The sequence below is a fragment of the Mustela lutreola genome, chromosome 10, assembly GCF_030435805.1.
Source record: "Mustela lutreola isolate mMusLut2 chromosome 10, mMusLut2.pri, whole genome shotgun sequence".
Taxonomy (NCBI): domain Eukaryota; kingdom Metazoa; phylum Chordata; class Mammalia; order Carnivora; family Mustelidae; genus Mustela; species Mustela lutreola.
This window is the reverse complement of record NC_081299.1, coordinates 6,205,738-6,270,697: the sequence shown is the minus strand read 5'-3', so window position 1 is coordinate 6,270,697 and position 64,960 is coordinate 6,205,738. Positions and strand designations below refer to the sequence as shown.

Below are 64,960 nucleotides of genomic sequence, written 5' to 3'. Positions count from 1 at the left end.
TAGAACCGGACTGGTAAGGGACCAGAGGAGCAGGGGATGGTGTAATACCTAAGGGAACATTCTCGAGTCTTGCTAATTTAGATGTCACAGAGCATCTGCTGTGAGGGTGGGAATATTGATCCCTGGTGAGAAATTTGATTGTGTGGTTTGGGGCAGGTGACGAAGGGCTCGAGGGCTTTCCCTGATCAGCACCCCCTTGAGACTGGAACCCTCCCATCACATCAGCTGGAATTCACACATTTGAAAGGATCATCCAGCACTTGCAAATATCTATTTTGATTGTTCTCTGGCCTCTGTTTCGTGGGCAAGGTCTCGTCAACTATCCTGTAAGCACTTGGAGAGCAAACTGTCTGGTGGCGACTCTATCTTATGAACATAGATCTCTGCAACACCCAGGACCAGACTCTCCTTAGTACACACTTTGGGTTTTTTAGATTTTATGTATTTATTTGTGAGAGAGAGAGAGAATGAGCATGAGTACAGGGAGAGGGAGAGGGAGAAGCAGGCTCCCTGCTAAGCAGGTATCTGAATGCAAGTCCTGATCCCAGGACTCCAGGATCATGACCTGAGATGAAGGCAGACACTTAACCGACTGAGCCACCCTGGCATACCCCTCTTTAGCACATACTTGTGTTAAATACTCACTATAATACACGTATAAATGGGTGAATTCATCAATATAACAAAACTGTCCTCTGGCAGATCTTCGTCAGATCAACTCTTTTTTTTCACATATGCCCAAAGTCAATTTGGTTGTGCATTAAAGGACACTGTCGAGAGAGGGGAAAGACAACCCGCAGAATGGGACAAGATTCTGCAAATCGTATGTCTGATATGGGATCAATATTCAGTAGACAGAAAGAGTTCTTACAACTCAGCAACAACAACAACAACAACAACAAAACAACCCAATTCAAAAATGAGCAAAGGACTATGAACAGGCATTTCAAAAGAAGACAGACAATAAGGTATAAGGTGACCAATAAGCACATGAAAAGATGCTTGACATCATTAGTCTTTAGGGAAATGCAAATCAAAACCCCAGTGGGAGCCCACTCACAGCCACTAGGAAGGCTATCATTGAACAAACCAACCAAAAATAGGGAAAGCAAGTGTTGGTGAGGATGTAGAGAAAACAAAACTCTCATGCACCGCTTGAACAGATATAAATTGGAGCAGCTGCTACAGAAAACAGTTCAGAGGTTCCTCAGAAAGTTCCGCAAAGAATTGCCATATGATGGGACACCTGGGTGGCTCGGTGGATTAAGCACGTGCCTCCAGTTCAGATCATGATTCCAGGGTCCTGGGATTGAGCCCTGCATCGGGCTCCTTGCTTAGCGGGGACCCTGCTTCTCCCTATCCCTCTGCTTGTGCTCTCTCTCTCCCTCTCTCTGTCTCTGACAAATAAATAAATAAAATCTTAAAAAAAAAAAAAAAAGGAATTACCATATGGTCCAGCAGTTCCATTTCTAGGAACGTACCCTGAAGGATTGAAAGCATGGATGCAGAGACTTGTACATACACCCATGTTCACGGCGGTGTTATTCACAACAGTCAAAAGGTAGAAACAACCCAAGTGTCAGTCGACAGATGAACAGACAAATGGAAGGTGCTCTGTCCACACAATGAAATGGTATTCGGACACGAGAAGGAAGGACATTCTGACACCTGCTACAATGTGGATGAATGCTGGAGACGTTTATGTTTAGTGAAAGGAGCCAGACACGAAAGGACAAATGTCGTATGATTCCACTTACACGTGATACGTACAACAGGCACCTTCAAGGGGATAGAAAGCAGAATGATGGTTGCCAGGACCAGGATGGGGGAGGTGGGGAAGTAGCATTTAATCAGGACAGAGTTTCTGTTTGGGGAACATGAAAAAAAATTGGGGGGATGGATGGTGATGACGGTTCCTCAACATTGTGAATGTTTAATTCCACGGAACTGTATGCTCGACGATGATTAAAATGGCAGATGTCATGTATACTTTGTCACAATTTAAAAAATTGCCAAAAAGAAACGTGAAGACACATCGGGGCAGCATCCCATGGACAAGGAGCTGAGAGGCATGTGGCTTGGGTGGCATCACTTGACCAGTGGCCCCGTGTCTCTGCGGCACCCCAGGATTAGGACAACCCAGTCATCCTTTTACTCTCGTCTGGGAGGGTCGGACACAGGGAGGTTAATCCCAGAGGCTGACATCCACCAGAGCTGGGACAGCAGCCAATGTTCGTGCAGCAGAAACGGAAACTTCTTCAAGGGACCAGACCCTGGCCCACTGCTCCCTGTTCCTCTCGATGCCCCAACAACAGCCTGTCTGGCTGCGATTTTATTGTAAAAGGTACATATTAGCTTAAGTCAGACAATTTGCCTCAATGACCAGTCCAGTAAGGGAACGTGTTGAGTATGTGTAAGTCCCCGTTACTAAATCAAAAGGTTCATGAAATTCCAACACGTGCCAGGGGCTCTGAAACACGACACTCCCAGAACCCATGCAGTCAGGTAAGACGACAGTGATGCTCTCCTAATGTCCCTGGAATTAAGCACCACGTGGAGGAGGCCCCCAATTGAGTTTATTAAGCTCCAGGATGCTGGGTAATGTTAGAACGAGGCTCTCAGATATTTGAAGAAACCTAAATTGCAAATAGAGCCCTAAAGAGTGCAGTTCCACGTAAACAGGTATCTGGAGGGGAGGCGGGAAGCAAATGGAGCCCTACTTAATGCACGTGCTAATTGTGTTTCCCCGCAACTGGGACATCAACCCTGACATGTCTTAAAGCTTTTGTGTGTAGCTGGTGAACAGTGGGGCTTACTGGGTGCAAAAGGAAACAACTTCCCGTCATGGACCCGCGAGGGTGTTCTAACTCCACCCGGGCATGGAGTTGGAGGATGAAATCTGAGTTTTCTGGCCTCTCTCTCCAGCCAGAATTTTAAATGTCCAGTCCCATATATTAGTCAAAACCCCAAAGTTACAGCTTCTCCACACACCCCCCAGCTCCTGGGGGTGGGCGGCAGTGCCCGTGCACGCCTCCACCTGCTAGCTGTAGTCCCTACCTCTTCCAGAATCCCGGCTGGGGCAGGAGGGAGACACAGAAGGGGGCAGGTGAGGTTTACCTGTGCTGGGAAGTGCGCTCCGCTCCAGGTTCCCACAGGCATCTACAACCGGCCACACTGGGCTCTTTGGAGGGTGTTTGGAGACTCTAGCAAGGAAGAGCTCATACTTGCTGTTCTTTTGTTTCCTGTGAAAACACCTCCTCTGGCCCATCCTTTGTTATCTGTAATTCCAGCCCCAGCCCCTGGGGATTTGAACTCATCCTCTGGACCGCTCTAAGCCTTCACATCTCATCTGGCTGGGAGGACCCAAGGACCCTCCCAGACCCGTAGCTCCCTCCTCAGACCCGAGGTCAGGCAAAGAATGTCACTGCCAGGGGCTGCTTTAGGCAGGCGTCCCCTCCCCGCCTTTGGATTGCTCAGGCGAGGGTTGCATCCGGGCACCGGGGACCTGTGCCTGTCGTCTGAGTTCTCTTTCCAGAAAGATCCCTCCAATCCGCCGGAGTGAAGGAGAAGACAAGCCCCTACTCCTCCACCAGGGGGCGATATTCACAAGACACTGACGCATGAAGACATTCTTTCCCTGACCTCAAATGGGCGGCCTGCTTTTTCGTCCTCAAAGTAGCGGGTGCAAAGTGGTCCAGCTGCCCGCACCTCACTCTGGAAGGGAGAATCGTGGCCTCTAAAGACCGAGGGTAGCCAGGGTCCCATTTACTGCCCTGCTACACACGCTTTTCATGACCAAAGACGGCAGGCAAAGCAAGGATTTCTTCCTCTCACCTTTTGAGAGTTTTGCTTGATACTAAATCTAAAAGGTGAAAAATTCTCAGCAGAACTTCAGGGACCCGTGCGAATCACTGACTGACTTCAAGGGATCCAGAAAATTGCTCCAAAACACCAGTCACGGGTAAGAGCTCCAACAGCTCGTGAAGGTCTAAGGACAGGAAGCGCGGAGAGTCACAGAAAACCAGGTATATGTTCTTCAAGGAGTTTATTCTTTGCCTTAAAAAGATTCTTTTAAAATTAGATTTTAGACATAAAAAGTCAATCTGCTGCTGTATCTTATTACTCTTCCGATATATTAAATTGTGCCCTTGGTGGCTTAGAACTGTAAACAGAAAAGTCTATAAAACGAAACAGTAGCCATGTTAAAATTGCCCATATTTTTAAAAAGTGAGCCCCTCCTACCCTTCTGCAGAAAAGGCCGGATGCCCTAATGAATGAGGAAAGAGGATGCAGTGTTCTACTGAGCCTGTTTGCCCACCCAGTGTCCATTCCCCCTTTCTTCTGTAACAGACCCTTGATTTTATTCAGGGCAGCAACATACACAGTTACAACACTGCATTTAAAGCTTCTCTTGCAGCTAAATACGGCCACATGTCCACATTCTAGCCTATGCAATGTAAGCAGAAGTTGTCAGAACTGATGAAAAGGGGGACAGACTGCTGGCATGTGCTTTTTTTCTTATTCTTCCTCCACCAGCTCCCTGTTTCTTGCCTGGAATGTTGATGTGACAATCGGGGTTTCAGCAACTCTTTTGGCTCATGAGGCAACTGTGAGACTGGAAGACAAGAGTGGAGGAAGAGAAAGGTAGGAGCAACTCGGGTCCCTGTTCACCAAGTGGAGTGAAGATATCCCAAGACATTCGACCTCTGCAATAGTGTGTGTGTGCACGCGCGCATACGCGCGCGTTTGTGTGTATGTGTGTGTGTGTGTGAAAAAGACACGTCCATTTTATTAGTCTCTTTATTTACAGCTTCTGTCATTTACACAGTTCTTATCTGTCACATCTGTCATAAAGGGCCACTTAAGCACCAGTCGTTTTCTCTTGCCTATTTATTTATTTAAAAGATCGTATTTATTTATTTGACAGAGAGCACAAGTAGGTAGAGCAGCAGGCAGAGGGAGAGGGAGAAGCAGGCTCTCCACTCAGCAGGGAGCCTGATGTGGGGCTTAATCCCAGGACCCTGGGATCATGACCTGAGCCAAAGGCAGCTGCTTAACCAGCTGAGCCACCCAGGTGCCCCCTCTCGCCTTTCTAAATCAAGCAGGTAGTGAACATAGAGCGTTCCTAGATAAAATACAGGACACCCAGGAAATCTGAATTTCAGATAAGCAACAAACAACTCTTTGGTATAAGCATGTCCCAATTATTACATAGAACCCAACTCATACTAAAAAAATAATCCGTTGTTTATCTGAAATTCAAATTTAACTGGGAGTGCTGCATTTTTACTTGCTAACTCTGCCAGCGCTAACGGAACAGACATTTTTCCTGCTGTTACTCATGATGATGTGTACGGTGGTGCTTCAGGGGCCTACTGAGGCATGCAGGGCTATTAGCCCTTCTGTGAAATGGACCCAGAGGGCTGTGCTTTTCATTCTTACTCCAGCCTTCATAACGTTTCCTTATCTTTTTTGGTTGTCAGTCTACTAGGAGCCCTGTCCGTTGCTCTGAGCAGACCTGTCTGCCCTGCTCCTCTCCCCCTTGATGACGAGCCCTGGTGACCTGTGGGCAAACAATGTTCAGAGCGTATGCCCTGCAGCTGGAAGTCTGGGTTCTACCTCATGCACCCCCCCCCCCCGCCCACTTTCAGCCCCGTGACCTTGGGCGACTCATCGGACCTGTGTGGGCTCGGATGCCTGCCTACATGTTAGAGCTGCCTCGTGGGTTACATGAGGCTTAAATGGGGGAAGTGAGGGGGCAGGCCTGGCCCTTAGTCCGCCCTCCGCAAACGCAGGAATTGCCGTGCGGTGGGCTGAGCAACCGGGTGATGAAACGGGAGAAACAAAGATCTGAGGAGAAAGCTTCTATGAGCAAAGCATGAGCAACAGGGATGCGGAGGAGGGCGGCCGGGGGCTGAGCGCTGAGGTCGCGGGAAAGCACGAAGACAAACACCCGGCCAGGGTGGGTGATGCCAACGGGGCGTGTGGGTGTCGTTCTGTGTCTCCCCAAATTTACACGCTGAGGCCCTGACCTCCAGCACCTTCGCATGTGGCTAAACGGGGGATGGGCGCTTTCAAGAGGTGACCGGGAGGTCCTGAGGGTGGATGGAGCCTGGTCCAGTCTGGCTGGCGGCCTTAGCGGACGAGAGGCTGGGACAGAGAGGGACACCGCGAGAGAACCCAGAGAGAGGACGGCCATCTGTGCGCCAGGGAGAGGCCTCCGGAGGGACCAGCCTTGCCGACACCTTGATCTCGGACTTCCAGCTTCCAGAACTGAGAAGATAAATTCCTGTTGTCCAGGCTGCGCTCTGCTACCAGCCGCCCCAGGAAACTGGTAGAGGTGACCAAGCAGAGGGCCCTGGAAAGACAGCTGCAGGCCGGGGGACGACGCAGTAGCTGGTCCCTTTCTCCAGCAGATACTATCACTGCTACTGCTGTCCTTCCTGGTGTCGGGGAGCTCAGCCCTGAACACCGTCCTCCCCGTGAGGGGGGCAGAAGCCCAAGTGAAGGGCAGACCAGAGTGGCCGGTGCCAGGCTAGGGGACGGTCTGGGAGGGGGTGAGGAGCAGGGACACAGGCACCGGTCGGAAGAGGCTCCAAGGGTGAGGGGGCAGGTGAGAAGGGGCCGGCTGGGGAAAGTTCCAGTGAGGAAACTGCAAGGGGCATTTTATTTATTTTTGTTAAAAATTTTATTTATTAGTTTGTCTGAGAGATAGAAAGAGCACAAGCAGGAAGAGAAGCAGGGTCACCGCTGAGCAGGGAGCCTGATGCAGAACTCGATCCCAGGACCCCAGGACCATGACCTGAGCTGAAAGCTGACGCTTCACCGACTGAGCCACCCAGGCGCCCCTGCAAGGGGCATTAAAACAACAACAACAACAACAAAAGCCCAAAGGAGGCTGTGCTGCTGGAGCCCAGCATGAAGGAGAACAGCCAAGAAGAGGTGGGGGTAGGGGAGGTGGGCCTGGGCCCCAGGGAGGCGTTCGCATGTACCCTAAGATGAGGGGCGCTCAGAACGGCTGTGCCCAGAGAGAAGGAGAGCTCCTTCTGCGCTGGGAATGGCAGGGGTGACTCCCAAGGGCATGATCTGAGCAGCCAGAATTCAGGCTTCGGGGGAGCCGACGTCCACCTAACGCAGGGACACCGGAAGTCCCCAAGTGATGGAGGTCACAGGTTTGCCTGGAATTGATGAAGAAGTCCACCAGGCACAGATGGAAAAAGAGACGTCTGCAGCTTCTCCCGCACACAGGGCACTGCAGCTTCTCCCGCACACAGGGCACTTCTCCCGCACACTGAGGACACAGCAGCAAGGGGACAGCCTGCTTCTCTGCTCTCAGGGAGGTGGCATTCCGGTCAGTAGGTGTGGGAGCCAGGCACGACAGACCAGCTCAGAAGACAAGTACAGCGGGGCCAGGAAAGGGCGAGTGGGTGCTGCTGGTGTGCTGTTTGGAAGAAGGGAAGGACTCTCGGAGAGGGGACACTTGGGCACAGACCAAAACATATGGGTTCCATAACCAAGGTGGTCACCCCAGGAATGCTTCCTTGCACAGGAAATATTTTTTATCTGCCTTCCGGGGCCTGGAAATACCCCTATCAGACCTCTGCAGTGCCGGTCTTCTCTCTCCTGTCCGACACAGACACCCCTGTGTCAGGATGAACCTCCAGCAGACAGGTTGACCGTCTGTGCCGCGCAAGCTCACTTTCAGCCCAGGGTGGACAGAAGTTCCGTCTCTCCACTGCTCTGCACACAGCAGGTGTTCAGCAAACACTTTTTAAACGAACAAGTGCGAATCCCCACAGAGTCCCTCTGTGAGCTGCCAGAGCTGATAATCGCGCGTTTATGATTCTGTTCAAACATACCCAGAGGCGGGTGGGGAGGGTAGGAGGCTGCGGTAGGATCGCTGACAACAAAGAAGCAGGAGACAGAGGCAATGTCACTATTTGAGGCACAAGGGTCGGTGCTAATCAGAAGAAGATGACATCTCGCTTTGTCATCCCTCAAGCAGCATTGCTCGGGGCAGAACGAACGGCTCCGGGCGGTTATCAGCATACCCGGGGTAAGAGAGTCGAGGCGGAAAAGCCTTTATCTCCTGTGGAAAACAGAAGCGCCCTCTTGTTACCCCCTCCCTGGCGATGGTGGTTTTGTGTTGGGAAGGAAAGCGCCCAAGCACATGGAAGTCATCACAGAAGGCTTTACTCATCCGGAAAGGAAAACCACAGTGGCACGTTGACGTCCCTGGTCCCAACCCAGATGTTTGGCTATCGGAAGGTCGAGGGACTTTTTATGAGTTAAGATGTAGGGAATCTCCTGAGTCAGATAGCGATCTGCAGCTTATCTCCGGCCAGCACCCACCCAGCCCTTCAAGCTGTACCTCCTCCCAGAAAGGGAAAGACCCTGAAATCAACTCTCGAGTAATTTTTTAGAACGTCGGCCAGTTAGAACCCTTTCCCTAGGTGTCACCCAGTTTTCTCCTGTTGTCACAGGACATAAAAGAGAGCTGTTACGTATTAACTTCACAGGAGGCTGCCAGGGAAGAAAACCGGCAGCATCAGCCTTCTACCCCCTGTGCATGCACGAGGCTCCGGGCCAGCGGGGGAGACTCAACAAGGAACAGGAACCCTGCGTATTTTTTTCCAAGGTCTCAGTCAACAGGGTCATTTGTATGCCAAAGATACAAGCACCTAGGGGCGAAGGAGAAATCTATTATATATTAAAGCTTGTTCATGAAAAAAGAAAAAGAATCAACAGATTTGTTAAGATAGCAGGACCCATAATGTTGTCCGTTCCAAAAAACAACTATGGTTCCTAAGTTTCTTCGTTCCTATTGATTTTTTTAAAGATTATTTATTTATTTATTTGAGAGGACAAGTTGGGGGTTTGGGGGGAGGTTTAACAGAGGAAAGGGAAAAGCAGGCTCCCTGCTGAGAAGAGAGCCTTATGCAGACTCCATCTGGGACTCCAGGATCATGATGTGAGCCAAAGACGGATGCTTAACCGACTGAGCCACCCAGGTGCTCCTTTCCTATTGATTTAAAAACGAAAGCATGGGGGCAACTGGGTGGCTCAGTGGGTGAAGCCTCTGCCTTCCACTCAGGTCTTGATCTCTGGGTCCTGGGATTGAGCCCCTCTGCTCAGCAGGGAGCCTGCTTCCCCCTCTCTGCCTGCCTCTCTCTGCCTACTTGTGATCTCTCTCTGTCAAATAAATAAATAAAATCTTAAAAATAAAATAAAAACGAATGCATGTTTCATGTTAGTTACGGACCTGGGAGTGTTTTCCCAACCACTAGTGACAAAGTGAGATGTATGGAGGCAACACCCCTCCATTCCTAGAATGACCCCACACGCTCCCCTGCACAGTCCTATGTGTCAGAAGGCTCCAGAGGCCACCCTAGGTAGGGACAGCAAAGAGTGGCGTCCGAAGGTAGATCAGCACAGAGCTCACATCCAGAAATGCCCAATAAGTAAGTATTTGCAAAAGACACAAACGTGAGATGTGGGTTGGATAGAAAATCAGTGGTGCCAGGTTGAGAGAGCGGGGTCCACGGCCCCAGCACAAGTAAGCAGGAGTGTGGCTCTGCGCACACATCCCGAAGCCGGCCAGCCTACCTCCTGCCACTGCTACGGAGCTGCATGACCCAGACCTCTTTGTGCCTTATTTCCTGGACTGTGAAATGGGGAATGATAACGGTACTGCCTCAGAGGGCTGGTGTAAAAGTAAGTCAACACAACCAGAGAACATTCCACAGATGGAGCTACCCACTTCTAACCAGAAGGACCCCCGTTATGGCATCTTTTAAAGACTAACATGGGATGGGCAGGCATCGCATCTCATCACGACTGGTTCTCATCAGGAAGCCTTCTACGGACAAGGTAGCGGGTTGTCCTGCTGGAATCTGTGAAGATGATCTTCTTTGGAGAAAGGGGTTTTGTAGGTATAATTTGGGATCTCAGGATGAGGCCATGCAGGGTTAGGGTGGGCCCCACAGCCAATGACAAGTGTCCTTATTACAGGGAGGACAAAAAGAAGAGGAAGACGCCCAGGGAGGAGGCCGTGTGAAGACGAAGACGGAGACGGGTCGGGTGCGCCTACAAGCTGAGGACGTCCCAGAACTGGGGGGCCGCCACCAAACCCAGCAGAGAGAGGCATACAGTACATGATCTCCCAGAGCCTCCAGAAGGAACCAACCTGGCCAACATCTTGATCTCAGACTTCGGGCATCTGGAGCTGTGAGACAATACATTTCTACGGCTTTAAGCCTCCAGTTTGTGGCCATTTGTGACCGCAGTCCCAAGCAGACTAATACAAATGATATTCTGGTCTCAAAACTGGAGAACGCCGAAGAAAGCTTGCCTTCCTTCCTAAGCGGTAAGCAGGGAAGGAAGTGACAGTGCTCCCCCACCCCACGGCCACTGCCACCTCCGCCTAAAAAACTTAAAATCCCTTGGCCTATCAAGGGAGTGGAAATTGGAGGGCAGAGCAGAGAGTAACCCTCAAGGTCATGTGAGGAAGTGACAGATGCAGTGGCTTCCCTAAGAGGAGGTTGATGACCAGAGCAAGGGGAGGGTCCCAGGACAAAGACTCTGAACACCCAAATCCTAACCCAGGTTCTGCACTCTACCAGCCAGGTGGTGACTGGGCGTGGGGCCCCACCATTACATGGGTCTTGGCTTTCCTGTCTGTGACATGGAAGGACTGGGGTCCCCTCCGCTGGGAAACTCTGCGGACACGACTGCGGCCATCCCCCATGGCCACCTGGGGTGCAGTTTGGAGGACGGTGCCAATAGACCGACTGCAGCAGGTCCTTGGCTCTGTCCCCCAGCACAGCCTTACCTGTCTGCCAAGGCCCCAGCGCAAGGCAGGTGGGTGAGGGCAGCGGGCGGGGGATGCAGCGTCCACGGTGGCCGTGGCGCACTGCAGCAGCGTGGCCGAGGGTGTCCCAGGCAGGACGCAGGCCCCAGAGCCTTCCCTCCTAGTCTGCTTAGACACAAGCCACACGCACCTTGTCGTCCGTCCTTCAGTGATGAAATGTACATGGAATGGATGCACTTGGTTCCTCTGAACTGAGTGGCCCTCCCCCACTTTCTCCTCTATTGTCCCTTCTCAGACTCTGAGTTGGCATTCAATCCCAAATCGGAGAAGTAACTTCTCCCTGCACCCTCTCCAACTTCTGGGTTCATCTAGCCTGCATTACCTCTTGTGGATTAGACTAGGATGCGCTATTTTAACCGGATCCGCATTGAAAGTGCTTCACTCTCCTGGAAGGTTCCCAATTAAGTCCTTGGGTCAGTCGCCAGTGATACTAACTTGCAGAGAGGCAGGGGCAGCAACTTTCAGAATCACAGACACGTCAGGACAAAATTTACACTCTGTGGCCGTCTCGTACATTTCACGTGCACACAAATCTCTTAAACGGGATTTTCTCGAAGGAAAGCGAAAAAGAGACATTTCCAACCCGTTGAAAATTTGCCAGTGGACAGAGAGGAATTTTCCTATTCTTTTGACCCTGGGTCTTCCTCTGTCCTTTTTTAGTAAAGTGATGGTGTGGACCGTCACTCTGCTCCCTCCGGGGCATCAGCCTCCAATTCCCAAACTTCAGAGCAAGCCCCACCTTTTCCAAAATGTGGTCCCAGAGAATAAGCAATTAGGGGATTCTGCAGTCCCTGTCTTTTCCTTCTTCTTGTTCTTTTTTTTTTTTTTTTTTTTGCAAGAAAAGCATCTTCAGGTGAGCAAATGCGGGAGGTGGAGCAAAGCCTTGGACCTGGTTGTGAGGAAGTGTGGGGAGGGAGGAGGTCCTTTGGAGATGTAGGAGCGGGCATCTTGCAGTGTCAGGGGTTTAAATTAAACGGAGGGGAGGAGGAGAGACCATCCCCGCCGCCTGCAGCGTCGAGTCCGGGCATCATTTCGGTGCGGGGACCCAGCTGACAGCTCTTATTTTGGGTCCTGCCTCCCCAACAGCAGTCTGCAACTTGCCGGCATCCGGGCAGCACAGCAAAGCTGATGAGCAGAGGAAAGAGGTAACTTTCAGGGAGGGGTGTGTTGCTTTCTTGACGCTACATCAGCTCATTTCACAGGCTCCTTAGGCAGCCGGCAGGGAGATCCCCTTTCCTTTGGGTTTTAGAAAGCTTTCTCCTGGGTTTTAGAAAGCTTTCTCCTCTGAGGAGCTTCAGCCGTCTCCCTGCACTTTGTGGAAACTCTGGGCTCAATGAAGTTCTTCCAGGTCCTTCCCCGCATGGCTTTCCAACGGAGCAGTACAGGGAAAGCTGAGTCAGTCGCCCACAGGGGTACATTTTGCAAAATAATTTTAAAATGTTGTTCGAATTATTATTTTTCCACGGCTTTCCTTCTCGTGTTGGGGTCATGCGTGCACCTTGGGTGTTCATTCTGCTGCAAACAATGTTAAGTTTGCGGAGGAAAATTTTGGTGGGGGTTTTACGGCTTAAAAAAAAAAAAAAATTCTATTCCATTGCAGTCCTGCTGCAGTCCCAGCAACCTGGTTTAGCTGCAGAGGCTCTCACGGTGCGGTCTGCCTCTCCTCTTTACCCTTGCTAGAGGCTGAGTCTCTGATTCCCACCTGCCCAGCTTCTCTAAGCCCCCGGTCCCCCATCTCCTTGCCCACCCGCCGTCTGCAAAGGACCCCGTAAGTGAGCTGATGTCCGTGACACTTGGGGTTTGAAGGAGAATTTGGGCACTGCAGCTTTAAGAATGCCGTACTGCGAAATCTTTCTCCTTCAAGTGACTGCAGAAGCTCAGCGGCATTGGGAGGAGGCAGCTGGGGGTGGGGGTGGGGGTGGGGGAGGAGGAGGGGCAGCAGAGGAAGGAAGAGGGGGCGAGGGAGGGGAGGGGGATAGAGAAAAGGGAAAGGATACTCACTGTCTGGTCAGCTCAGGGGTACTTCATCCCGGGGAGCGCTCAGCCCCAGGCAGAATCCGAAAGCCCGGTCGGGACCTTACTTTGGGTTGGTTTTCCTCTCCCACTTGCTTGGGGCAGGGGACCCCCACAGACTTACTGATGAGTTTAAGCTCAGTCCTTCCCCTTAGTGTGCGCGTTTGTGTCTGGTTAGCTGGCTCTTTAAGTTACGGGGGGGGGGGGGGGGGATCGGTCCATCTCGGTTGTGATGTTTCCCAGGCCGGTTGGAACCCTAGAGCTAGAGCGGAGGTGCAGCCTTACTCATTGGGGGTGGAGGTTTTCTTCTTTGGGGTAAACTGAGGCGAGCTCTGGAGGGAAACTCAAAATGCAAATCACTATTTGCCATCATGGGAGCAGCAGCTGCTGCATTTCAGCAGGGATGGATTCCCCCCGTGTTAGTAGTCGGTACTGAATGATGCTGCATGGGGTGCCAGGCAGCTGGGGTGGGGGTGCGGGGTCCACCAGGGGCTCGTGGTGGCAGGAGGGCACAGCAGCCAAAGGCACACTTTCGGAAGTGGCGTTTTCGGGGGTGGGTGGGGGGATAGGAATGAACAAGCAGCCTAAGGCCCCTGAGCTCTGGTCTCTGGGACCAGACTCCTCCCCACCTGGTCCAAGGGCCGCCCCAAAGCCAGCTGCTGCCTCAGTAGGTTCTGGCTGGAGGAGCTCCGAGGCTGGCTTGCTGGCATTCCCGGACATGCAGTGCTGGGCTCTGGGTCTGCACTGAGAGTGATGTCACTCAGGGCCAGCGCCCGCATCTGTCCAGGTCATCCTGGGCACCGGAAGGGCTGAGCTCCTCCCAATTCTCCCCAAGCAAAGGGTGTCCTTTTACCAAAAAAAGAGAGCAAAAAAAAAAGCCAAAAGACCCATGTCCCGTCGCACAATAAATCAGCATAGAGGAGGCGCAGCAAACGTCTCAGATATAAATTATCCAGGCAAGTCCCTGCAACAGCGGAGGGGCCAGGCCTGGCACTGTGCCATGACCTCCGCGGGTTCCTGCGTCGTGTTCTGGTCCTTGCTGTCCACAGAGCCAGACTGGAAGACTCATCCCCAGAAAGTCTGCCTATGCTCCCGCAGCCACAGAGCTGGGGCTAAAGCTCCTTGGGGCACGACAGGCTTGTATGGTACCTTCTGGAGGCCCCTGGGGAACGGTGAGCTCATAGACACATACTTTATAGGGTCTTAGACGGCATAAGCACCAGACTGGAAAACACCCCACCCCCAAATTCAGAGTTGGCCGTCCCAATTCTGTCCCTAAGAGCCCTCTCTCGTGCTACAGTCTTATTTACACATTCCCTGTAGATTTAAAACCCTCTCCAACTGCCCCCCACTTACAAATCTGGGGTGACTATGGGGAGGACCCCCTGGTGATATGTGGCCACTTCATCTTTCCAGACAGCCATCCTTGGCCGTGCCAGGTTTCAAGACTGGTACCTAGAGATCAGTCACTGGGGTCTCACATTCTAGGGGGTTCTGAGGTCAGCTTGTGTGGAACCGAAGTGCAACCTCATTGGGACGGCACCCAGAACTATCCCCCGCCCCGCCCTGGAAGCTGCTAGAACATGCCCTTTGGACAAACCTTGATGAGTTTTCCCTCAACGAAGGGACAGAGGTGTCGGTGGCCTGGCCACCCTGGGGAGCAGAAGGACAGAGCTGGCTGGCCCCGGCCAACCCCTCTCCCACCCAGGGCCTCCCCATCCAGCTCTGATGACCACCGAGCCTCTTCCAGAGCTGCAATCAGTTCCTTTCCATCTGGAATGAGCCAAGAGAAGACCCTCTAGTCAGTGCAAAGCCAGTGCCATTGTGTCCCCCCCACTGCCTGACATTCAAGTGTCCTCATCTCTGGTCCTCTTGGGGAGGTCGGGGGTGACTAAACCTTCACCCCTGCCCTCTGAGGGGGAGCAGGGAATCCTGAGCCCAGACCCTCTGACCCCGGTGGGTGGCGTGAATGCATCGTGAGATGAGTGGAGGGGCTTCCTCCTGCAAGGGACCCTTCCCCGCAGACAGGTGCCACCTGGGCTGGGGGTGACACAGAAGGCAGCCGGGGAAGAAGCAGTCAAGGGGACAGGGGGAGACCCTCAGGGTTGGATAGGTGGGGGTCAGGGCCTTAGCCCCCACAGGCCCCTGGATGCTCTAGTGTCTGGTCTCAGACAGGGAGGCCAGCTGCCCAGGAGCTGGGGAGGCGAGAGCCGGCCTGGGACAGCAAGGGACCAGCTCGTCCTGGGTTTTGTCAGGCAGAAAAGCCAAGGACTGTGATGGGTGATGGCCAATGCATACCCCCATAACCCCCAAGACCGACCCCCTAGCCACAGGCTGTATGATGGTGGGAGTGAGGAAAAGAACCCTCCCCCAACCCTTCTGTGAGTCAGATCCGCACCGCCTGTGCTTGACCCCCCCAGTGACGTCTGGGTGGGAGACATGGGCCTGGACTGCTCTGTAAAGAGAATTCTCCCCCCCCCCCCCCACACACACAAGAGTCCTGCAGTCTTGCCATTGTCGAGAGGGAAATGAGGCTAGAGCTGGTCCCTGAGTTGGGTGGCGGCTGTGCCCCTGGATTCGGGGCGCGGGGCAGGCGGGGGTGGTACATCTCGGTCGGAGGCCTCGGGGCACCTCGCAATGCACCAGCGCTGACTCAGGGCTTCTCCAGCTCTCTCTCCTCGCGCACCCCACCCGCTGCCCCAGCCTTGGCCAGCCCGGCCCTGGCTGCTGCTTCTCCAGGCCGCCTTCCGCAGGGGCCCTTGGAACCCCGAGCTGCTGCAGGCCCTCCCCCGCCCTCCCCGCCGCCGGGGCCAAGTCAGCAGTGCGGGCTGCAGCGGCGGGCGGTGCAGAGGCCCTGCACCACTGCTCCCGCGGGCTGGCGGCTGGCGGGCGGGCGGCGGCGCTCCCGGGGCCTCGCTCGCGTCCCGACGGCCACCTCCCGGCGGCGGCGGCGGCTGCGCGCAGCCAGCGCCCAGACAAGGACCCGGTCCTGATTGGTGCGCTGAGTGAGTCTCCGGCTTTATTTATACCACCTTTTCTTCGCGACTCGACTTCATCAGAGTTGACGGCTGGGTAGGAGGCAGCCTCCTGCCTGGTGGGGCGGAGGATGGCAGCCAGGGCTCCTGCCCTGATGGGCTCCTCCAGTCCTCCAACCGGCCATCTCCACAGGAGCTTGGATCCTGAGCACCCACCCAGTGGGGGGCATGCTTTGAAAACCTCCACGGAACCTTGAGATGTGCCATGCCTCGGAAGGATCAGGAGGGAGAAGGCTTTGAGAGGAGACAGGGGGAGCTGTGACCCAGACCCTGGCTTTGGACCTCCTGCTCCGAATCGCGGACGCTGGTCTGGAAAGCAAGGCTGCCTTTCCAGTTGGGGGGTAAGAAAAGGACTCCCAACTCAGGCATCTTCTTGGGTGTGAGCGGAGGGACTTTCTCGGACCACATTCTCGAAAGCTCCCACTCAGGATTTCTGGAAAAGTTTGTGGAGACAGACTGAGGCATGGAGACGGTGGGAGAAGGGCTTTCTCCCCGGTGTCATGGAGTTAGGAGCCGAAGGTTAAAGTTGGACATGGAGGAAGTCCAGCTTCCCCTGCAGAGGGAAGCCAAGCCAGCCAGTGTGGGTGGGGCCCCGGAGCTGCTGACCCTCCCGGGTGATGGAGGGCCGTAGGTGGCAGGAGCCAGGGGTCTGGGGCTCAAACAGGGCAGCCCCAGGGGGTTTAGACAGCACCTTCTGCCCGAAATAGCAACCTCTGGGGCAGGTCGTCCTTTACGCCAGCAGCATCAAAGTGCTGCTCTCCTCGTCCCCAGGGGCCTGTTCCTGGCAGACGCCCCATTGCTTGGCAAGATGGGAAGTGATGTCACGCTGCGTACGGGAGCCTGTTCTTCGGGGGCTGCTCGTGGTTCTGAGACAGTTCACAGACCGGTGTCTCTCACGGTCCCAGACCCTGGGACTTCCACAAGAAGAGCCCCCGGGGCTGGTAGACACCACTCTTCAGTGTCGCCCACCTCCTCCGGAGGCTGCCCCAGAGGCCTGCCTTGCTCTGGGAGGAGGAGGCCGATGGGAGAAGGAGAGGAGGAGATGGCAGGGGTCCGGGGCTCCAGAGCCGGCTCTGTGCTGAAGTCATCAGTTTGGGGGGCCTGTCCAGGCCCATGGCTGTCCCAGGACTGACACCAGGAGCCCAGCTAAGCCTGGGGCACTGCGGCTGCCAGTCTTCCTGCCAAGGACACGGGGACAGGCGGTTCTCCAGGGGACTGCCTGCACCTTCCAGTCGGAGCCAACTGGCCCGGTGAGTCCCTGCGGCTCCTCCAGGGTCTAGGTCTGAGGAAAAGGTCATGAAAGAGAATGGAGGGCCTGGGTTTCCACGGGAAATGGGATGCTGCTGGTGTCCACCTGGCAAGGCAGCAACCCCAGAATCCTGAAGGCAGAGAGTGCCAGGGAGGCAGGAAAAGGCTCCACGGTGCTGCTGGGATCCTGGGGCTAACGGCCCAGACCCCGACCCCATGGCTGTCCCACTGACCATCCTGGGCTTTCCACCCAGTGTGGAGTCAGCAATTTCTCTGGCATTCTCACTCACTGCAAATCTGATTAAGGATCAGAACCTGTGTTTCCTTTTGTGCACATTAACTTGAACCTCACGTGTGGAAGATACTTAGAAATCATCTGGTCCGGGCTGCAGACTCCCAGTTGAGGACAGGGAGCCCCAGAGATCACTCGACTTGCCCAAGGACACCGGAGGCTCTGGGCCGACCTGGGAGTCCCTGGGACATGCCTGGACCTGGCATGTGGGAAGAGCACGAGATCACCAGGGCTGGACTCCCCCCAAGTCTGGGGAAATAGAACAAGGTAAGGAAAGTGGGGACCGGGAGGTAGCACAGATCTGAGCTCCTGAGGACCATGGGCAGAACTTACTGGCCATCGGCAGTTCTGCCCTAGGACCTGGATGCTGCCTTTGAGCAGATTTACAGCCCGCCCGGTTTACAGTTCTCATGGGGTGAAGAGCTGCTGCATCTTTTTCTCAATTCCGGCAAAGTCCCGGGGGGGGGGGGGGGGGGGGAGGTTCTCGGAGCTGTAACTCGGGCTTCCTCCAGCAGAGGGCGCCCGAGGACGCGGGAAGGGAGCCCGGCGACTCGCGGCTCACTGCGGGGCTGGCGGGTTGCGGAATGGGGTTTTTGGTTTAATTTCATTCCACGCGGTCAAGCCACAGAATGGTTCAGGATTCTGTTTCAAATGCTCGAATTTCGGTGGCAGAGGACAGATGGGACTGCCCAGCAGCAATGCTAAACTGCAGGAGTTTCAGGCTGCCCTTGGGCCTCCGGGCAGGACTTGTGCCCACCCCTGCTTGGGGAAGCTACAGACTGGCCGCAGCAAACCCAGACGGGGGTCCACATGGATCAGCCACTGGGTTTCTTTGCTCTCATCCCAGCAGCCCTTCCCGACGACCCGCCTTCCTGTCACTTGTCTGGGGGCTTCTCCTCTGAGTCTCAGCTCACTCTTGTGTCCTCCCTGGGGTTCCCCTTGTTCGGTGCTGATATGGTGTCGCGAGTCGGCCCAATCTGAAAACCCTTGAAACTAAAACGCTGTGTCCTGATGACCTTCAGCTGCTTGGAGGTGAATTAGCAAAGTTACATAGAAGATGGTTCGTTTTCCAACGCCACGAGATTACCTCTCTTCTCTGGGACACAGCAGGTTGTGTAGATGACACGTTTTCTTTCACATTTAACGTGGTAGCTTCTTTGCTCTCCAGCTGAGGGCAAGCCAGAGACTGTCCTAAGTGCTTACGTGGGCAGCGCACATGCTCACGGATAGAAGGGCCGCAGAGTGGGGGAGCTGCCCGGCCCCTCATTAGGATGTCGGTGGTGTTTGTGCCAACAGGACCGAGATGGGGACTGTTGACCAAGCAATTTGACGAGGGCGGTCTCAAATGGCCAAGAGGCCATGCTAACTTTGTGACTCTCTGACAATGTACAGTTATTACTGTGTTTCCCCTTATCCGTGATTTTGCCCTCCGTGGCTTCCCACCCTTAGTCGCGGTCCCCAAGCAAAAGATTCTCCTCCCAAGGTACCGTCAGAGCGTCAATAGTAGCCCGAGGCTGCGCCCCGCGCCTCATCATGCCCCTACCTTCATCTCGTCACGTAGGCATTTTATCGTCTCACGGTCACAAGGAGAATGACTACAGTGCGCTTAGAGACAGAGAGAGACCACATTCACGTAACTTTGGTTCCATTTTCATTCTCATAACTGTTCTTCTTTATTCGTAGTTGTGACTGTGCCTCATTTATAAATTAAACATTAACTCAGGTGCACACACCCAGGAAAAAACCTAGGGGTTACCCAAGGTTTCGTGTACTCTACTGGGGGTCTTGCAATGCATCACCCGCAGATAAGGGAGGAGTGCTGCGTATCTTGAATCCAAGGGATTCTGGATCAGACTTTCTCGATAATATGACTCAACCCAACAAGAATTTATCAGGCATCCACTGACGTAAGAACTGGGGCTATGAATAGGTCCAAACAGAATAAGGTATAGTCCCTGCCTTTAAAAATCAATAGCAATTTCACTGTAGGACAATATGGTGGCAAAGCCCCAAGGGATGGAGGCGCTTCTTAGTGACAGAGTTGACAGTTCTGTGTCTACCTTCTCCTCCTGGAACCAAGTCCTGGTCAGGAGGGGACACTCGGACATTGCGCTGGTGTGATAGACCACTTCAGTTCAGAAGCACGGCTAGTGGACCCGTCCAATCCTGGGGCTCGGATTCCAGGGCATGGGTTAATGCCCATGGTTTGCTTTCTCGGGGGATCTTGCTCTGGGGTCTGTCTGCTCAGGGTGGGGCATTTGGCCTGGGCTCCAAGTTCAAAAGAAACTTCAGACTTCTTTTATAAATTTTATTTAGTTATTTGAGAGAGAGAGAGAGAGAGAACAAGCAGGGGAGAGGCAGAGGCAGACGGAGAAACAGGTTTCCTGCTGAGCAGGGAGCCCAATGAGGGACTCGATCCCAGGACCCTAGGATCATGACCTGAGCTGAAGGCAGACGCTTAACAACTGAGCCACCCGGGTGCCCCCTTAAGAGTTTTTCTATCAGTCTTAGTAAACAGCACAGTTTTCTTGTATTGGGAGCAGGGAGTGGATGTTAAAACCATTCTGTTTTAAACTATTAAATGTTTCGGGGCTCCTGGGTGGCTCAGTCATTGGGCAACTGCCTTCAGTTCAGGTCATGATCCCGGGGTCCTGGGATTGAGTCCCGCCTGAGGTTCCCTGCCCAGCTGGAGGCCTGCTTCTCCCTCCCCCATTCCTTTCCCTTGTGTCCCCTCTCTCTCTCTCACTGTCTCTCTCTCTCTCTCTGTGTGTGTCAAAGAAATAAATAAAATCTTTTTTAAAAAATCAAAATGAAAAATAAAATAAAACACTAAATGTTCGACAGATCCACTTTTTTAACCCTATTTTGACATTTCTTCCTTTGGCAACCTCCGAGGTCCCCTACAACATGGAAGTGTTGGGTATCTCATGTCCTCTGAAAGGCCAGGCCACACCCAACGTATTGCCACTCTGTGGTCTAAAGGTCACCTTGCCCTGCAGCCCACGTACTGCAAATAGTCCACTCAAGGTCTCGGAGCTATCAGGCTTCCTTCCGTGTCATAAATGTGCTTATTTCACAATAGGGATAGACAAGGCTCCAGTGTTTTTTTGTTTGTTTGTTTTAAGTACTCATTTGGTTTTTCTTCTAAACAGGGAGAGTCAGATAGAGCTGCCTCATGATAAAATTGTGAAATTGTGAAATGGGCCAAACTTGCCTTTGATGCTCCCCTTCCCTGCCTTTACCCCACTAGCCTACCACAAAGGGACCCAGGTCACCATGGAGCTTCGATCTGGTGCCTTTGTTCAGCCTGGTGGACTGAGGTCCATGCTTATGTTAGGTCTGACGCATCTCTGTCTCTCTCTCTCTCTCCAACTTTAAAAAAGTCTGCAAATTCTGTTGGGGGCACCAGTGCACACAGGTCTCTGGAAGGCACACGTCCACTCAGACATTTCCTGGGGACTGCAGTGCCTTAGCTCAAGGGAGAAGTTCCTCCTGGCAAAATCACCCTTGGGAGAGAAGGCTGGCGAGGCGTACTTGGGCAGACCTGCCTGGTACGCACAGGCCACCGTTGGTTTGGTCTTCATAACTTCTTTGCTTCTCTAGGTCCCTGAAGGCCAACTGCTCTCCCAGGGCGTTCCTTCCGGGCAAGTGGAGAGACACAGCTCCCGAAGAAGTCGGGTGAGTGCCTTTATCTCTTCCCCTCAGGAGTCCAAATGTTTGCCACACACAAGTCTTCAGGGGGCTGTGCTAAGCCTTCTGCCTATTTATAGAAAGCCCGGGGTGAGTCTAATCCACGGCTCACTGTGACGGCGGCGGCCGTGACCACGAACATGTGAACTTGGCAGGATCTGCCGAAGGACTCAGGATGGGTATTGGGGCGGCTGAGTCCAGAAAAGGGGGTTCTGTTAAGGACAATGACTGGTGTCATCCGTGGGAGTCACCCCACGGTCCTCAGATACTTATATGTCCTGAGACGTGGGTGACTTTCCTTCTGGCTTTCTGTTGAGCTGTCATTCGTCAGAGTAGACTTACCTCCGCTGGGCCGCCCACTCCATCAACGCCGTGTCTTTTCACCAGCTGCCTTGTCTCACGAGGCCCCCGCCTGCGCTCGGGCCTTGTCAAGGCCCAGGTGTGGGATTCTCTCCCCGACTCTTGAACAGGTCGGGATGACCCTTTCTCCTATAGAACAATCCGCGCTTCCTACCGACATGCCACATGCCGTCTCTCTTCCTTCTCCTCCTCCTCTTTCTCTTCTTCTCCTTTCTGATTAATCAGTAGAATAATGTAGTTATCTGCATCAGAAATAGAGGGTTCCTGTTACTATTTTCTGAATGAGGAGAGAATTGCTGCTCGTCCTCCACTGCCCTCTGGCCGTAAGAGAGGAGGCCCTGGCGTAACCACAGCCCAGGGTTCTCCTTAGAACTGTCACCTCTAAGGTCTCGCTGGGGAACCAGGACTGACACGGGCTCACAGGCTACAGCCTCTGGTTCTCATTCGTGATGATGAAGGTGGTGACAAGGTTGGCCGCAGGGCCCTCGTCTGGTTCCTCCGGCCTCCTGGGCAGAGGAGAGGACTTCTCGGTGTGTTCCAAGACCAGCGAGGAGGCAGGTGTGGCTGGAACAGAGTGAGTGAGTGGGGGGAGCAGGAAGCCTTGCGGTCGGGAGTCAGTTGGGGCCAAGTTCATTTGAATTTCTTCGGCCACAGAAGGGACTTTGGCTTTGACTCTGAGCAGAGGTGAGGAGCCACTTTGGAGCAGAGGAGAGAAGTGACTAGATTTCATTCAAAATAGGTCACTCCTGGACGCGGTGCCGAGGACGGGCTTTAGGGAGTGAGGGCCCAGTAAAACCAGGTAGGACGCTGTGACCGTCACCCAGGCAAGAGCACGACAGTGGCTTGGACAGAGTGGGAGCAATGACCGTGGTGAGAAAAGCAGAGAAGGATCTGGATTCGTCTGAACGTGGAACCAGCAGGCTTTGCTGACGGACTGGATGCTGGGGGGAGAGAGTCAGGAGTCAAGAGAGCGCTGGAAACCGGGGGTTCCCTGCTGGAAACATGGGTTCCCCTGCGTGGAGAAGAGGGGGAGACTTCGGAGAAGCAGCCTATGGCGGTGTCAGGTGTGGTTAGGACTTCGGTTTGGGATGTGTCCTGTTTTCAGATTCCTATTGCGCATCTATGAGACTTTGAATTGGCTGTTGGCTCCCAGAGCCTGGAGGTCAGCAGAAGGGGCATGGCTGCAGATAATGGTTTGCGAGTTTGCGAGCAGTGTACAGATATGAGGTCACTCAGGGAAGGTGTGTAGGTGCACTGAGTCCTGGGGTCCCCCGAAAGAAAGAGGGTGTGGTTCAGAGGCGGAACCAGCAGAAGAAACCAAAGAGTGGTCAGTGAAGTAGGTGAGAACCAAGAGAGTGGCACCCAAAAATCCAAACAGAGAGGGAGAAAGCATTTCCAGGATCAGGGAGGGATGAGCTCTGTCCGGTGATGCCGATCGGTCAAATAATATGGGGACTTGGAAGGGGCCACCATGGGGTTTAGCAGCACAAGGGTCATCTATGACCTTGATGAGGGATGAGTAGAAAGAAGCAAGCTTCAGAGTTGCCTCCCTAGACCCAGTTGGCAAGAAAGAGGCTCTGTTGGACACAGGCTTATGGAGTGAGGACACCACAAGCTCAAGGGAAGACAGTCCTTTCTGCCCTTGGTCTCAGTAGGGACAGTCGCAGCTGCAGAGCCCGAGACCTTGTGCTCGTGTCTCCAGGGACTGCAAAGAGACAGGTTTCAGCCCGTTAGTCTGTGGGGCCGACCACCTCTATTTCTGGTCCTAGTGGGAGCTGCCAGGCACGCAGACCCTGCCGTCCAGCACCAGGGACCCATCAGACCTTACAAAATATTCTGCAAACTCAATCGCCTTTGAAACACCGTCCCTGTCCCCGTATTCAGACAGCTGCCTTACAATCTGAATGCACTGGCTGCCTTGATACAGAAAGGCCGTCCTCCTTCAGCTAATTCAAAGAACTGAAATTTAGTGACCAAGGAAAAGTCGCCTCACTGTGTCATGTCTGGAGATCCCAGACCCCAAAAGTGGATTGTCACGGAGACTCCTTCTGATACCTATTACACTCCATGTAATCAACGGTGTCTTAGAGGAAGCGTAGGGAGCCAGGCCCCACGTGCTTGGGCTCTTTCACCTAAGGCCCCAACATAACCCAGTGACAGCAAGCCAACCCGTGATATGGCCCCGTTGGGCCATTTCCTGATGCTCCAGCTTTCTTCAGGATGGGCTTGAGAACAGCACTGTCCAAGATGGCGGCCACTGGCCACGTGCTACTACTCGGAGGGACTGAGTGTTGCCTTTGACTTGATTAATTCCGGTGGTCACATGAGGCTGGTGCTGCTGCAGTGGACAGCAGAGCCGTGGGACTTTCCCACGATCACAGACAGTTCTACTGGACAGCACCATAATACTTTCAACTTTTTAAATCTGAGGGGAAGTGGTAGAGAGGAGGCAGCTGAGGGTTTCTGAAATTGTAGGTAAAATTTTGTATGAGGTGACTCCTTGGTTTTTTTTTCCTTGGAAAGGATTCGTAGCTTTCATCAGATTCTCAAAGGATTAGGTAGCCCCCAAGGGGCAAAGAACCATCAATCTGAAACAACAGGTAGTACTACATAATGATAATAATACATATATTATCCTTATTTTAAGATTTTTTAAAAAGATTTTATTTATTTGACACAGTGAGAGAGGGAACACAAGCAGGGGGAGTGGGAGAGGAAGAAGCAGGCTCCCTGCTGAGCAGAGAGCCCAATGCGGGGCTCGATCCCAGGACCCTGAGATCATGACGTGAGCAGAAGGCAGATGCTTAACAACTGAGCCACCCAGGTGCCCCTTATTTAAAGATTCTATTTGTTTATTTGGGAGAGAGAGCATGAGCAGGGGGGTGGGGCAGAGGGAGAAGCAGACTCCCCAGTGACCAGGGAGCCCAACACAGGGCTCCATCCCAGGACCTCAAGGTCATAACCTGAGCTGAAGGCAGATACTTAACCAACTGAGTAGGCTCCACACCCAGTGTGGAGCTTGAATGGTGACTCTCGATCAAGAGTCACCTGCTCTACCAACTGAGCCAGCCAGGTGCCCCTATGTATATTATATAATAAGACACGTACGCATACATTATGTAATATATGTTATGCTATGGGGTGGCAGTTGGTTTGTTTAACCAGAGAAATGGGCCTTTCAAGGTTGAGTGCTGTTCATATTTCTGACAGTGGAGTCATGAAGCCGTCTCGGAGAGGTCTTGAATTGGGAGGAGACACCCAAGGGTCCCTTTGACACTCATTGGTTTCTGGGGACAGGCTAAGACTCAGTCCAGCTGAGGAAGGGCTGTAGCCACAGAGAGCTGGGAGGCCCCCCGCAGTGGAGGTTGGAAAGGAGCCTGGAAGTTTGTGGTGGGCCAGGAAGCCTTGGGGAAGGAAAGGGTAGAGTCTGAGATGGACCAGGATGGCCCTGATGAGGTCAGCCAGCAGGGAGGAACACACCTCAAAAGCATGTGGGGAATGAGTCACCTGAAGCCCACCTTGGCAGCTGGAAGTCCTAGAGAAGCGGGGAGACTGCACCCCGATACACAGGAGGCTATGGCAGCACTAGTAGGGAGTTGCGGCTGATTCTGGAGTTAGATCACCTGGGCTCATGTCCCAAACTAGCAGCTTGACCTTGGGGAGCTCTCTAACCCTTCCGTACCTCGGTTTCTTCATCTGTAAGATGGGAATAATTCAAGTCTAGTGTTTTTATGAGGATTAAACAAGGTCATTTCTGTAAAGCACTTGAGCCTGAGCTTGGCCAAGGGAGACCTCCCAGTGCAAGTCTTTGTTAAATAATCCAGTGTGGATTGGCCAGACTTCATGTCTCCAAAGAGCCTGACATTGAGGGTGGTGGGCCAGCCCTGTTTAGGACATGGGTCTTTCTCCTCCATCACCTGCCCAACGGTGTCTGGGAAAACCAGCAGCCCTCAGGCTGTTCGTCCCGAGTCTGTTCCGGAGGGATGATGGGGGCAGCAAGCAGCACTGGCAGCCTTAGGTGAGCGGCTGCTCCCAGGGTTCCTTGGGGAGGGGAAAGTGGGGGGGATCCTTAGGACAGAAACTGGCCCTAATTTCCTCTTGGAGTTGGAGCAATGGGAGGTACCAGTTCTGCGCATTTATGAGAGCTGTGGGTGGGGCAAGTCTCACTTTTCTGCACTCAGCGCTGGGGAGTTTTCACTCCAGTAAAAATGGAGGGACCCCCCATTCCTACAGCCTTTGTTAAACGGTGCCCCTGTGTTCTGAGGCTTACTCTGCCTTTGGATATCAGCAAAGGTCTGAATCTCAGGTCTGTCACTTTTTTAAGACTTTATTTATTTATTTAGAGCTTGGCGAAGAGCAGAGGGAGAGGGAGAGAGAGAATCTCAAGCAGTCTCTTCACTGAGCACAAGAGCCCGACATGGGGCTTGATCTCACAACTCTAAGATCAAGACCTGAGCCAGGGGAAAAGAGAAAAAAAGAGACCTGAGATGAAGTCAAGAGTCAGATGCTTAACCAACTGAGCCACCCAGGCGCCCCAGGTCTGTCACTTTGGAGCCGTAAGACCTTAAACAAGGATGTGGGATGAAAGCTTCTGTGAGCCTCAGTTTATCACCTGTAGGATGAGCATAATATTAAGGCTCTCATAGAGTTGTGGGGGGTCAAGTGAGATCAAGTCTATAAAACACATAGCTGTGTATAACATATATAATAGGGACCCAATAAATGATAGTTAATAATGTATATATGCAAGCAAATATATTAAATACCTATGGATCGATCAATCAACCCATGGATAGATACCTCCTATGAATAAGCTGACCTCTCTCTGTCTTCAGTGACAAAATAGGTTGATTTGAAGCATTAGCCGAAGGGTGACTTTAGGAACTGGAAAATAAACAGAACTTAAAACTATGTTTAGTTGAAATGCCCCGTCAGCACAGCAATGAGTAAACATTTCAAAGTAATTCTCCCTTTGTACAGCATTTTAACTTCTTACATTTATTTGCTATTTTTAATCCGGTGGTGATTTCTTCATCAACAACCCGTCAAGTTGGGCTTCCTTATTCAGAGACGGGGCCTGGAAATTTGTGCTTGCCGACACAGGGCTCTGGGCGCTAGGCGGGCTCCCCAGGGCACCCCCACAGGCCGTTTGGGCACACGCAGACCCCCCTGCTCTCTGATGTCAGGGCTGCAGTGAGGAAAGCCCTTCTCTCACAAGAACCCCTTCTTCTGCGGGGCCCAGTCTGGGACCCTGTGTCCCTCTCGGCCTGTCTTAGAGAGCCTAACAGACGGGCTGCCCCAGCCTAATGGCCACTTGCCGCTGAGACGGTCACAGCCAGGGGCCCTGACACCCCTGTGTTACCCACAACCTGGATGACATCTTCTAAGTCGGGGAGTTCGCAGTTAGTGACTATTGGGGTATGAGTACTTTGAGATGACCGGCTGGGTTCTTGCCCCGCTTATCTAGCCAGTAAGGAAGAACAATGGCTCCTTTCTCTTTTTCTGCCGAGATATAACAGACTTGCCATAAATTTTACCACTTAAAAGGGTGCTGTTCAGTGGGTTTTAGTGTATTCCCTGAACTGTGCACCCTTCACCATGCTCTAACCCCAGGATATTGTTATCCCCACCCCCTGCTTTTTTTTTTTTTTTTAATTCACAGTTTGGGGACAAGACTGATCGAGAGGCTGTCCAGAGAGTGGCACTCCTTAGGCATCTGTGGTTACATTTCAGGCCAAGAGGCCTCTGGACGCCTCGTTTCACAGCCACATCTAGGGATGCAGATTCTACGCAGCTGGGGGCTTACGTCGAAGCTTGTTCACGCTACTTCCAACCCCTCCTCTCCACAAGTTAGGGTATGTGTATGTCCAGGTGCTGGAAATATAGACAGGCTCCGTGTCCTTGAGCCTGGTGGGGCTGGGGACAGGTGAGACAGACTTGGGCACCTACTATGAAAAACAATTCTTGCTTACACAAAAAGGCTGAACAGGGGAAAAAAAAAAAAAAAAAGTAAGGCTTGGATATGGTTTGACCTCTCTGGATGAAAAAGTGCATAAGAATCTAATTCTTTAGTTGCCAGAACCTGGTGTCTCCAAAGGGAATTCATTCACCTGTTGGCTGCCCGGGTCAAGGCCTTTCAGTGGCTCTTCAAGGAAAGCAAGAAGAGACAGGGCCCGTGAGGGCAGAGGCGCTCAGCGCACTCGCAGGTGTCTGTATGCATAGAGCGGAGAGCTAATGCATCCCCAGGGCCTGGCACTCCCCAGAGGTCCCTTACATGAGCTGGGGTGTCCCAAAGCATGGCAGTGTCCAGGCACTCTTTCTAGTGCTTTGTATCCAACTGCCCCAAGGGGCAGAGGTCCCACAGGATTTACTGAATCTTCACTATGTACCTGATACTGTCTGTGCGCACAAGGACACCAAGGCTTGGAGAGGCTAAGCAATCTGCAAAATTGAGGCAATATCACAGGGCTTCAGGAGTGAGTCTGGGAATCTCAAAGGCACACCTGGGGTCCTAGTTCTGGCCATACTCCTCCCTGTGATGGTGGCCAAAGTTTACCCTTCTGGTCCCTGATGTCCTCACCTGGAAATAGGGGCAGTGCTGGTACCCATCTCAGGACCGTCTGAAGATTGAACAGCACTGCCTGCAGAAGGGTTCAACATGATGCCGGGCGCTGAGAGCACTCCAGGCAAATGAGCTGTTATGATTGCTCAAGGTCATGAGCAAACCAGGAGCAGAACCCACTTTCCTTTCCATCACCATGTGCTACCTCCAGAGTCACTTGCCACATTTGAATCTTCCTGAGACTTTGAGGATCTGGGAAGGCCGTCTTCACCCTGTCTGCCCCATGGTGATGGCCATGGGGGGGATGGGGCGGGGGGGCCTGTCCCCTCTCCTGCTGCTGGTGTGGGGAAAGGTCAGCTTGACCTGCAGCCAGCCTCCTGCACCTGGGCACTCTCACCTGCTGGCTGGCTCTTTCCTTTTCTAGGACTGTTCTAGAATCCCTGGAAAAGTCTGGGAGACATTGGGCTCCACACGGACTAATCTCTGAGCCTCAGGATCCTCCTCCATCAGATGGAAGCAGCGCACACCTGGCCTCCACTTGCTCCCCAGTGTGCCCAGATGTGATTGCCCACCTGGGCGGCAGCCGCTTGCCTGTCGCCCCCACTAGGGACGTTTTCTCCTCAGTACCAGACGAATCAGCTTCAGTTGTCGCGTCAGGGAGCCAATGCACCACCAACTCAAAATGACCCTGACCTTCAGTTTTGTCTGCATGGAGGAGACGGGAGCCGACTAGGTAGGTCACAGGTGCATCGCGCGGAGTCCCGGGAGCATTGTGTGGGTCTGCGAGGACGGTTTGCCTCTCACTCCGTCCCGCAACAACCCCGAGGGCAGAAACACTTGCAGAGGGAGACCCCGGGCTGCTTGGCTCAAGGTTCCGAGGTCCCGACCAGGTGGGACTGGGTGGGATTTAAGACGGTCGGGAGCGGGGTAGTGGCCGGGGATCCGCTTCCCCACAGCAGAGAGAGGAAGGGGAGTCTTTGGAGCCGCCTCTGCACGTGCGCCCCCACCAACCCCGAGGGCGTGGGGGGAAGGCACCGTGGAAACCGCGAGAAATGGGAGGCGCGCACCTTGCGGGCGGCCCGGCTCCTCCCCGCAACTCCGTCCCCCGGACCCCGGAAGGCGGGTGCGGGAGGCATGCGCCCTGCCCCGCGCCCTCGGCTCCGAGCGCCTCCTGCTCCCCGGGCAGCGCCGGACCCAGGCCCCCCAGCGGCCCGCAGCGCCGGAACTTGGGAGCGCGGTGAGCGGGGGCGGGGCGCCGGGCCGGCGGGCGGCGGCTTGCGGCGGGGCGCGGGGTCCCGGCCCTGGAAGCCCTTCCCCGTCTCCTTAAATCCGCGGCTGCGTGGGACCTCGGAGCTCTCCCGGCGGGCAGCGTCGGCGACGACAGATCCAGACCCGGGACACCTCCTGCGCCCACGCCCGGGACGCGACGTGGTGCCTTCTTCCCTGTTCCCGGGCAGAGGCCGCGCGGGTGGGCATCGAGGCGAGCGCTCCGCGCTTTCTGCCTGCATTCTTCCAGCGCCCCCGGCCCGCCCGGGCTTCGGGCCCGCCGCGGAGGGGCGAGGGGCCCCGGAAGGGTGGCGATGGCCGTGGAGCCGGGACGTGGGCTCCGGGAGGCGCGCCCGGGCCCCCGCGGTAGGCGGACCGGCCCCCCGGCCGAGCGCGCGCCGTCTCCCTCCCGGGCGCCCCGCACCCCCCACCCCCGACGTGACCCCGGCGCCGGCAGCGCCCCCGCCCCGAAGCCCGCGCAGGCTGGCGCCGCCCCCAGCGCTGCTCCTTGGGCCACCTGGCCCTTCCCTTCCCAGGTGCCCGAGACGCCGGCGCCCCACCCGTCTGGGGCGAGCCGACTCCGGGGGTCTCGAGCTGGAGCGCCGTGTCCCCCGCCCCGGGGCCGGGTGGTGCGCGCAGGAGGAGGACCCAGAAGCGGGCTCTGCCTGGGCTTGCCTGGGCTTGTTCAGAGCCGGGCTGCTTCCCTCCGTGACCGCGCAGATCCGCGGAGATTTCGAGATTTTGCGGGAGCCGCCGCCGAGCCCCGGGAGGAGGGGGCTGGAAGCCCGCGCGGCTTGTCGCCTCGTCCCGGGGTGAGCGCAGGTAAGCGCTTGTGTTCTCGGTGTGTTTGAGAGTTCGGAGGGAGGGAGGCAGGAACTTATTCAGTCATAATAATGGGAACGCTGTTGAATTGTGTGGCCTCCGAGTCAGAAGGAGAAAAATTTCCAAGAAGCAACAAAATGCTCTTTGATTTCATAATCTCCGGAGAGAAAGGATTCCTTTTCTGCGTTTTGCGTGGCTGGTGATTTCTTTCTTCCCCACTCTCCGTGGTGGCTGCGGGAGGGCTCCCTAGTCCGGGGGTGGACATGGGGCCTCTGGTTTTATTGGCGCTGCTTCCCGACCTAAATGGGAGCAAAGACCTCGGTCTCCTGAAAGTGGGGGCGCTGAGACTGGCTGGCTGCCCACGGCGCCCCCGACAGATCTCAGCAGCTATGAAACGTCCCGTGGTCACAGTAGTGTTTTACCCCGGGTCCCCTCGGCCAGCGTACGTTTGAAAGAGAGGAACAGAAGGAGTTTCAGCTTTCCTGTCCCCAAGGGGAACATGAGCCCTCCTCCCCTCCAGCGCCTAGTGGCCAGAACCGGTGGGCTGGGAGCTGCAGGTCAGATGGAGGCTGGATCAGGAAATGGCAGGGTGGAGGACCCCTGCCCCAGGTTGGGTGGCTGTGGCCTGGTAGCTGGGACAGGGCCCATGCTCCTGCGCCTTCACTATCTCAGGGAGCAGAGGGAGCAGCGTGGCTCTGCGGAAAGACCCAGGGCCTACGCCCTCTGGGTACATTCAGGTTGGTCTCCTGCTCTAAGGAGTAGCTGGGCTTCCTGGACCCCTTCAGCTGATGCTGAGAGCCACATGGGGGGGGGGGGGGACGGACACGCAGAATGGCTCACTGTGGGCATGGCCAGTTCTGCCTCTGCCCCCAGGTCTGAGATGCCTTTGGGACAAAGGGCCACTCCCCTGAGTCTTGGCATCCCAGCCTCTGCCGTAAGGGCCATGCAGTGGTGGCTGAGCCGGTGCGCTGGGCAGGATGGGTGGCTGGGCAGGGGGTGAGGCTCCTGTACTTGCCAACATTCTCTTTGGGGGTCTGCCCAGGGGCAGAGGGCTATAGGACAGCATCAGCTGGGACCTTGGGGGCCCATTGACATCTGGGTTAGTGGCCTGTCTCTCGAGCTTCCCAAACTTGAGGACTGGCCAGGACTGGCCTGCTTTGCCCTGCCTGACCCACTGCCTGTCTGGCCTCAGGGATCCCCTGATTAATAGATGTGCAGCCACGAGACTGCACTTTCACTCCTTACGCCGTGCCCTTGGTACACATCTCAACCCTAAAGTCCGGGTCCTTCCGTCACGGCATGGAAGATAATACTTCCCATCAGCCATGTGAGCTGATTGCGGTCCTCGCCCTGCACCTGCCCTTGTCCTGGGCTGGGAGGTGGAGAAGATGGAAGTACAAACCATGCAGTGAATGCTGCCCCTGGTTGTAGGCTGCCCAACCTCCGGTCACAGGAGATCAGATACAGGTTATAAGAGAAACTAGCTACCCGGGACTCATTCATTCATTCCCTCAGCAGATACGGACTGAGTCCTTGCTCTGTACCAGCATTGGCGTTAGGAAGCAAAAGGCACACCTTTGCTTTTGTGGAGCCGATCTTCTGTTGGAGGAAACAGGTGGTACCTGGACACGATGAACATTTGTAACGTTTCAGTTGTGATAAATGCCGTGGAGGGGCAGGAAGGTGGAGCGAGCCAAGAAGGGGTTGTTCGTGTTGATGGGGAAGGGAGGGGTTAGGTCATTGAGGGGAGACCTCAACGGCCCAGGAGAAGGGTCTTTGGGCAGAAGGGTCACGAGTGCGAAGGTTCTCTGTTTGGTGCATTTGTGAGAAGCTGGCAAGAAAGCCAGCGAGGCTGGAGGTGAGTGAAGTCAGGCAGGAGCCAGACCATCTAGGGCTCTCTTTGTGTGCTCTGGGGCTTAGAAATCTTCACATTTTAAAACTATCACCCTGGTGATCTCAGGGTCCTGGGATAGAACCCCTTTTTCTCTCTATCAAGTAAATAAAATCTTTAAAGTGAATAAATAAGACGATCACTCCGGCTGTTGTGTAAAGACCATCCAGAGCCAAGAAGGGTGGCAGGGAGACCTCCTAGAGGCTGTTCTTGGGCCAGAAACTACAGGGGTTTGGACTGGGCTGTAGCGTGGAATAGAGGCATAGGGCTGGAAGGGGGCACGAACAGGATGTACTGCTGGGTGCACGTGGGGAGACAGGACACAATGTGGAGGAGACAAAGACGATGCCAGTGTCTGTGGCTTACGCAGACGGGTAAATCGTTTCTTGGGGGCGGGGGATGGGGAGCAGGCTGCACGGTTTTATGGGGATCTGGAATTGTGTTTTGGCTCTAGTGTGTTGCCCCGTTGGACACCCAACTGGAGCTGCTATTGGCTGCTGGAACCTGGAGCGTAGGAGATTGGTCTGGCAGGGGCATCGGTGTGACTAAGATGGTTCCTCATGCCATGAGATTGGGCGAGGTTGCTGAGGGGCTGGCTGGTGGCGGTTTGGGGGAGAGCAGAAGGTGGAAAACAGTCATCTTGCAGAATGGGGAGGGAATGGATAGGAGAAGGGACAGAACAGTGCCTAGCATGTGGCAGATATTTGGTAAATAAGTTTGTGGGATGCTTAGACGGGTAAATGTGTTCACAGTTGCACGCGTGTGTGGGAGTGGGGTGTGCAGAGAGGAAAGACCAGCTGGGGGGTGACATAGAGTACTCGGTGCTGTGGGATTTCAGTGGCTCACAGGGCTGGGGAGAGGCCAAGACAGTTCCGTGGCTGTCGAAGGGACTGGGTCTGAGCTTGGGTGAACAGCCAGGGCTCCGAGGCCACTGGGAGAGAAGGGAGAGTCACATCAAGGGGATGGCATTAACGGAATTAGGAAGGCACGAAGTATGTTTCAAGGTGTGTTCCAGGAGCTGGACTGCGGATGGCTGGAAGGTTCTTAGCAAGGGAGAGCTGGTGCTGCTGAATGGCGGAGCCCCCCGGGGACCGAGGGGGAGCAGCCGGAGAGCCTGCCCCCTCCCCACCCTGTCACACACACACAGAGAAACCGGCGCCTTTATCTCGTAGGCTGACAGTGACGGCTGCTCACGTGTGTGCTGCAGGGGGAAGCCAGCGGGGACTACTTGAACTTCAGCTTCAGTGATTGAAGGGTCCTTAGGAATGAAAGCATTTGGTGGCTGGTCTCTGGGTCTAGCTCCAGACGCCGTACTCAGGCAACTAGATGCCAGGGTGTGGACTGGCTTTGTTCATTCTTAAGCACCTCAGTTCCCCAGGAGGTTCTGCCGTGTCCGGCAGCTCAGGGTTTTCTGGTCAAGGATGTGGTGTCCGGGCCCACCTCTGTCTGCCGCTAGCTGCGCACATCTGCAAACGGGACTTAACATTCCTGGGTTTGGTTCTTCTCTCCAACTAGGCTGATTATGTCGGGACCTCCTTTGGAGACCCGTGGTGTAAGTACCCGAGGTCACGTGTATAGACCGGAGCCCCGAGCTCCCGGAAGACATCCACAGAGATCCAGAGCTTTCCCTGCCCAGATATTCAGTGCTGTTGATAAATCAAAAGAACCTTTCTCTACACCGATAGTATTTAATGAGGTTTTGGAGCTGTTTGATTGATTTTTGCATTGCAAATATCCCTCTCAACTTCCCCTTCCTAAAAAGGAGGCTTTCATTTTGGTTGCTGTTGCTAACTAGGAAGGCAGATATTTAAATGGAGTAAAATGGAGGCGCCTGGGTGGCTCAGTCAGTTAAGGGTCTGACTCTTGATCTCAGTTCAGGGCTTGATCTCAGGGTCATGAGTTCAAGCCCCTCGTTGGGCTCCACACTGGGTATGGAGCCTACTTTTTTTTTTTTTTTTTTTTTAAATCTTTAAATGGCGGAAAATGCCTTGGGTTGATACAGATGAAATGCATTGGTTGCTGGCTATGAGCAGGAGACAACAGATGGCCGTGTGTCATGGGGGGCTCCCGTGCACGGAGCCCACAGTGGTGACCGGTCTCACCCTGGGGCCGCACCTTGACCTCTGTCATTTGATGCGTGGCTTGCCCCCTTCTGAGAGGGGTCCTGGCTTACTCCTCCCTACTTCCCACATGACCTCTTGCAGGTGGGCGCGCCTGGGGAATTCCCTTCACCTGCCCTGGGAAGAAAGGGAGGGTCCCTCCGCAGGACCAAGTGTTGTCTTGGCAGTGGGAGGGTGGGGGGCAGGGGTGAGTTGGCTTAGACCAAATGGGTTCCCAATCCTGGCGTTAAACCTTTTCTGAGGCTCTCACATCTGGTCATGATAAAATTCATGAACATAGGCTTGAAATTTCAAAGTGGATACGACTACTGTCCTCATAACCCATGTATCATGAAACCCACCCCCAGTGGTGGGGCAAAGCCAGTGTCATATCCTAGACCATGTGATCGACCCCCGAACGATACAGCCCCTCCTCCAGGACCTCGGCAAGGCTGGTGGTTGTCAAAAGTGTCGCCAGACCCCGAAGGTGATGAACGTCCCTTGCCTCCGACCTGGGGAGGTGGAGAAACAGCTCCTGATAATCTTCTGGGGAAGTTGCTGGCTCAGAGAGGGGGCTGTGTGGAAGCTACTCACCCCGGGTGCCGCCCAGCTGTCTTCCTGCCCTGATAGCCCCTCCCTGGGCACAACCAGATGAGGGGTGCCCGGTGGGATGCCGACGGACTCTGAGAGACTGCGCTGGCCTTTGGGGGCAGACGTGGAATCAGCCAGGGTAAGACCCACAGACCAGTCAGCGTTCACCTGGGGCCCCTTCCCTTTCATTCTCAGGCGTAACGCCCCTCACCAACGGTGCCACCATTCCAAGCCCGCACCCCACTTTGGCGCCTGCTGAGGACGGTCCTATCCCCTCAAATGCATCTCAACCCCCAAAACACTGCAAACCTTCCATCCCCTTAGAGCCCCTCATAAGCCACAGCGTTCAGCACCGACTGGGGGAAAAGAGCAAACTCCACCCCGCCTCTCTCATTCTCCCTGCACCAAAGAATCACACCTTCTCTCAAATGCTTCCAGAAATGTGAGCTGCCACCGTGTTCTCATACCGCTAATTATGCTCATTTATGTGAATTGTTTCCATTTAAGCCTAATTACTGGACTGGAGGCTAACACTTCTGCTTCTCCTTCAATATGTGTCAAATTAACTTTGTTACGAGTTGTCTTTAAGGCAGCAGAGAAACATAAAGAGCATCGTCCGCGAGTGCGATGGTCCTCGTTTTACACCTAGTTTCCTCAGGGGTACTGGGCAAGAATTGAACATTTCTCAACCCATTTTAACTCTGGTCCTCAGAGTCGCTAGGAGGACCCCAGGAGGTGGTCATTAGTACCCCTTGACCGACCCCACGTCCAAGGCTGTGGTCAACGGCGGATGAGGCAGACCGTCGCTGCCCTCGTGGACTTTGTAGTCCCGTCAGGACGGTAGAAGGTGCCTAAGTCATGCATAAATAACAAACATTTATGGAGCTCTTACTGTGTGCCAGGCACTGTTGTAAGCACTTTCCAGACCTTATGTTAGTTAATCCCTGTGTCAATGCTGTGAGGAAAGTACTGTCCCTGTTTTACATATGAGGAAACATAGACGTAAGTGTGGTCACGGCAGAGCCAGGCTCCAACGCAGGAGGCATGACTCAGCTGCTGCTGAGAAGGGGTGACCTGCGGGGTGCCTCGGGAATGGAAGTGGGCGTGTGGGCGCTGTGGGAACTGGACTGGGGGAGGGCAGCGCGCCGCCTTTGCTATATTCTGTTGGTTGGAAGCCAGTCGTGGGTCTCCCCCTGACAGGGGAGGGGATGGCACCCAGGTGTGAACACCAGGAGGGTCCCATCACGGGAGCCACCTTGGGGTCTCTCCACTGCAATTTATTTATTTAACAGAGAGAGAGGGAGAAAGCGAGAGAGAGCGCGCACAAGCAGGGGGAGCGGCAGCCTGGGTGGGGGGAGCGGCAGCCTGGGCGGGGGGAGCAGACTCCCCACTGAGCAGGGAGCCTGACATGGGACTCGATTCCAGGACCCGAGGATCATGACCTGAGCCGAAAGGCAGACGCTTAACTGACTGAGCCACCCAGACAGCTGCCCCCCACCTCGCCCCAACCACCAGAATTTCTCACTTTATTTGTGGATCTTTTGTCCTTGTAGATTGCTGTCCATGCCAATAGTTTGCGACTTAAAGAAAAAAGCGGTTAGGACACCAGGCAGCATTTTTGGCATTTTTTTCCTGATCCGCTGTATCACAGGTATCTGCCCTCCAGGGTGTTAGTGCTGTCATGGCTATTTCCATGGTTAAACGGTCCCAGGAATTTTGTAAAAGAGAAGTCAAGCTTGAGGCAGAGTCAGCAGAGAGAGGAGGAGGAGCCTGGTGAAGAATTCCGACGTTTCTCCAAAACTTGAACGTTCATCCATTCGCTGATGTATCCCTGTGTCCTTTCATTCCTGTGTCCGTGTGTCCTGCACACTTTGGCGAGCTCCTTCTGCACCGTGCATTCCATATCAGCTGTTGGGACACCGTGGGTGGTTTCACTCCCTGTGGACTGGGGGACCAGCCAGGGCCCACTTCAGGGAGAGGCAGGCAAAGGGAATAGTATGCTTCTTCTTTTCTTTCCTTTTCTTTTTTTTTTTTTTTTTTAAGATTTTATTTATTTATTTCACAGGGAGAGAGAGAGGGAACAGAAGGACGGGGAGAGGGAGAAGCAGGCTTCCCACTGAGCAGGAGCCTGATGTGGGACTCGATCCCAGGACCCTGCGATCATGACCTGAGCCAAAGACAGACACTTAACGACCGAGCCACCCAGGCACCCCCACAGTGTGCTTCTTACAGCTGAATCAGCACAATTCACCTCTTCCTGCCAAACCAGATTATCCCGTGAAACGTTCATGGCTGTGCTATGACCTGTGGAACCGTGGCCCGAGGGTCCCCTCTTTTTTTGGCCCGGGGCTTTTTTTCTGACTGCGCTTAAGATCCTTCCCTTCCCTTCTGTTCTCTGCCCCTCGCTTGTCTCCCTTCGGTTTTGTCGGTGAACCCGAGTTCAGCCAACCTTCTCCGCCGTCCTGAGCTTCTGCATCTGAATCGCTGTGGGTCAGGGACTCCCATCGCCATGGCAGGTCCGCACGGTGTGTAAGGTTCGAGGGAATGAGGGGGTCTCCAGCGCAGCCAGCCCCTGCCCCGGTATCTGAGGAAGAAAGCATGGCTTTGATGCATTGCTTTCGTTCAATAGTAGTCGTCATTTACCTGGTTTTGAATTTCGGCTCCCTGTCCCCTTGGGGTGACTGCACCTCCAGGGGACTCTGGATGGACAGAATCGGTAGAATCTGTAAATAGCCACAGAACACCACGTCGGAGGGGTACCCGTACCTTCTGTGGAAGGGCAGGAACTTGGCCGTAGGATAGAATTTCGGGCTGCTCAGAGGCCTCTTTCTCACTCCTCCCTTCCCACCCCCCTGCATCTTACCTCCCCCCCACACCCCTGCTGCTGTTTCATGAGTTAATGGATGACTCCAGGGGTGTGTTTCCTTGGCGGCTGTACAAGCTGACCACAAACTGGGGGGCATGCGACAACAGAAATTGACGCTCCCACAGTTCTCGAGGCCAGAAGTCTGAAATCCAGCAGGGCTGCGTCCCTCTGGAGGCCTGAGGGGCGGGCAGGAGCCAGTTGGCAAAGCTAGCAAGAAGGGTGCTCGGGGCAGGCCCAGCGGCCGGAGGTGCAGCACCTGGGAGCAGCAGACCCGGGCCCGTGATCTCAGAGAGATCTCCCCTGCCATCCCCACGCGGCCTCCTTCAGTGAGCTGGTTTGTGGCTGACATTTAAAAACGAGAGTTTTGCTCTTTTGGTCTAAGCCAGACAGCAGGTTCACTGTGCACTTGATGCAGACATCCCCCGACCGGGGAGAGGCTCCCGCTCGGCCAGTGATGAGTTTGCAAATCAGGGTGTCTGGTATTCTTCCGAGGGCAGGTTTTGCTCGGTGAACCAGGGGTCGGGCGAGGTCCGAGGACATCCAGGACTTGAGGGTGTAGCTGGAAAGTGACCCATCGGTAGGTGGGAACAGGAACAGAAGGGACAGCACAGTGGGTGTCCACTCACATCCCTCGCTTATAACATCTCTTGGGTCAGCCTGGAGCTGTCCAACCTTATTTGGACCCTGGGTCCTGACGCTTTTATAAACAAACCCCATGCTCGAGCCCTTCCTTTGGGGGACGGCAGTAGGTTCCCCCATTAATTCACTGTCCAGTGGAATCGTATCTGACTTGGCTTCTGTGTGTCTCCTGTCCTCCTCTGCCCTGCATCTCAGATCACCAGTTTTTAACCCCCAGAGCCAGCAGCCCTTGCCAGGACCCCGGACTGGGGCTACAGGGAGAGGCTCCCCTCTTGCAAGCCCCCCTTCGCCGCACCTGTGTGAGTGACGGACTTCTCTGTCCAGCCCACCGGGAACATTGTTTTAGTTTGCCTTTGTAGCAGATACTCTTTTTTTTTTTTTAAGCATTTTATTTATTTATTTGTCAGAGAGAGAGAGCATGAGCAGGGGGAGCAGCCGGCAGAGGAAGAAGAAGCAGGCTCCCTGCTGAGCAAAGAGCTTGATGCGGGACTCGATCCCAGGACCTTGGGCTCATGATGTGAGCCAAAGGCAGACGCTTAATGACTGAGCCCTCAGGTGCCCCTGTAGCAGAACTTCTTAAGCTGAAGACCCATTACACACAGACTTTAGGTTATTACTCTGAGTATTATTTTCTTATCTACTTATTTTTCTTACAACCGTTTATGATGTATATGGTATTACTAAAATGTGATGGTTTACGGCCGAGCATTGTACCTCAAGTTTTGCCTTTGATATTAGGGGACAGTTGATGTTCACTAGAGTGTCAGAGTTTGTGAGTTGTCCCATTGGGTCAGCCCCTGTCCCCCCAGCTCTGGCCCTGTCTCTATGTGTCTGGGTCCCTCTCGCAGGACAGGGGATCTTGGAAAGGTGACCCCGACGTGTGAGCTATTCCCCAGGAGGGGGGTAGCCAAGCCAGCGGAGGGGAGCCCGGAACGCGTGATGGAAAGACGTAAGAGGTCGAAGCAGTGGGGATGATGCCGAGCTCAGGCCTGAGGCTGAGGCAGGATTTTAAGTGGAAAATCAGGTCTCAGGTCCAGAGGGTCGGGAAGTGGGGTGCAGTGCCTTGTTCCAACTGAGAGTCGGCCGGGTAACGGGAGGTTGGCAAGCTTCTGGATTTTAGCTGCGCATGACTTTCCTCGGTGCGAGCCTCAGTGGTGAGCGATGGATCCAGAACCTTATCGGGGTCTTAGGGGATGATCAGTGGGGACGGCCGCCTGCTCAGGGGGTGTTGGCAGGAGACATGGGGATGTCGGGCCTGCAGCCTCCCTCCCACCAGGTCTCCTGGCCTTGCTCGTGAGCTGGTCTTCTCATTTCCTTGTTTGGCACCAGGCGCTGTCTCACTACCCTTTCTCTTTGGCCTTTGTGGCCTTGCATGGGGCGGTTTCCTGGGGTCCAGTGACCGGGAACAGCAGCCTGGACAAGCCTGTTGTGGACGTTCCCGGAGCAGGTGAGGTGTGTTCCCAGGAAAGTGGGTGTCTGTATGGGATAGTCTGTCTCATTCTTTCCTTTCAAATGTCCTTTAAGATGATAAAATTAGTAGTAACTCATGAAAAGTCAAATGATCCCGAGGTAGAGAGGCTCATGGGTTAGGCCCATGTCCAGCCTGCAACTCCCTCCAGCTCCCAACTCCCCAAAGGCAGCCACTGTAGGCCCTGGGGTCATGTCCTTCCCGTCTGCCCAGCTCCGGGTTTGGTTTCCGGTGACTGTGTGCTGAGCTATGGCAGACCAGGGAAGACTCCAAGGGGGCGATGTGCTCCTTATGTTGCTGGAGCCTCTGTCTCTGTGGGACTGACATCCAGGCTGTGCAGCTAGGCCCGGAGGTACCCCTGGATGTGTCTGCCATCAGCTCAGCTCCGGACCCCTGGGGGCTCACCAGGCAGGGGCTTGTCTCAGAGGGTCCAGGGTGGACCCCCGATCTGCTCCCAGCTTCCTTCCGGGGCCCTGCCTTCTTGAGCTGTGAGGGTGGGTGTGCCTGGCTCTCCCCTCCCCGCCCCTTGCACTTGGACGTGGGGCCTCAGCCGTTCCACCGGGCTGGCAGGTCAGGAACGCAGAAGGACTCTGCTTTTATTTATTCAGGCAAGACAGAGTGTGTGAAAGGTCACCAGCGCCTGTGAAGCACCTGCCACGGGTGAGGCCGGCGGCCGTGACAGTGGCAGTGTCATCGATCTTTCGCCCTGGCTTGGGTGGGAGCCCTTCAGAGCCGAGCCGCAGTAGGGCAAGCTCAGAGGTCCGGAGCCCCCGGCCGGCGGCTGGGCAGCTTGCCCAAGCTGCGGTCTGTTCCCGGGGTCCCTCCAAAGATGCAGAGCCCGTGCTCTCCCAGCCTCATCACAGACAGGAGGGGCCCCCACCAGGGGCCCTCTAGGCTAAGGGACATGTCCGGTGACTAAAGGTGACCATTTTCCCAGGACTTTTAAAGGAGAGAGAAAACTCTTTTGCCTCGTGTTAAGCTGTTTCTCAATCAAAGCACTGCTGACATTTGGGGTGTGGTGAGCCTCAGTGTTTGGGGGTGTCCTGTGTGACATGTAGTCGCATCCCTGACCTGTACCCACTGGGTGCCGGGGGCACCCCCCACCTCCAGTTGTGACAACCCAGAACGTCTCCAGACATTGCCAGATGTCCCCGGGGGGCAAGTCACCCCTCCCCGCCCTTTGAGACCCACTGGACTCCAGGCTTCAGAAATGGGCCTTCTGTGACCATCGCTTGGGCGTGTGAGCTGCTTCTCGCCCGGGAGCAGTTTTTCTTTGTTCCTTTTCCAAAGGGCTGACCTCATCGGGCTCATTTGTTTGTTTCCTTGACTCGCGCTGCTGTAACCACAGGCAGGCTTCCTACTTTGGGGGATCCCAAATGACTTATCATGGGACTTGATATGTAAATTTGAAAGGTTCTTGTCTGCTACACTGGGGGCAGAAGGCCTCAACTTCTTTTTCAGGCCTGTTTGCTAAGTGCTTCCCTCGAGTGTTTCAGAGCACGGGGCCATCCAGCTGAAGATTTTTATCGCGAGCACCTTTTGCAGTTTGGTTTTCTGAAATCGCTCAGCATTTCTCTCCCATTAGTTTGGGTCTTAGCCCAGTGACTAGCAGATGAGCTAAGGGCCAGGGCGGTCTGACGTTGTCTGGGGCTTGGGGGATTTTTCTGAAAGCCTGTGACCCAGGACTGGCTGTTGGAAGGGGAGGAGGAGGAGGGCGACGAGGGAGGCCTTAGGACAGACCCACCGGGGTCATGCCCCCCGGTGCTGTGCATCAGGCTCCTTGAGCAGGGCCGGCCTGGCTGCTGTCTCCTCTGGGGACCAGAACTAGCTGCTGACCCGGAGATGGGGCTTCACAAGGCACAGTGTTGCCCTGAGGCCCCGCCTGGCCCGGGCATCTTTCCCCTTTCCTCCTTTGAGGAGCGGGGGGACCCTCCGGGGAAGAAGGATGGGCTCTGCCTGAGCTCCACCAAGCTTCTCGCCCCTGGCAGCTTTCCCTGCCTCACTGTCTGCTCCGGGAAATGAATTCTGGCTTTCTGCTAGGGCCTTTATACGTAGCGTCGACCCTTGCCCCGGAAAACCCCAGGTATTGGAAGATCTCGGCTGTGCCCGCAGCTCTTGGGTGCTGCCGTTCTCTTCTGCGCTGGCTCCCACAGGCTCAGCTTACTTGGCCTCCTCCATAGCACGCAGATGAACTTGAGCAGTGGTTGGAATGCCCCCGCCACCCCCCGCCTTCCTCCTTCCCACACACCTATGCTGTGAGCTCACTCGCTCGCTACGGACTTGCACTTGGCGAGCCTCAGACAGTGCAGGGGAGGAGAAGCTAGATCTGGCCGCCAAGGGCACTGAGTCCCGGATGGCAAGAGAAAGGCCCGTGTTGCTCGTGGACCGGGTGCCACCAGCCCCACCAGCTGTGCCATCAGTGCCCCTGTTCAGACATCAAGCTAGGACCCTCTCTCGCAACCCAGACAGAATCCCAGGTGCTCGGTAATCCTCCGTGGAGGCCTGGAGACAAGTGGGATAGGTGGGCCCATGTGTGCCCAGAGCGGAGTTTTGAGGGCGCCTGGAACTTGCCCTTTGCTCCCTGGGGCTCTTGTCCCTGCCTTCACCTGCACTGGGGCCTGGCAGAGCTTGGAGGCTTCCGGATTCCAGTGTCGGCGGTGGCCAGTCTGCTGGAGTAAAGCCGCTTTCCCAAAATAGCCACCCAGAGGGAAAGAGCAACCCTGGAATGTGATCGCAGTGATGATGACCATGGTGGCCTCGCTCAGGCTCCTGGTCCCAGCTCCACCTCCCTGACCGTCACCCAGGAACTGGAGGTGGGCGTGGGAACCGGGTTTTTCCTGTCTCCTCTTCCTTTTACTTTCTCACCAGCAGCTTTAGAGTTAGATAAAGGACTCGGGAAAGATGTGCTGGTGCAGAGGGACCAGCGGTGGCGGCGGGGGGGGGGGGGGGGGGGTCACAGGATGGAAACAGACTGGGGAGCACGTCTCCACAGGTGAACGCACACCTACGGAGGGGCCCCAGTGCTGGCAGCGAGCCCAGCCCCCTGGCAGGTGAACCCGGTGCCAGACCCGGAGGCGGCAAGCCCGACAGGTCAGACAGGTGGAGCCAGCCGTGCGGTCCGTGGTCCCCAATCCCTGGTCCGCCCTCAGCCCACAAAGCAGGTAACTACCATTTTTTTTTTTTCCCCTGCTGCTGGTTTAATTCAGTATCTACCTCAGGGAACACTTACACCTTGAGAAAAAGATCTTTGGGATGAGTGGAGAAAATCACAGATTTGTTTCTAGAGGATTTACTGGGGGGGGTGGAATTTGGCCTTGGTATTAGGAAAACATTACTAATTGTCTGAGCTTTTGTTCCAAAAAGTAACCGTCTTATGGAACCTGGTTGCTTAACAGAGAGTGGGGGGAGGGCAAGGTCCAGAAATGGTACCCCAGGTGCTCACTGATCCTTATTGGAGGGCTGGGGACAGGGCTTTTTTAGTAACTATAGATGGAAAGCCCGTGCAAGGCTTTATGGTGGTTAAGGGGCTGTTTTGCTTTTCCGTAAGGTGGGGGGTTGGACTGGGGGGTGCCTCTGCCCAGCGGGGCTCAGCATTCAATCAGGGCAGGACCCTCAGACCCTACTCAGAGAAACATTTTGGGGCGGGAGGGGTAGTGCTGGGCTTCTTCCGAAACCCAAATTTATGTTACAGCTCCTTAGGCTGGCTTTTATTTTGCAGTTGTGAAGTTTTGAAACATCTCCTTGTGAGAGCCTATCTCCAGCTCTGTACTTAACCCTCACTGTACTTAGCCCTTAGTGTTTTGGAGGATTTCCGGCCTGAGGACAGGAAGGGAGCACAGGTCTGAAGAACAAACCCGGGACCCTCCACCGGAACGGAGGACTAGTTCTGTCCTGTTTGACATGGTTGAAAGTGGAAGAGCCCAGAACAGGGGCCACCTGCCTAAACTGTCCTCGCGTTTTCAGGGAGAGGACGGGTATGCCATGCCTGCAGCCACTGAACAGAGGTGTTTTTGTTAAACAGTTTCAATTTTTTTTTTTTAATTCCAAGGTAATTCGTGATGCCCAAATTGCTTAGATTATAGGATGTATCAATTAGAATTCCTTCTTCTGAGAGTAAGAGACAAGTCCTACTCAAAATGACTTAAGGAATCAGAACAGTAAACATTTTATAAAACAAAAGTCCAGAGGTCAGCAGCTTCAGGGTGGGCTGTATCCAGCAGCTCAGGGATGTCAAGGAGTTGGGCTCTCTCCATATTTCTGCCCAGCCGTCCTCTGTCTGTGGATGTTATCGTCTACCAGCTTCCTTCCCAGCCAACCCTTCCTGGGCCTGCCTTGTTATGAGCGAGGGAATCCTTCCCAAAGACCCAGCTGACTTTTCCACACATCTCATTGGCCATAGTGATGCCTCAGGTCTGGCCCCAACCAATCGGTGGCAAGAGAAGGGGCTGGCATGAGGCATGTGTCTTGAGGAAGAGAGGCTTAGTTTACCTGAACCCCAGAGAGAGGGATGTGGGTTTGGAGCCGTCAGTCAGGATCTGCTACATTGGAAACTTGGGGGGCAGGGAGTCAATAACTGACAATTACACTCACTCCTGAAGTACCTATATTTTATACTCTGTTCTTAAGGCAAGGGCAATTCTAGACAATCAGGCGTCTGTTGTTTGCTTCTTGCTTCCCAGACAACCCCTCTCCCCACTGTGCATCTGGGTTGGGGGTCCTCAAGCATTTGAGCTGTTCTCCCTCTCGATGAACCTGCTGCTCCCAGAGTTGGCTGTTGAAGTCCTCCATCTGGTAAGGACCAGATTGGGAAACATGAAGGATTCTAAATATTCAGAAGCGTTAGACGAGCACATCCCAGCTCTGCAGAGGACAGAGGCAATAGGCTTCTGGCCAGCAGCCCCCAAGAGCCAGCAGACATGGTCGCCATTCACCCAGGGATGCTGCAGGACCAGTGGAGGGACAGGCACGCCCCAGTGTCAGCCACCAGGGACTGTGTGACCTTTGCTCTTTCCTCCAGTGCAGGCACGGTTGGCTCCTGACATTCAGGAAAAACAGGGGTGCTCTCTGCCCCTCTGGGAAAGCTGGTTCCCCTCAACCTGGACAGATGATCATTTTTGAGGCTGAAAACATCCAAGTAAGTCTTTCATGGCCCTGTCCCGGAGATTCCCCCACTCTTTTCTTTTATGTTTTTTTTTAACCTTGTATTTAGGCTTCTTTGTTTATTTATTTTTATTTCTTTAAATTTTATGTAGTTAACATACAGTGCAATATTGGCTTCTGGAGTAGAATTCAGTGATTCATCACTTACCTACAGCACCTTCCTACGTGCCCATCACCCACCTAGCCCGTCCCCTACCCACCTCCCTCCAGCAACCCTCAGTCTGTTCTCTGTAGTTATGAGTCTCTTAGGATTTACTTCCCTCTCTCCTCCCCCCCTTTAAATCTTGTTTTTTTTTTTTTTTTTAAAGATTTTATTTATTTATTTGTCAGAGAGAGAGCGAGCGAGAGCGAGCATAGGCAGAGTGGAAGGCAGAGTCAGAGGGAGAAGCAGGCTCCCTGCAGAGCAAGGAGCCGGATGTGGGACTCGATCCCAGGATGCTGGGATCATGACCTGAGCCGAAGGCAGCTGCTTAACCAACTGAGCCACCCAGGCGTCCCTCCTCCCCCCCTTTATATGTTTGTCTGTTTTCTTAATTAAGTTCCACATATGAATGGGATCCATACAGTACTTGTCTTTCTCTGACTTATTTCACTTAGTGTCATACACTCTAGCTCCATCCATGTTGTTGCAAACAGAAAGATTTTATTCTTTTTCTTTTTTTAATATTTATTTATTTATTTGACAGACAGAGATCACAAGGAGGCAGAGAAGCAGGCAGAGAGAGAGGAGGAAGCCCGCTCCCCGCGGAGCAGAGAGCCTGATGTGGGGCTCGATCCCAGGTCCCCGGGATCATGACCTGAGCTGAAGGCAGAGGCTTTAACCCACTGAGCCACCAAGGTGCCCCAAGATTTCATTCTTTTTGATGGCTGAGTAATATTCCATTGTATATATAGACCACATCTTCTTTATCCATTCATCAGTCGATGGACATTTGGGCTCTCTCCATTGTTTGGCTCTGGTTGATAATGCTGCTGTAAACATTGGGGTCCATGCATCCCTTCAAATCTGTATTTTTTTTTTTTATCTTTGGGTAAATACCTATTGGCACAATTAATGGTTCATAGAGTAGTTCTATTTTTAACTTTTTGAGGAACCTCCATACTGCTCTCCAGAGGGGCTGCCCCAGCTTGCCCTCCCACCAACAGTGCACGAGGGTTCCCCTTTCTCCACATCCTTGCCAACATCTGTTCTTTCATGTGCTGTTAATTTTAGTCATTCTAAATAGGTGTGAGATGATATCTCGTCATGGTTTTGGTTTGCATTTCCCTGATGATGAGTGATGTTGAGCATCTTTTCATGTTTCTGTTGGCCATCTGGATGTCTTTTTCAGAAAAGTGTCTATTCATGTCTTCTGCCTATTTCTTAACTGGATTATTTGGATTTTGGGGGTTGAGTTTGATACATTCTTTAGCCATTTTGGATCCTAACCCTTTATCAGACATGTCATTTGCAAGTATTTTCTCCCATTCTGTAGGCTGCCTTCTAGTTTTGTTGATTGTTTCCTTCGTGGCGCAGAAACTTTTTATCTTGATGAATTCCTAATAGTTCATTTTTGCTTTTGTTTCCCTTGCTTCCCGCAAGGGAAAACTAATAAGAAGTGGTTATAACCAAAGTCAAAGAGGTTTCTGCCTGTGTTTTCCTCTAGGATTTTGACAGTTTCCTCTCTCACATTTAGGTCTTTCATCCATTTTGAATTTATTTTTGTGCATGGTATAAGAAAGTGGTCCAGTTTCATTCTTCTGCATGTTGCTGTCCGTTTTCCCAATACCATTTGTTGAAGACTGTCTTTTCCCACTGGACATTCTTTCCTGCTTTTTTGAAGATTAGTTGACCGTATAGTTGTAGGTCCAATTCTTGGTTCTCTATTCTGTTCCATTGCTCTATGTGTCTCTTTTTGTGCCAGTTCCGTACTGTCTTGATGATCACAACTTTGTAATAGAGCCTGAAATCCAGAATCCTGATGCTTCCAGTTTTTCTTTTCTTTTTCAGGGTTGCTTTGGCTGTTCTGGGTCTTTATACAAATTTTAGGATTGTTTGTTTTAGCACTATGGAAAATGCTAGTATTCAGTAGGGATTACAGTAGCTGCACAGGCAGCTTAGTTTGTTATAGACATTTTAAGGATGTTCTTCCAGTCCACGAGCACGGATTTCCATGTCTTTGTGTCCTCTTCAATTTCTTTCATAAGCGTCTTATAGTTTTGTTTTGTTTTTTTTTAAGATTTTATTTATTTATTTGACAGACAGAGATCACAAGCAGGCAGAGAGGCAGGCAGAGAGAGAGGAAGGGAAGCAGGCTCCCTGCTGAGCAGAGAGTCCGATGCGGGGCTTGATCACAGGACCCTGGGATCATGACCTGAGCCGAAGGCAGAGTCCCCAATGCACTGAGCCCCCCAGGCGCCCCGTCCTATAGTTTTCAGAGTACAGATCTTTTATCTCTTCAAGTTTGTTCATAAGTGTCTCATTGTTTTTGGCTGTAAATGGGATTGACCCCTTGATTTCTTTTTCTGCTGCTTCCTTATTGGTGTATAGAAATGCAACAGATTTCTGCACATTGATTTTATATCCTGCAACTTTGCTGAATTCATGTATTAGTTCTAGCAATTTTTTGGTGGAGACGTCTGGGCTTTCTGCATACAGTGTCATGCCATCCGCAAATAGTGGAAGTTTGACTTCTTTCCTTGCTGATTTGGTTACCTTATATTTCTTTCTGTTGTCTGACTGCTGAGGCTAAGACTTCCAGTACTGTGTGAAATAGAAATGGGGAGCGTGGACATTCCGGTCTCATCCCTGACTGTAGGGGAAGGGCTCTCAGTTTTTCCCTGTTGAGGAGGGTATTAGCTTGGGTCTTTTGCATATTTTTGTATATTTTGTCAAATGCTTTTTCTTCATCTGTTGAGGATCATCTGGTTCTTATCCTTTCTTTTATTAATGTGATGTATCATGTTGATTGATTTGTGAATTTTTTAAAGATTTTATTTATTTATTTGAGAGGGAGTGAGAGACTGTGAGAGAGAGAGCATGAGAAGGGGGAGGGTCAGAGAGAGAACCAGGTTCCCTGCGGAGCAGGGAGCCTGATGCCGGGACTCGATTCCGAGATTTCAGAATCACGATCGAGCTGAAGGCAGTTGCTTAACCAACTGAGCCACCCAGGCGTCCCTGATTTGCGAATATTGAAACTCTGTAGCCCAGGAAGAAATCCCACTTGATCGTGGTGAATTATTCTTTTAATGTACTATTGAATTCTCAATTATTGAGAATTTCTGCCTTCATGTTCTTCAGCGAGACTGACTTGCAATTCTCTTTTTTAGTGTGAGATCCCCCACTCTTAAGGCAGGTTTCTCTCTGCCCGGCCTTTAACCTGGATGGATGTCACTCACAGATCTGGACAGGTCCCCGAAGCTCCTCTGGGCCACCACCACCTTCCTGCCACGGGGTCTGGTTTTCTGGAGGTCAGTGCAAGAGCAGAAAAATTCCCGCATCATTGTGAAATGCAAGAGGAAGCCTAACTAAGGTTGGTGGTAAAAATTGTGGTAAAAATCTTCGGATTCCTCTCCAAGCCTGGCAGGGGAAGGAGTGTGGGGTGCAAAGCTGTGACTCGTTCCCAGCACCACCGTTCTGCCCCCAGATCGGGCATTTTGAAAGTGCTTGTTCTCATAGTTCAGAACTGCTCACAGTTATAATTGGGCGCGGCTGTGGTTTCTTGCCCATCTCTTTCTTCATGCACCCCCCAAGGCCCAGGACATCCTCCGCCCTCCCGACCTACCCCCTGCGCCCCCACGCAGGCACGGGGTCAGCCCATCACAGGTGCACACTCAGAAGCTGATGGCTGCCGAAGAAACATCTGTGCTTGCTGAGACGTGTGCTGTAGGATTGGGAAGGTTTCCTGAATGAATTTCCACATCTCCTGGATGAAGAGGGCGCCTCTTTTTCCAGGAATTGGAACATCCAAGAGCCATGTTGCCAGAAGCCACTTTCTCTTCAGTGTCTAAAATTTAAGTGCTGGGAACTTAAAACTCCTCGGTAGAGATGACTTCCAGTTTTCTTGTATCCCTCCCGGCTCCCTGGACCAGCGGTCTTGACTCTGTAGGGAGAGGTTTTGGGCCTGGGGCTCCAGAGGGCCCCTGTTAGGACAAATGAACTGAAGACAGAATCAGGGCTCTGAACCGAGCCCCAGGTCTTTGAAGTATCTTGTGTTAATGCAGCAGAAGCTCACCTGGTAGCTGAACCAAAAGCCCTTCGGTAGAAGAGAATGTCCGTTCAAATCTAAGTACGTTCACTCTGACCTTGGGTTGCAGCTTTGCAGGAAGGTCTGACGTGGTAAAAGCCTGCTGACTTGTGTGCTGTGTACTTTGTGGAACACAGATTTCAGCCACTGACTCATTATTCACCCTTGTTCTGGCGTCGCCTCTCTGACTGGAAAAATTGTCCCTGAAGTCCAGGCTTCCCCTCCTTGACTGGGAAGACTGTCCCCAAAGTCTGAGCCTCCCCTCTCTGACTGAGAAGACTGTCCCCAAAGTCTGAGCCTCCTCTCCCTGACTGGGAAGGTTGTCCCTGAAGTCTAGGCCTGCCCTCTCTAACTGGGAACATTGTCCCCGAGGTCCAAGCCTCCTCACTCTGACTAGGAAGATTGTCCCCGAAGTCCAGGCCTGCCCCCTCTGACTGGGAAGACTGTCCCCAAAGTCTAAGCCTCCACTCTCTGACTCTCTGACTAGGAAGATTGTTCCTGAAGTCCAGACCTCTCCTCTCTGACGGGGAAGATTGTCCTCTCTGTCTGAGGACCCCAGACTCCAGAGGAGGAAGAAGGAGGCCCTCCTGGCTACCATAACTGCCAACTCAGCTCTGGTGTCCGGGGAGCAGCCTCCACAGGCAGCCACGGCATCACCCAGGTCACTCACTGCCTAGATTGAGAACATGGGGTTCAGCATGGAGATCAGGGACAGGGGCTGCTTAGCAGTAGAAGACACATCTGGTCTTGCTTTTCTGAGCCATCTTTTCCTTTGGTTTATTTTCTGAGCCTGAGGGTAGGCTGGATCCAAGAATTAGGAGTTCCCTCATCTCCCTCCATTAGTGCTTTTGACCTCTGCTGGGGTTCAGCGCGTGCCCCATCCCTGAGAAACACACAGGCACCAGGCTGACTTGACCTTGACAGCGGTGCCAAGGACCAGCCTGAGGCCAGTGGGTGCTGGTGAGCTCGTTCCCGCCTCTCACAGCCCATTTTTGGGAGGGTTAGCCCATCCCAAATGCTGTTCTGAGCTCAGACACCAAGCGCGCCACTATTGCTTAATTCCCACGTTGCTGTCTTTACCTTGGGGACCCTGCTTCTGTTTTCAGTATTTGGGGGGTCCCCTGCCTCTTCCAGCCAGCCCGGGTGTTATTCAGGCTCCTGCTTGCCCCCGTGCTGACTTGAGGACGGCCAGTGTGGAAAGTGCCGTTGGGCCGATCCTGGGCCCGTGGGGTCAGAAGCTGCAGCACGAAACCAGGAAACCCGCTTCTCCGGAGCCCGCAGGTGGTTCTTGGATGCAGGGCTCCAATCTGACAGAGCCACTGAACCTTTGAGATAAGACTGGACGTAGCAGAGGCGTATTTTCCACGCTGAAAGGCCATAATTAAAGTCTAGTCTGGCTTGGTTTTTAGGCAAGGCATCACGGGTTCATCTGTCTGGGGGCAGAAGACTAAGGTAACAAGAGACTGCCACCAGCTCCCACTGGACATTTAGAAGCCAAGGAAGGGGGTGCTGTGTGCTCTGCGTCTTGCTGAGTGTAGGGGAAGCCCAGTGAGGGGACAGCAGGTGGGCAGGGTCTGCCCACCTGGGAGCTGCTTTCGTCCACTGCAGCTTGCCTGGAACCCATTTCTGGGACCTCCTGGCCTGGGGCAGGGGGCTCAGTGACCCTCCCAGGAGCGCCCCTGTGTGTCCCTGCCCCCACACAGAAGAGGAACTATCGGTGGTCCACAGCCAAAGCAGCTGGTGGCCAGATGTTCTAGCAGCCACCATGATGGGCTCCTCGAGTCAGCTTGGCTAGACTGCGGGACCCAGTCATTCAACCAAACACCGAGCGAGGCGCTGCTTTGGGCCCATGCGGGTGGCGTCTACGATTAGTTGACTTTAAAGCTTCACCTCGATGACGTGGGTGGGCCTCATCCAAGCAGTTGGAGGGCCTTCAGAACAAAGCTGGGGCTTTCCTGAAGAGGAAGAGACCGCACCTGTGGACTGCACTGTCAGCTCCTGCCTGAGAGCGGCCGGCCAGGCTGCCAGGCGGCCCTCGCCAGCCCCAGTCATGTGAGCCAGTTCCTTGAAATAAATCTCTTCATCTCAATCTCCTTCTGCTTCCGCTTTCCCAGTAGGATTCTGACTGCTCGGCTCCCTCAGGGGCGCCCAGGATGGGGGAACGGCGGGGGTCGCTGTGTTCGTTCTCTTGCTCCCCGTTGGTTCCCATAGCCGTGCGGATTGACGACCACTGTCCCTTCCTAACTTTTTCTCTTCCAGGCAAAAGCTGACTTGGTCTTTTTTTTTTCCTCCGGGTCGGTGAGTCGCAGGCCAGCCCGGCTGGGATCTGTCGCCGGTCCCCGCTCTCTCCACGGCCATGTTCCTTCCTATCCGCAGGTCGGCGGGAGCGAGCGGTGGAACAGGCCTGCACCCGGGTCGTTGGCGGGGCCAGCTGTGAGTGTTTCTTTGGCAGTGTCTTAGCTGGTTGTTGTGAGTAATAGTGAAGGAAGCAATCAGCAAGTATACTGCCCTAGAAGTGCTGCACACTGTTGGGCCCCGAGGGAGGCGGCAGCGAGAGGCGACGGAGCCAGGGGAGACACCGGAGCCTGGATGTTGGAGGCTCTACCCCGCCGTGTTGGCTGGTAAGGGCTTCGGGGGGGGGGGGGGGCAGCGAGCTCTAGGGCCCTTGAAGCGGTCTGCTCATGGATGTTGAGGGGAATAAAGCTCCCCCCAACCCTGGGCTGGGGTATTGGGTGTCTCGGGCCAGGAGAGGTTTGCACACTGGAATAATAAAAACCAACATTTAAAAGTAAAAAAATTAAATTAAAAAACCTCAACATTTACAGAGCACTTTGTGCAAAGCCCTGTCCTAAGCGTTGGAAATGGTGTCTTTCAGGAGCTAGGGTCTGTTGTTACTTACAGAGAAGAAAACAGACATAGGAAGTGCCAAAAGTCACAAGGGATGTGACAGAAATGAGGGACAGGATTTGACCCCAAGCAGTCTGGCTTGAGAATCCATGTCCTTGGAGACGGGCCTCAGGGGCATTCCTGCCCTGTGGACCTGTTTTGCAGACGGGCTTGTCCATAAACACACGTACGCTGCTTCTCTCCCCCCACAAGGCAAGCTGTGAAGGCAGTCCTTAGCTTTGTCATTAGCTTTGGCGAACGTGCCTGGGCGGGCATTAGGACATGAGTCTGCCTTGGGGAGGGTTTTCCTTTTCCGCCCTCCCAGGCCCAGGATGTTGGCGGGAATGAGAAGTTGCTGGTGTGTCTGCCCCAGCGGCTGGGGAGAAAGGTGCCTCCATGGGAGCTCAGCAAAAGACAGTTTAATCCTCTGGGTCCGCCCAGCCTCACCTGCAGATGCCAACTTTGGGTCCAGTGAGCTGTGCGGCCAGCTGGTGTGCCATGGCAACAGGAAGTGGACCCAAGCCACCAGAGGTTGGAGAGCCAAGACACACTGGCTCCTTGGGGGTGTCTTGGACCACAAGGCTCATCCATGACCTCCGGCGAACCTGGAGAACCCATGAGGGGGTGGGGCTCCTGGTACCTTTGATGCAGGCGCTGTGACCCCCCCCACCTTCCCCGTGCCCCCACTGCTCCTCCGCCAGCCACGGCCCGCGGCCCTCCCCTTCTCATGCCCGTCTGCCTGGACTCCGTCTTTTTTGGTTCTGTCTTGCCGACCTCGGTACTTCCTAGCGCCGAGTGGGGCAAGATGGGCCTGTTTCCATTTGGACCACTTTATGTAAGTCGGAAGACCCCTTAGAAAGGTTTTCTGAGTCTAACCTTGGCCTTGAGACACCCCTTCTAGTCCAAGCCAGTCCTCTCTCTCTCAAAGCTGGAAGCACAGTGGGCAGCCGGGCTCCCTCCAGCCAGCGGATTCCTGCGGGAGTTGTTCCGTGTCTCCTCCGGTGCTCAGAGGGCTCCAGAGACGGCCCTTTTGTGGCACACATCGGCCTGGCCGCGCCCCGTGCCCACTTGGCCCACATTCCGCTCTGCCCCCCAGGCCCGTGGAGCCGGGCGTGGGCCGAAGTGAGGCGGCCGGAATGCCCGGAATGCGGGCCGCTGCGACCGCCGGACACTCACGTCCCTCGCGGGAGATCTGACCAGCGCGGGGCTGGGGACGGCGCTGAGCCGAAGTCTTTACATTCTTCCCAGTTTCAGGCCGAAGCGAAGGACGAAGGACGCCTGCACTTCTCCCCACCGCCCGCTGACTCATGGTCTCCAACTTTTGAATTAAAGGGGCCACACTCTGGGACTGTGATCTAACTGGCCTGTCGGGTCCCGGTCAAATTATTTGCGAGTAACCTCTTTTTGCATCTAGCTTGGCTTTCCATTAGGCCGACACAGAAACCAGAAAAACACTGACTCTCGGATACGCTTCCCCTGCAGAAGTTGCCGGATAAAAAGTAAGGACACCCACAGCCGGCTTCGCTTCTTTTCTGGTCTTTGTAGGAAACCCACGTCTTTGTGGCAATTTATTTCTGAGTCTTCAGACCAGATAGGCAGGATCTGCTCCAACATCTTTGTATCTGACAGTGGTAGGGAAATGGACTCGGATACGGGTCTAGCCCTTTGTCTTTCTAGAAGGAACTGTGGAGACATAGAGCAATGCTGACTCTATGGGAGTGAGTTTAGAGTGGACTAGAACAAAGAAGGGCTACTCTCTCTCACACTCGTGCACACATGCACATGCACACTGGCCATGGCCGTGGGGGCGCCCACGTGATCAGTCAGTATCTCTGGTGGCATCCCTGTGTCCTGGACCCTTGGCCTTCCCTGAGCCTCCCTTTGCTGTCCCCTAATGGCAGGGTCAGCTTGGTGGGTGTGTCACCCGTGTGCTTAGCTGGGCCTGTGTGTAGACTGTCACCAAATTGAAATTTGTGGTAGTTTTGGGGCAAGGGTTCCGTGTTTTCAATTGCCCATGAATTGTGTCACTGTTTCTGACGGTCAGCCTTCCATAGACCTTCAACCTGTGGGTCACAAGGACTCTGTGGTCCTGCATCAAACTTGTGACCCAGTTTGGGATCAGGCCTTGGTGCCCACTTGCCAGGAGGTCCGGGCCCAGAGCAGGTGCTCCAGCAAAAGATGGTGACTGACTCACCCTCTAGGTCAGGCTGAGCAGAGCTGAGTGGGACCAGCATCCTCCCTCCGGCTGAACCCAGGGCCACGGGGGGATACACACAAGTAGGGAACTCAGGTCCTGTGCACCGGGCTGTGTCTGGTGGTGATCAGAAACTGGTGCATCAGAATTTGGGGAAGGATTTTATCAGTTTGGTGAACTGTATCTATTTGGGGATTTTATTAATTTGCTAGGGCTGCCCTAGCAAAGAATCACAGACAAGGTAGCTTGAAAAACAAAAAAATTTTTTTCTCTCCGTTCTGGGGGTTAAGTCCAAGATCAAGGTGTCAGCAGGGTTGGCTCCTTCAGAGGCCTTTCTTGGCCTTGGAGATGGCCATCCCCACCCCGTGTCTTCACATGGGCTCCCCTTTGTATCCATCTGTGTCCGAATTTCCCCTTTTTATAAGGACACCAGTCCTACCAGATTAGGACCATCCTAATGACCTCATTTTAACTTAATCACCTCTTTAGAGACTCTGTCTCCTAATGAGGTCACACCCTGAGGTTCCAGGGGCTAGTCGTTCAACATACGAATGGGGGAGGGGAGACACAGTTCAACCTGTCTCAGGGACTTTTTCTAGGCACTTCAAAATCTCGTATTTTTTCATTGCTCCGCAATCTCTTTCCAGTCTGAAAAGGTGAGAAATCGTTGACTCCCGGGCCTGTGCTCCAACACAGGAGGAAACAACATAAGACTCAGTGGCCCCAGAGTGTGGCTGTGGGTGGTTGGTTGCTCAGGGGTGTGAGGCGTGGGTTACTTAACGCGGCCTTCCAGAGAGACACCGGAAGAGTGATGGGGCGGAGGATGGGAGCCAGCTATCCCCCGAGTCCTGCGGGGCCTGAGAGAGAGGAAATGAGTGGAGCAGAATTCTGGTCAGAGCTGGGAGAAGACCACTAGGCTGGGGGTGGGGTGGGGGTGGTTGGAGTGGTGGGGGGGATCGGAGGCTGAGGTCAGGAGAGCAGGAAGTGCGGTCACCTGGGGTGTCCCAGGAGGCAGGGCCAGGCTTCTAATGGTGGCTCAAGTGGCCCTCCAGCTTTGGGAGCCCTAAGACTCTGGGTCAGGCCTGGGCATCTGTACACTTAGGAAGCGCCCCATGCGAGGTGATAATTATTGAAGCTGGTTCATGGCTTTCTGGGGGTTCGTATACTTTCGTACTAGTTAGAAATTTTCCATAATTAAAGTGTTTTGTTTTTTAAGAGAGGGAGGGGCATCTGGCTGGCTTTTTCGTAGAGCACGGGACTCTTGATCTCAGGCTGGTAAGTTTGAGCCCCCCCACATTGGGTGTAGAATTACTTAAAATCCTAAAAAGAGAGAAGGGGGGAGGGAAACTCCCAGAAGCTTCTGCTGCCAGCCCTGGTTAGGACAAAGGTGGGAGGGAGGAAGCCTTGAACTTGCGCCTGGGCTTCCCCTGACCTGGGGGAAACAGCGCCTCCTGGTGGCGAGAGGTGGCACTATTCACAGCAGCATCACGACTGGCGATCAGGGTCCAGGACAGCCTGTGTCCCACGGGGAAGCCAGGCAAACCCTCACGGTAGGCTCTTATGCCACGGACCCCTGTGCCCATCTAATGATGCCTGTGGACACAAAAGATAAAGGCGAAAAATAAAATACATGGAATTTCAAAGCGGAACAATTACAATGCACTGTAATAATCAAAACAGTTGATAAAGCCAATTTTGTTGTAGGGTAGATACGTGCCCCTTGCCAGCATTTTTTTTTTTAAGATTTTATTTATTTATCTGGCAGAGAGAGATCACAAGTGAGCAGAGAGCCCAATGCGGGGCTAGATTCCAGGACTCTGAGATCATGACCTGAGCTGAGGGCAGAGGCTTAACCCACTGAGCCACCCAGGTGCCCCTACCAGCATATTTTTTTAAAGCTTTTATTTATTTGTCAGGGAGAGAGAGCACACACAAGCAGGGGAGTGCACGACATAGACCGGTCGTTGGCCTTATCAAGCACTTATTCTGCAGAGACACAGGTGATCTCATGTTCCTATTGAACATATTAGGTAATATAAAACAATGTTTCTTGTAGAATTGTTATATAATTCTTCACAGAAAACGTTTTCTCTTAATCCCGTTTGCTTTAAAGCTGAGCTTTCAACCTAGTGAAGCCCAGGGTCCCACTTTATAGAGCAAAAGGAATTTTCTATCTTCTGGAAGATTCTGAAGGGCTCCTGGAATGGAGGGGTGTTCATGCCTTTTATCTGCTCACCAAACTCATTAAGAGTCGCTGCTTATTCACAGAAGCACTATTCACAATGGCCAAAAGGTGGAAATGACCCAGGTGTCCATCAACAGATGAATGGAGAAGCAAAATATTTGTACAATGCAGTATTATTTGGTCATAAAAGGAAACACAGCACTGTGCACAGGCTACAATGTGGATAGACCTCGGAGACATTATGGTAAGAGGAAAGAGGCCACATCCAAAAACGCTCTCTGTCCTCAGATTCGGTTGGTGTGAAATGTCCAGAAAAGACAAATCCAGGGAAACAAAAAGTAGATTAGTGGCTGCCAGAGCTGGGGAGGGGAGGCAGAGTTTCTGTTTGGGGTGATGAAAACGTTTTTGAAGTTGGGGCAATGCCTACATAATCTTGTGAATGTCATCGATGCCACTGATTTGGGTATTTAAAAAATAGTTAAATGGCAATTTGGGGGGTGATTTATATTTTACCACAATAAAAAAAACAAAAGACACTGTTTAAAGACATCTTTCCGGTTTCCCCGAATCATCGCCTCACCCCCAGTCATGCAGCGTCGCAGGTTCCCATACTCCGTCCCTGGTGCTCTCAAGTCTTGTGGTTTAAATGCTGCCTTTCTTCTGACTGCCTCCAATTTCTATCTCCAGACAGGACCCCCCCTAGGACTCTGACCGCCCACCACTTGGCTGGTCCAACAGTAATGTAATGTGTCCAGAACTGACCTCCTGCTGTTGCCTCCCCATACACCTGCTCCCTCCAGGGAAAGGCAACTCTGTCCTTTAATCTTAGAAGTCTAGAATCTTCCTTGACTCCTCCTGGGCTCACGCTCACATCTGAGCCTCTGGTAAATCCTGTCATCTCTGCATCCAGAACATATCTATGACCTCAGCCTCCACTGTTGCTTACCTAGATCGTGCAGGGGCCCCTAAGCCAGGCTTTATTTCTTCCACGTAGCTCGAAGCACACCTCTGCTCAGCCCTCCAGTGGCTCCTGTGTCCCTCAGTGTGCGAAAGCTAAAGCCCTCACATTGACCGAGGGCCTTGTGTGTTCACCCTGCCTCTGTCTTCCTCTCCCTCTCCATGGCTGCACCAGCCACAATGGCTCCTTGCTGTTTCCTGAACACAGGGCCTTTGCATGTGCTCTTTCCTCTGCCTAGGATGCTCTATCCCTGCCTGTCTCAATTCTTGTTCTCTCACTTCAGGAGCGTGTCAGATGCCATTAGAATCCCCTCTGCTGGACACCTGTGGAAGTACCGCCATCATCCTCCGGCCCAAGCGCACCTGGCCCTATTACCTGGCTTTACACCTCTCCCACACTTACCACGGTTGGACAATTGCATATTTGTTGATTGTTTATCATCTCTGTCGACCGGAAGGTAAACTCCTGGAAAGTAAGGTCTTGGTTTCCCTCCATGTCATAACTTCAGATAATGAGCAGCCGTTCAGTCGGTATGTGTGGGATGAATAAATGACCGGATCCCTTGATTCACTGAAATTGTACAATATTCTTCAAACACTACTTATAAGCACGAATGAATTACTTGACATATGTATAATAATTCCACTTTATGAAATAAAACTCTGGGCTGAAGACCCTCAGACCTATATTCCTTGCCCTGGTTTTGTTTGTTTGTTTGTTTGTTTTAAAAAATTTTTAAAGATCTTTTTCAGCAGTCGCTAAACCCCAAGATTGAATTCACAACCCCAAGATCGAGAGTCAACACACTCCGTGGACTGAGCCAGCCATGCGCCCTGTCTTGGTTGTTCATGGGGGTTAAGGCAGGCCCCGGGGTTCCTTCTGTCTTCCTTCTCCACTTTCCTGGAGGCCACGGTCCTGGCCTGCCTGTCCGTGCTGTGTGGCCAGCCTGGGAACCTCAGCATTCCAGAAAGGAAGGGCGAGCGGGAGGCCACATGCCGTGTTTTAAGGCCCATGCTTAGAAGCAGCCCATTGCTGCCACTCACCTTCCACGGCTGAGGCCTAGTCACATGACCACACTTAGCTGCCAGGGGCTCCAGGAAAAGTGGTCTCTGGCTGGAGGGTTTTGCATCCCACTGCTACTGCTTGGCCAAGGAAGTAGCTGCTATTGGCTCCATTTTAGAGATGAAGAAACTGAGTCTCAGAGAAGTTAAATCCCTTACTCCGGTTGGTGCCACTAGCAAACGTTGGCCTTCTGGCCCCGAGCCCAGCCAGGGCTCTGTCTCTACCTCCAAAATAGCCGCTGGTTCACAGCAACCCTGTGAATTCTCTGCCCCTATTTTCTGGATACGGCACTGGAAGCTTGGCAAGGTGAAGTGGCCCCTGTGAGGTCACGTGGGGCGTCCTCCTGTCCCTGTGCATAACAAATGACACACTTGGTGGCTCCTGCAACCACACCAGCTTATTACCTCACAGTGTCTGTAGGCCGGAGGTCGCCGTGACTCCATTGGGTCTTGTGCTCTGGCTGTGGCGCTCCCGGCGGGGCGCTGGCCAGCTCTGTCTTCGGCTCCCTGGGTGCAGGTCGCTGCGGGTTCGGGGCCCCGTTGTTTCCCAGCAGCCCCTGCCCTGCCTTCCCCGGCTCACAGGCCCACTCACGACCCTGCGGCGGGCGGCGGGATCCCTGCGTCACATCCCCCTCGTAGGACTCCCCCACTCTTCCCGTTTCTCTGACTTCCTCTTGTGCTACAAGCAAAGAAAAACCTGCTTCTTCTGAAGGGCTCCCCTAGCTGGCCCAGGCCAACCTGAATAACCCTCGCATCTTGAGTTGCACTGACGTAGGACCTGACTCAGCTCAGGCTGCTATGACAAAAACACCCCAGATGGGGCAGCTTAATAGACAGACATTGATGTCAGGTGGTTCTGGAGGCTGTAAGTCCCAGACCAGGGAGCTGGCAGACTCGGTTCCTGGACGGAGCCACTCCCCAGCTTATCGATAGATAGCCGGATGCCTCTCTGTGTCCTTCCATAGCCAAAATGCCTGGTGTCTCTTCTTATAAGGCCACTAATCCCATCACGTTACCCCCCCATGACCTCCTCTAAGCCTGATCACCTCCCCAAAGCCCCCCTTCCTAATACCATCTCTTGAGACTGAGGGCTTCGAATGGATTTGAGCCGTGGGTGGGGATGGTACCTTCAGGGCATAACAGGCCGTCAGCTACACCTTCAAAATTCCCTTGCAACACCATTTAGATGCGTGTCTGATGAAATAACCAGAGGACAGGAATCTTGGCCAGGCGAGGGTTGGTCTTTGGAATTCTGCGTGCCAGCTGGGGTCAGGACAGGGGTGTGAGATTAGAGCTTGGGTCTCCACTGAACCCCAAGAGCTCTCTCCTGGGGCCAACCATGTCCTTGCTGGCAGAGCTACCTGCCAAGTGAGTCCCTTTCCCAGCTGGTCTTTGGAATTCTGCGTGCCAGCTGGGGTCAGGACAGGGGTGTGAGATTAGAGCTTGGGTCTCCACTGAACCCCAAGAGCTCTCTCCTGGGTCCAGCCATGTCCTTGCTGGCAGAGCTACCTGCCAAGTGAGTCCCTTTCCCTCCAGTGGCTTAGCTCTTTAATGAATCCAGGCATCTGGGCACTACAGTATGGGGGGCCCAACCCACGGGCTCCTCAAAACTGGGACCCTCCGGGTTTCTGCAGGCAGCAGGGCTGGGTGCACAGCAAGCCAGGGGAAGCAGCCTTCAGAGTTTGGGGTTGGGAAGGGGAGGCTCAAGGTGTTGGGAGAGAGTTTAATACATCCCACCGAGACTCGAGGGCTTCTGTGGGAACACAAACCCACCCAAGGGTGCCCTGAAAGAGGATGGAGACCCCTGACTCAGAAACGTGGCTGGTCAGCCTTATCCTGGCCTTGCAGGCATGTGTCCCAACGGCCCCATGAGCATGCTAAGGCTTGCACAACCTCCTTTGGGGGTGGGGGAGTACAGAGAGGGGCCCGTGTGGGCCGGGTTCCTCTACCACAGCTGCTGCTCACTATGGTACCGGGGCAGGAAAAAGCAAGATGGGCTATATTCACCTCCAAACAGGGAAATGAGAAAGGTGGCCAGCCCACATTTCTAGCAGCAACATAAGGAAAAGTCCCTTTTCTGTTCTAGTTCTTAAAGTCACATACATGAAAGGGCACCTAGGTGGCTCAGTCGGTTGGGCGTCTGACTCTTGATTTTGGCTCAGGTCATGATCTCAGGGTCGTGAGATCCAGCCCCATCTGCCCTGGGTGTGGAGTCTGCTTGAGGTTTCGCTCTCTCCCTCTCTCTCTGCCTCTCCGCACCCCCCCCCCTAAATAAAATAAACCTTTAAAATCATGTACACAATGTGTTACACGGGTTGGCATTATGCTTGGAACATCGTTCAGGGCTCCTCTGATTTAGAGACATCAGATTGTCACCACTTTTATGGTTGTTCGGGGAGGATCTTGGTGCCAGTGACTGGGGGTGGGACTGAGAAGAGAAGCGAACCAAAGCCAATCTGCCTTTGGAGCCCCTGGCCACGGCTATGGGGCTCTGCACGTCCCGGCCCCTCCTTTCTGCAGTCAGGCAGCTGATGTGCGGGGAAGACTGTCGCCACGAGCCAGGACCTTGGACATGGAGCAGCAGACAACGGCCAGCTCGCTTGGCTCAGACTCTAGAAAGATGACTTGGGGTCCAAAGAAGACTCCGTCTGAGTTTCTTACCGATTCCCCAAGGAGGAGCGGGGATGGGGGTGGGAGGACCAGGAGACCAAGTAGAAATGTGGCTCGTAGGACATCGGATTCCCTGTGGGATGCGAATGTCAGTGACAGCCTGAGCCTGACGTCTCTCTGGGTCCGCTGTCCGCTGGGTCGGGCCTCCCTGGGAGACCAACAGCCCCAGCGATAGGAGAAGCAGAGCCCAGGAACTCTGTTGAGAGATGGGGAGCCTGGAGTCGCTGCCTCCCTTTGGTGGAGACCACACTCAGTGGCTTAAAGACACCCAGCAAGCTGGCAGTCGTTAAGGCTCCCTTCCTGCTTAGTGTCCGGACCCACCGGGCAACTCCAGGGAGCTCAGGCTGTGGACAATTAGCTACAAGCTTAATTGGAAGTCATTTGAAGCTGTATCATTGCATGTCTTTCCCCTCCCCTCACCCCTTGTCCCTATAGTGGGAAGTCAGAACGGTTCTTTGAATGTTGTTTCCCAGGGCAAAGGACACCAGGCGATCTCCTGATCCAACTTACCTGTAGAACAGCCAAGCTCTCACCTGGGAAGGTGGGCAAAGGGCTTTCATCTCAATACAGCAGGAAAGATAGAGTCAGGCTCGGTCTGTGGCAAAGCAGCTCGCCCGACCTCTCCGGGCCCCCTTCCTCCCTCAAATACCCAGAGGATTAAATGACTCTAATCTTGGGGGGAGGGAGATGGGGGCAGTCCATTCCAGTCGCTTGACCAGACGCGTGCCAAAGCCCAGGGCTGGTTGCACAACCCAAGCCTTAAACTGTTCACATCCGGGAAAAGCTGGACGCCTTCGCCGACGGCGCTCTCTGCTGGGGTCCGGTCCATCCACTGTCTGGGGTCCTCTCAGGAGGAGGTCGGGGGATTCTGAAATGACTCTGAAGGAACACAGCTGTCCTCGGCTCTGCAAAGGCCGTGGATATGCTTGCTCAGGCTTCTGAGAATTATTTTTAGTAATTTTTTCCTGGTTAAAAAAGAATAAATGCTCATTCCAGCGTTGCTAGTAATAGCCCAAACCTGGAAACAACCCATATGTCCAAATGCAGTAGGATGGATACTATATCAGCCACACAACGGAATACTATACAGTGATCAGGATGAATGAGCTTTGTGTGAGAATGTTGAGCCAAAAAAAGAAGACACAAAAGGAAGATAGAGTGTGATCCCATGATGTAAAGTTCAAGACAGGCAAACTGTACCCTTTCATTTAGGGATGCATCCATGAATGGTTCCGTTAAAAGCAAAGAAGTGACTGAAGGGGAAGAAAGTTTTGGGGAGGTTTCCGGCATGTTGGAAATATTATATTTCTTGATCTGGGTGGGTTTTGTTGTATCATATTAGATTGTACTTGGCTCAGTGGGTTAAGCCGCTGCCTTCGGCTCAGCTCATGATCTCAGGGTCCTGGGATCGAGTCCCGCATCGGGCTCTCTGTTCAGCAGGGAGCCTGCTTCCCTTCCTCTCTCTCTGCCTGCCTCTCTACCTACTTGTGATCTCTCTCTGTCAAATAAATAAATAAAATCTTTTTTTAAAAATCTTTAAATTTTTACTTATTTGACAGAGAGAGAGAGAGAGGTCACAAGGAGGCAGAGAGGCAGGCAGAGGGGGGGGAAGCACGCTCCCTGCCAAGCAGAGAGCCCAATGTGGGTCTCGATCCCATGATCCTGAGATTATGACCTGAGCCAAAGATAGAGGCTTAACCCACTGAGCCACCCAGGTGCCCCTCAGAATACAATGTTTTTGAAAGACAGATCCAAAAAGGCCTAGGCCTATGATAACCTTTGCCTTTGAAGAATCAAATGCAAAAGCAAACCTAATGTACACTGAAAACCACAAAACATCACTGAAGAAATTAAGGACGACCTAAATAAAGGGAAAGACATGGCTAAGAGGATTTAGTATTTTTACAATAGCATTATCCTCCACCTCCCCAATTTATATACAGATTCAAAGAAATCTCTTTCTAAATCCCAACTGGCTTTTTTTTTTTTTTCTTTTTAAAGAAATGGAAACACTGACCCTCAAAGTGATACAGCATTGCAGGAGGCCCCAAACGGCCAGAGTAATATTGAAAAAGAAAAACAACATTGGAGGACTCAAACTTCCCCATTTCAAAACTCACTACAAAGCTACAGTAACCAACGACTGTTGTAGTGGGAAGGAAGGAAATATAGGTGTAACCTTTCATGAGCTGGGACTAGGCGCTGGGTACTTAGATAGGACACCGCACAGTGACCAAAGGGGAAAAAAATAGGTCCATTGGACATTGTCAAAATAAAAACTTTTGTACTTTCAAGGATATAGCATCAAGAAAGTGAAAAGACAACACAGAGAAGGGGAGAACAATTTGGAAGTCATATAGCTGATGAAAGTCTGGTATCCAGAAATGTAAAGAACTCCTACCCCTCGATACAAAAACAAAACAAAACAAAAAGAGGCAAGAGATCGCAACAGACCCTTCTCCAGCAAGGATATGCAAAGGATCAACCAACACATGGAAAGATGTCCCGCCTCATGATGACCTAGAGAAACGCAAAGCAAAGCCACAATGAGGCACCACTTCCCACACCAGGATGGCTGGAATCAAAAAGGCAGATGAGAAAAAGTGTTAGGGAAATGGAGAGAAATTGGAACTCTCCTGCATTGGGGGAGGAATATAAAAAGTTGCAGCCAGTTTGAAAAACAGTCTGGCAGTTCCTCAAAAAGTTAAACACAGAGTTACCATATGACCAGCAATTCTATTCTAGGTAGTACCCCCAAAGAATTGAAAACATGTGTCCACACAAAAACGTGTACACAGATGTTTATAACAGCATTACTCATAATAGCCAAAAAGTGGGCTATCAACATCTAAAAATAACAAATGTGGTGTGTGCATGCAATGGAATCTTGCTCAGCATTAAAATAAATGAAGGTATTGATACAGGCTACAGTGTGGATAAGCCATAAAAACGTGCCAAGTGAAAGAAATCAGTCACGAATGAGGATTTAGTATTTTATTATTTGCCCAGAATAGGCAAATCCACAGACAGGGAAGGAAGGCTAGGAATCCCTGGGGGCGGAAGGGAGGGGGTAAGAGGAGAGTGACTACTACCAGTTCCTTTTCCAAGTGATGAAACCCTTGGGGAATTAGATAATGACAGTTGCACGGACTTGTAACGGTTGCACAGACTTGTGAATATACTGTAAACTATGGAACTGCACACTCAAAGGGGCCAATTTTGTGGTATGTGAATGGCATCTCAATTAAAAAAAATAAGAAATTTTTAAAGAAGTAAAAACCAATAAGTCGGAAATTAATATTTCACTACAAAAGAAACCCTAATAAGCTTGACTTTACTTTTTGACTTTATTTTTTTTAAAAGATTTTATTTATTTATTTGACAGAGAGAGATCACAAGTAGACAGAGAGGCAGGCAGAGAGAGAGAGGAGGAAGCAGGCTCCCCGCTAAGCAAAGAGCCCGATGTGGGACTCGATCCCAGGACCCTGAGATCATGACCTGAGCCGAAGGCAGCGGCTTAACTCACTGAGCCACCCAGGCGCCCCTTTTTGACTTTATTTTTAAGAAATAAATGAAAACACTCCCTTCGCAAAGCAACCATCACTACCCTGTGAACAGTCCGGGTACCGCTGTACGAGGAAGGATGGTCACACTCCACAGTTGTCCTGCCACTGGTGGAAAGAACGCCTCGGCCCCTCACCCAGCGCACAACACCGCCCACCAGCTGGCTGAACGGAAGGTAACACTAGCCCTAAAAATGCCAGCCCTTCCCTCTCCAGGACGGGACGTCCTAGCCATCTGGCTAGAGCACGGGTGGCCCTGGCGCGGGAAGGGAGCCAGGCGGGGCGCGGGGACGCGGCAAGAGACGTGGGAGCCACGGGGTGGGGGCTACAGGGCGTGGGGGCGTG

At 53.2% G+C, this 64,960-nt stretch overlaps 1 protein-coding gene and 1 long non-coding RNA gene across 2 annotated transcripts; both read left to right on the top strand.

Moving 5' to 3' along the window:
- Positions 1–11,921: 11,921 nt before the first annotated feature.
- LOC131809022 (uncharacterized) lies at positions 11,922–28,817 on the top strand. The gene is made up of 3 exons (XR_009345036.1): positions 11,922–12,015; positions 21,062–21,136; positions 28,495–28,817. It is a non-coding gene; the product is annotated as an uncharacterized LOC131809022 (long non-coding RNA).
- Positions 28,818–29,204: 387 nt separating this feature from the next.
- LOC131809911 (basic proline-rich protein-like) lies at positions 29,205–58,007 on the top strand. The gene is made up of 6 exons (XM_059137395.1): positions 29,205–30,158; positions 42,705–42,873; positions 44,730–44,846; positions 45,559–45,710; positions 48,182–51,719; positions 52,426–58,007. Exon 1 carries the CDS (start codon positions 29,205–29,207, stop codon positions 30,150–30,152), a length of 948 nt encoding a protein of 315 aa, XP_058993378.1. The 3' UTR covers positions 30,153–30,158; positions 42,705–42,873; positions 44,730–44,846; positions 45,559–45,710; positions 48,182–51,719; positions 52,426–58,007.
- Positions 58,008–64,960: the final 6,953 nt, after the last annotated feature.

Bases quoted from the DNA above. Each gene is read 5' to 3' on its own strand.
- LOC131809911 (XM_059137395.1), top strand. From the start codon at position 29,205: ATGCGCCCTGCCCCGCGCCCTCGGCTCCGAGCGCCTCCTGCTCCCCGG.